This window comes from Microtus pennsylvanicus, chromosome 3, assembly GCF_037038515.1.
Source record: "Microtus pennsylvanicus isolate mMicPen1 chromosome 3, mMicPen1.hap1, whole genome shotgun sequence".
Taxonomy (NCBI): domain Eukaryota; kingdom Metazoa; phylum Chordata; class Mammalia; order Rodentia; family Cricetidae; genus Microtus; species Microtus pennsylvanicus.
Window position 1 is genome coordinate 79,567,155 of NC_134581.1, and position 72,089 is coordinate 79,639,243.

Below are 72,089 nucleotides of genomic sequence, written 5' to 3' on the forward strand. Positions count from 1 at the left end.
CAGCTCCACTTTCCATTTTTACCACCCTGAAAGGCAAACCACGGGAGAGCAGAGGAGGGTGAGGGGGTACTAGTGGCAAACAGGCAGAGCCCGTGGACTGTGAGATTGCCTACCAGACACATACCTATAGACACAAGCTTGTGTGGACGATCAGCACAAGTTCGGATCTACGGGTTTGTGGCAACAGGCTTCAGCATCTTCTCTTGTGTGGGGGCTGGCTTGTCTTGAAGATAAAATGTTAAAACCATTAGTCCAACAAAAGAGTTTGTCATTGGGTCATTAAGTTCAACGACAGATTATGCTGTTGGGTCAATTCATGTCAAAGATCAAAAGGGTTTCTTTTAACCTGCTCTCAAAGGGTGACCTTAGAAAAGTCTCCTGTTCCTTCTGGCGGACCTCCTGGCTTTTCATGCACTTGATGCAGTGGCTTTGGGTGAACCTCGTTTTATTAGAATTCTCATCTGTTTAGTTTCAATGACTGTTAGTATAGCCAATAAGCAGAATGAGACAGATCCTAAAAGAGAGAACAAGTACCCGGATGCAAGGTAACTCTTTTAACTTCTGCAGTTCTGTGGTAAAGGATACTGAGGTCACTCCTTTTAATTTGCATTTTAGAAAAAAAAAGCAAGTGTAATTAACCAGCAAGCCCTGCTAAAGAACTTGGAAGACAGCGTTCCCAACACACCCTAGCAGGGATTTCACTATACCAAACTGGAAGATTCGTCTTCGAGGAAGGTTGTGGCTTTGCGCCATCGCTTCTGCAACCCATTATTGGCCCAAATATGAACCACAAACAAGTTTGGGTATATGTTGAAAATTAAACTTACATGCAACACTGCTACCCCTAAAACTATCGAAGGGCATAAAGTTGGTTTTATTTCCTTATATATAGGAAGATTTCATTTGTCAACGTGCAATCAGTATTTCTGCAAAACTGAAGCTCCATAGGATGGAAAGACATTCAAGACGACAGACTTTGATGAATGGGCCCCTCTGTCAACTGTGCATCAGACATGGGCATGACAAAAACTGCTTCAGGGAAACTCAATGGAAATGTAGACGGTCCCTTCTTTAGATGTCAATCAGGAAGAACATATACCTTGTGCTTTTGAACAACCTTACCAAAGGCATTTTTAATTTCTGTTAGCTGGAAACTATGGAGTTTGGCCCTCAAAAGGATCTCCTTTGCCTTGTCAGGCAGACATTCATCACTGAGAGCCCAGAAGATAAACAGAGGCTTTACTAACAATAAAAGCTGAATCGGGGAGCAATTTGTAGAGCAGGTCAGGCCTCATGCATGCATCCTAACAGGTAAACTGGAAACCTAGGAAAACAAGAGGGCCTGAGATGCTACCATGGTACTCCTCGTCAGCCCATTTCACTCCAGAGCCATGCCCACCAGTGTGCAGAAGTGGGTGATGATTCAGAGTTTGCCATTCGGAGAACCATGCCAAGCAATACCTCAAACCATGAAGTCCCCCAAATAGTCTTTACATCATTTATTTTAAAACTTTCATTCTTTTTATAAAAACAGGTGTTTTACATCATTCTCAAGCTTCTGACTGTCCTTTGATGTCTCTGACAAAAGAATGGGGACAGGGCCATTTAAAAATGGGCACTGAACATTGTGGAGGATTGCTGAGATATGGGAATTGTAGCTCCTATTGAAAAACTTAAGGGGATGATGGGCTCCAACTCTCCAATTAGTGAGAACTAGTTTTTATAGGCTAGGTCATCCTCATCCCAATAATTAAAAAATCTAGCCTCCCACCCCCGTTTAGACAAAATTTCATTGTGTTGCCAAGACTGACCTGGAACTCCTGAAGAACTGGTTGGCTTCAACCTCACAGAGATCTACCTGCCTCTGCCTCCTAAATGCAGCGACCAAAGGGGTGTGCCACCAGGCCCAGTTAAAACTCAAAACTTTTTGAGCACTGACCTGATGGTGCAAGAAAAAAAAAAAACCCTGCTGCTAGGGTACATACCATAGTGATAGTGTAGATGCCCAGAGACCCTTGCATGAAATACCTCCAGGTCACGAGCACATGGTGTACCTGGACATTAATCACTTTGTGTTTAGACTTGGGTCCTAAGGTACCTCAAAATAGTTGAAAACAGTCTAATTTTTTAAAGTCACAAGTATGAAACACCTCCTACCTATTTGAGATAAAGAATATTCAGATTACACTGTGGCCAGCGCGACAATGTGTGCACTGATTGTCACCACTGCACTAAGATCTATCAAGCGGCACACAGGCTCCTTCTCACAATGCCGCCTCCACATGCCCAAGACACCGTGAGACCTCAAAAGGGAACTCAACCCTGCGTTTCCTTCAGGACCATCTCCCTTTTTTTCAAACACAGGATAGAGGGCTATGCATTGAAATATACTAAAATCAACTTCCAAAAACCGAACATGTTAAATTCAGAAATCAAAATAATGACCAGAAGATTAAAAAAAAGATTTAATATTTACGTTGGGAGAGGATAAGTTTGTTTACCTTCCCTGAAGCAGCCACTGAAGGCCTTCTTTGAGAAATTTCTTTGTGCCAGAGAAGAACATGGGGTTCCTTTTTTATTTCCAAATTTGGGTCATTTCATGAGACAAGATTCCGTGGGGCTCTATCAGCTAGCAACCAATGGGAAGGCATGAGACTGCCATTTACAAACAAAGGGAAAGGTAATTTGTCAGACGCTAGATCATCGATGCCTGTAAACCTTTCTAGGTGGCAGGAAGTGGTTCAACGACACCAAAAGGAAGTTGCCCGAATGATGAGAGCTGGGCTCAGTACCTATCCACATGGTGGATATTGGAGAGTTCCAGAAAGTATTAATTTATCACCAAGTTGAACAGAACTTAAAAATATCAATACCAACCTTCTGAGATTTACATAAAGCCTGTATTCTGAAATATAGAATATATACATATGTATATCCAAATAGTCAAAGAGTTCTTCAAATGAATTCTGCCTAATTGCTTTCAAAAGAAGCAAACACTATTATGAAATTAAAACTCCCAAACACCATAGAATCAAGGAGCAGTACAGATAGGTTGATTGGTTGTAAAATTAAAAATTTAGTGACGCTTAAAAAATAATAAGTTTTCAAAGCCCTAAAAGTTGCAGTATTTGAGGAAATGGAAGGTTTGAAGGTAAGTAGAGAAAAATGCCATTACCTGGGAAAGCCAACTTCTTACGAATATTGAAAAGCAGCCTCCATGTTGCCAGGGTCTTCAAATCAGCCACCCACACCTGGAAAACAAGACATTTAAAATGTTTTGATTTCTAAGAACCAACTTACAGAACTTAGTTTTTCGGTCTGTTTCGAATTGTCGCTCGATGTTTTTGTAAAGTTAATGTGTCAGTGGCATCAGAGCAAGGGCACAAAGAAATATTTTAAAAACTAAATTTATTCCTAGAAGAAAAGAAAACAACACTGGGGCACGCTATGTTTATTTCTAGAGTGAGCCATAATAAAAGGCTCTACAAATAAGTAACTTGCACATCCCCCATCCCCTGGAAATTCCCTGGCTACCAATGCGCTCTAAAAAGGATTTTTTTTTAACCAGGAATAATAATAAAAAAAATCATAAAATAGGAATGTGAAATCTCAGAATAGTCCCAAATTCCAGTGTTTTCTACCAGACTACTTGCTTAAAAAATGTGTCAGAGAGGCCACCGACAATCAAGGATGGGAAGGCGTAATGGGCACACAGGGGGATGATCCCTTGGCATGAGGTAGCACCCCTGAGAGAACACTCTAACTTTCTGATCGCTCATCAGCTTGGGAGACATCTAGTCTCCACCAACAGGGCTGTGCCAAAGGAGCAGATATCTCACATGATTGGTTACCAAGTCTGCCCCTCTCCTCCCGCAACAGGGCTCTTGACTTGAGTTCCACTGCCCTCTCACCTTCCCACTGGGCCACAGTTTAGACACTGGCTTTTCCTTGTTGCATTGTTCCTACACCAAGGGAAAGTGGACTCCCTGCTGACAAGGACTCTTAAGTTCTGCAGGCCTTTGGCCTTGAGCATCAAGTCTGTGGTGACATCAGCAGCACTGCTACAGGAGGAGCCGCCTTTCACTTCTGAAGATGCTTGTCCCACTGACATCCTTTATTCCAAAATGACAGGGCCAGCATACCAGGTGGGTTTCGATGAAGAAAAGAAGGAAGAGACAGCGAGAGTGAGAGAAAGGGAAAATGAGACTTAAAAAAGAAAGAGAGAGAGAGAAGGAAGGAGGGAGGGGGAAAGCAAGATAAAGAAAAATAGTCAGAGAAAGGAAAGGAAGGGAGGAGCTTGTTCACATACGCCCTTCAGCGTTCACCTTGGCAGCCAGCATCATGAAGCAGGGAGGCCAGAAAGGCCTCCTACAGCCTGTCTGTTTTCTAATGCCTTTTCTTTTACTCTCTGAAGTCTCTCTTTTGTGTGTTTGTCTGTGTGTCTCCATGTGTGTCTGTATGTGTGTTCTGTGTGTTTGTGCACATGCACACACACACACGTGTGTGTGTGTGTGTGTGTGTGTGTGTGTGAAGATCCAACTGCTTCCACAGTAGAAGCACATTCAGCCAGGAGGCGATGGTATACACATTTAATCCCAGTACTTAGAAGGCAGAGGCAGGTGGATCTCTGTGAGTTCAAGGCCAACCTGGTCTATAAAGTGAATTCCAGGACAGCCAGGGCTGTTACACAGAGAAAACCTGCCTTGGAAAAATTTTTTTTTAAAGCACAGCCAGAAGTTCCTATTCCTAGGGCAATTCACTGTGCCCTTACACCATGCGACACCACACTTTCCATCTTTGATATTGCCACAAGGTCCCTAGACTGCAGTGTGAAAAAATCTCCTGCACCTACAGTATGGTACTGAAGTCATATAGGCTGAATTAAGTCTTTTCTCAGGAAACTCTGAATTGAAGGGAAAAAAAAGAGGGGAGAGTCATCCCACAGCAGGGCATGGTTCTCCTGGCCTTCAAGCCAAGCCAGCTCAGACACTCCATATATAATCTCCCGACTATATACTCCTGGACTTAAAAAAGAAATCAATAATTTAAGAAAAATGACAAATGGCAGCATGTGTAGGTCAATCAGGGAACAGAGACGTGAAAATTGTCTGGAGGAATAAAGTCGGACGAAAAGTAAGCGTTCAGGTTGTTGCGCGGTGCAGCTCTGTTTCCCGTAATTAAGGAAATGTCTGGCCTCCTTAATGTTCCCTGGAAACAGATGTAGCGCTGAGAGCGAGAACCGGAGAGCGAGGACTAGGACCAGGTTTGCTTTCGGCACACTTGGTAAAACAAAGGAGCTAGAGGCTTTGCCAGTCCCAAACTGCTTAGCGTGCAGCTGGCTACGAAAGACGGCTTTCACTGCGGGAAGGACCAAGTTTGCTCCCAATCGCCATCTTCCTTCCTCCTTAAGATGCCCAGGGACCAGCCCACGAATCCTACTCCAGCTGCATTGTCAATAAAGCAAGGGAGGGGGTCCAAATGAAAGCTAATGCGAGTCTGACTCGACACGGAAACGTGAGGCGTCTGTCATTTCCTTAATACAAGTGAACCGCATGCTGCACAAGTGTTCCCAGGAGGCTGGCCAACCTTAACACTTCCTAGTCAAAGCCAGGATTTGTTCCTGGGAAGGCGCATCACAATGAGATTAGAATGTAGGGGTGTTGAAGAAAAGACGAAGTCTATTGCACCCTGTAAGGGAGAGAATATGCAATCTGTAAATGGCCAGTACATCCTCAGAGCTCTGACTGTTATAGTCAGATCCCTAGCCTGGGAAGGTATAGAAAAGCCTGAAGCCTACACGGTGATGCTTGCGAGAAGAAGCAACCACCTAACCCTAACCCAAGTGACTAGATTCTTATAAAGCAGAAGGCCCTGTGCTTACACAAGGGTACAGGGCCACTTCCAGGCAGACACAGTTACCCCTACACATCTGCATTTCACCCTGTCACCACACTAGGAAGATTTGATTTTCTCATCTGGGTTTCCTGATTTCCATATTTCCTTATTTAGAACAGCAACCAGATCAACAGGTCACAAATTTATACAGTCTCTGACAAAAGGCTTTAGAAAGGCAAGACCCCAATGTTTACCCATGTTACTATGTCTACTTTCTGGTCATGCTCTCCTTCCTTGCCTCCCTTCCTCTCTCTCTCTCTCTCTCTCTCTCTCTCTCTCTCTCTCTCTCTCTCTCTCTCTCTCTCACACACACACACACACACACACACACACACACGCGCGCACACACACACACAATCTGTTGCCTGCTTAACCGTATCAGGATGACAAGCAACATCTGTTTGTAAAAGAGCCAAAATCAAACCTTAATTTTTTTGGCTATGCTTCTCTTCTCCACCCTCCCCCACTCTAAAATCGAGGGGAAAGTAACAGACAACGTTAAGATTTCCTTAGGTGCGGGCCCTCGATCAGTGTCCCCGTGCTCCTCTAGGCTGGAAGGCAAAGTGGCTCCACTCAGTCCAGCAGCATTTGAGGGTGTCTTCTCTGAGCATGCCCAGCCGCACCGCAACCAGCCTAGCAAAGCCCCAGAAGTCAGGCCCGGCTCGCAGCTTTCTAGTGCAGGGCCTTTGGCATCGGGCGAGGGGTGAATAGAGAAAGGAAGGCAAAACGGGAAGGAGGGGCAGAGAAGATGAGAGCTCGTTTGTGTCTCCCCTCTTTTGTCACACAGGACCATTTCACACACGTCACACTCGGGAACATGCATGAAACTGGCTATCTGCAACGGGCTCTGACTACCTCGCCCCCCCCATCCCCACCCCGCCGCCTGCACCACGGAGCCCCAGATTTCTGGAAAATCCCGGATGATCCACAGACGCACAGTGCAAAGAATCAGAGCTGTGTCCGTGGGGTGGGGGAAGGAAGGAGCTAGTGATGAAAGCCTTGCTCTTCAACATAAAAGATTTTGCCCTAGCAGAAGGGAAAGGGGAGCCGGCTAAGGCTCTCGACTTCCATTTCACTTGGGATTTGGAAGAAACCCACATACACCGAGGGAGAAATAAATCCAGACAAGTTGCTAAGGAGACTTGTGTAAACTCCAAGCACAGACATATTTCTTGGCCTTTCCCCTGCACGGCATCTCGTATTCCGAGCACGCAGCTCTGCAGCAGCCTTGCACCAACCTTCTGCATTAATCTTAACCTTAGCCGAGCAGACTGTCAGAGCTCGCTGGTTGGAGATACCACGTTCTTCAATTCTAACTTAACAAGTTAAAGGTGTGTGTGTGTGTGTGTGTGGTGTGTGTGTGTGTGTGTGTGTGTGTGTGAGAGAGAGAGAGAGAGAGAGAGAGAGAGAGAGAGAGAGAGAGAGAGAGAGAGAAACAGAGGCAGAGAGACAGACAGAGAGCACGTGTATGTGCGTGGAAGAGAGTGTGTGAGACAGTGTGTGTGTGAGAGAGATAGACAGTGTGTGTATGTATATGTGAGAGTGTTTGTGTGTGAATGTGTGAGAGAGTGTTTGTGTGTGTGTGAGAGAGAAACAGAGAGAGACAGAGAGAGAGAGAGAAAGAGAGAGTATGTGTGTAGTCATGGGGAAAAAGTAGAGGAATTTTAATTTAGAATTTTTAAAGTATCAGTGTTGAATAAAGAGTATTCACACTATGCATCTCAGGAGCAGGGAGGAAATGAGTAGGTAAAACGTGCAGTTCTGGAAAATTCCCTCTGCCTATGTATTCGTCTTTTCTCTTTGCTTCTAGACTTTTTCCTCCCGCATGTCCACTTAAGATCCTGCCCCACGGCACATGTAAACAAAGCTTCTATCCCAATGCACAGCTGTGTAGGGACCCACGCTTCTAGGCACAGCACATTCCATCAAGTGGGAATCTGCCCCTCTGCCTTCCTGCTCTGCAGAGTCCTGGGGATCTCAGCTCTTGCAAACACACTGGGACAGTCCTGAAGGTCTAGAGCTCCACCCCGCTAAAGTGTGATGCCAGCTAACCTTTAGAAAGAGAGCTTTCAGACTGCGCACATTCTCTGAAGCAGAGAACTCCTCCCAGAGAGACAGGTCTCCAGTCACAGCTGATATCTGTCAATATTTGATTTAGGGGGAAATTAACATTTTCTTGTCAGACAGAGATGTTTGTGCTGTCGAAGTCAATATTTTCCTTTCTCAGCCTCCTCTATTAGAATTTCTGTAATTTTTTCCCAGGACAGAGAAGAAAGTAGAAAAATACAGTCCAGATTATTGTTCAGGGTGCAGAGGTAAACATATGTGTCCTAAAGTCTGGCCTGGGATATGTCTGTGTTCTATTCTATATTTGCATGCATTTTCATATGCTTTTGGATGTATGCACACACGCTCATATGTGTGTGTGTCTATGTGTGCAGCTTGTGCATGTCTGCATATATGCATGTGTGTCTTTTATGTGTTTGTTTTGTAGGTTTGTATCTGTTTAATATGTTTGTATATAATTGATTATGTGTGTGTTTTTTCATGTGTACATTTGTTGATACCCCTCTGGTGTGTGTGTGTGTGTTTCACTGCCTTACCACGAATGATGATGCTATTAAAACACACACAAAAATTGTTGAGGTATGGACATCTGCTCAGGGTCTCTCCAAACCAGGAAGGCTTATGTTCGCCAATAACTGTAATCGATAAACCACAGTGAGAGGCCACTAACCAAACACATTCATGTCCTGGTTTTGGGATGGGTAGCCATGGATGAGAGACTGCTGAAAGATGAGACAACGTCTCTGCATTTGGGCAGAGAACTGGGCGTGTCTCTTTGTGCTCCACGAAAGCCATGCTGCCTCCATTCCTTTCCTCCCTCTCAGCCAACCTTTATTCAGCTTCATCCTTCAAGAATAAGGTAAGTGACTCTGCCTCAGTTGAAGTCAGAGAGCCAGAAGACTCTGAAGCAGACTCTTGGGCTAGCTACATAGAGACTTTGCTCCTGCCATCCCAGAGACAGGAGAGGACAGGGTAACCAGCCCTGCCTACTCACCTTTCTCCAGCAAGATGCCATGTGGCCCCGCCTCTGTTCTAGGGAAGGTGTCTTATGTGTGTTTCTCCCTACAAAGTCTTTCTCCCTCAGATGTCACCTGGAACTATGCCATCAAGACTCAATCAAAGTGAAAAATGAACCGGGGGATTTGATGAGGGTGGGCAGGCCCCAGCAGGTGATGGGACAATTGCCCAGAGCCCTGGTTAGCCTGCAGGCAGGAGGGGAATACTGGCAATTTTTGAAATATTTTTTGAGATTATAAGATATTTACATCATTTCCCCCTTTTCTTCCCTCCTTCCAACACCCCCTTATACTCTCCACCTCACTCTCTGTCTAATTCATGACGTTTTTGTCTTCACTGTTGTTATAAACACACATTTATAAATACATAAATACAGCCTTCTCAGTCCATATACTAGTATTTGTATGCATGTTTTCAGGGATGATCGTCTGATATTGGATAACTAATTGGTGTGCTCCTCCTGGGGGAGAACTATGATTCTCACTGTCAGCGTTCCTTAGTCGCCTGTAGCTCTTTGTCTAGGACTGAGGCCTTGTGGGCTTTCCATCGTCCATGTTAGCCTGTCTTTTGGTATTCACCCTTGTGCAGGCTATGCTTAGGCAACCACACACTTTTTCTCTTTTTATTTCTCCTTGAAGCTGCAGGGGCCAGAACCCCAGGAAAAGCTGCCTAACAGTCAATTAGCCCGTTGGCCCCTCCTGCTGGGGCTGAGTGGATTGCTCGCCATAATGCACAGTGATATTTATCAGGAGTGTTGCACAGACCTGTGTCACTGAAGAGAGGAGGAACTGATTTACATAAGCAGTTCAATCCCTATTTCTGCAGTGAGGTTTCCTTCCCACATATCACCCCAAAATGTTTTCCTTGATAGCTTAGCTTAACACTTTCCAAAATACCTCAAACAACAGAAGTCATGTGGGATACCTTTCATTCCACTACCACCTGCCCAGCCTCCATCTCTGTCAATCCTCTGTGGGAAAGATATTAGTAAACAAAAGAGCAGCACGGCCGGGATGGACTGAAGGGCAATCCCGCTAGATGTACACACTGTGGATGCAGACAGCTTCCAAATTCCAAAGAAGGCAGTTTTCACGTTACACTGGGAAATTCTTTAAGGAAACCTTTGAAATGTGGGAAGAAACAGTGGCTGGCGAACTAAATTGCCATTCAGATGTATCTCAACAAAGAAAGTAACTCAACTTCTACTTTGAACATGGATATAGGTGCATGTCCACATATATGTGCAATGATAGCTAATGTTAATTGTCAACCTGATAGAATCTAGAAACCCTGTAAGATGGGCACGTCTGTAGGGGAGTCATCATTTTTGAAAGATTTGTTTTTATTTTTCATTTTGTGTATGCATGTATTCAGCATTTGGGTGTGTGCAGGTGACTGTAGGTATCTGCAGAGCCAGAAGTCATCAGAGCAGTTACAGGCAGTTGGGAGTCACCCAACATGGGTTCTGGCAATTGAACTTGGGTGCTTTGCATGAGTAGTAAGAGCTCTTAACCACCAAGTCACCTGTAGCCCCAGGAGCAGCTTCTGTTAACTAAGACAGGAAGACTAGCCACCTGTGGGTGGTGCCTCTCCCTGCCTGGGATCCTAGACTATGTGTGCATGGAAAAAGAGAATGAAGCTGCTGCAAACACTCTTGGCTTTTTGCTTCTTGACTGTAGATGCAACATGCCCAGCTGCATCAAGTCGCTGCTGCTGTGATTCCCCTGCTACAATGGACTACCCTGGGTACTGCCAGTCAAACCACCGTTTTCCTCGAGTTGTTTTCATTGGGGTATTTTATAATAGCAACAGAAAAGAGACTGAAACCTCTGCAGATGTGCAAACAGGCTTAAGTGCTTACCATCCAACCTGCCACACTATTAACCTTGTGGTTAAAGACCACACCTGTTTCACATTGTATGAACTGACCGTTTTTTAGACCGCTCTGAGATTTAATTTTATGGGCTGCATACAGGGGAAGAAATGGAATGGCCCACTTTGCCATCATGTATGAACTAATGTCTCATGGCATTCAGCAATTCCCTTGTTGGTCAGCCACGGTAGGTCACCTGGAATCCCAGGGTCCAGGACACACCACCCACATGTACTCCTGTAGCCATCATGTGAGGCAATGTCAAAGATGATGACGTACCCCAATGGTTCTACTGAGAACTGGCGTCAGAGATCAGTTAAGGGTGAAAGTGGCCTCTGGCAGTGTATTCCACTCATGCTGGTGCAATTGTGCATTCCTCTAGTGCTAACCGTGAGTGACAGAGAGCAGGTCAGAGGTCACCACTTTGAAAAGGGGAATGTGCATGTCTGTTACACGAGGTGATTATCAATGCTAATTGGGCATCTACTTCTTTTCACACCCAGGACAGGACTGGGAGCAAACTCAAGATGAAAAGAGAGGAGTACTCCAAGTTCAGTGTCCCCAGAACAGGCTTACTTGTTTTCCATACATACTTCAACAAAGTGCTGATTAACATATAATTTATAAATGACTATCTACCCCAGGAAGAGTTCGAGTGTTATTCTTAGGCCAGGCTTAAGCCCTACTGTAATCACATCTACATTTTCATCTGACATAAATAATGTATTGGTGACATTTAATATGGACGAGACATCACCTCATGGATGGCTTATAAAAGCAGGTCATATTTCCAGTTCCTGTGGTGTAGTATTTTGGGGTTGGTAGACAAGAATGGCTGGGCTATGTGGGCAGTCCCAACCCCCATATAAAGGGCATATAGCTGTAAACTCCTTTCGAAACTTTTTCAGTATAACTTGAAGAACTCTGATGCCAACCACTCCTTTTTTTTAATTTATTTTTTTTAAGTAAATCACTTTTATCCAGTTTGGACTGACTTGAAGAAAGATTCTGAACTTGAGTGCAATCTCAATAGGAGTTTTATTGAAACTCTCAGTGTGTTATCTTACAACAGATGAAGAAGGTTGACAACATGAGATTTTGCTATTTCCAATTAACCCGAAACTTCTTATGTCACCATGTCTTTGCCTTTCTCATGACAACATGGGAAAGGTAGTCATGAGCTTCTAATGGCAGACACTTTGAGAGGCCTGAAATTTTTGTTTGTTTGTGTTTTGTTTTTTTTGGGGTTTTTTTTGTTGTTGTTGTTTGGTTGCTGGGTTGTTGTTTTTCCGTTTGATGATTGTTTGCTACTTTATCATCTCTGGACATTCTACCTATCAGAGAAGTACAATTTTATCTTAAAAGAAATAAATCTTAGAAATGTTATTCACACAACCATTAAGTACACAGCACATTATATAGGAACAAGTCAGTAAAAAAAGAGCCAGACAATTCCATCATTACTGTGAGAAGAATAGATACTGATGGCCAAGTCTGTGTCAAAGACAGAAAAAAAATCAAGAATCAGAGATTTTGAATGGCTTAAGTCTCCAAATCTACTAATTTTATTCCTGGTTCCTTTAAAAACAGCAATGTCAGAAAATGCATTTTTACAACAAAGCCCTCCCCCAGGATAAGGCAACCAGAGAGACCAAATGGAGATGGCCACATCTCTTGCAAGGTCTGGAGGGGACATGGCAATGGTGCGGGACAGCAAAACAGTAGCACTGCTGTGTCCCAGCTCCTTCCTGCTAGAAGGGTCGACTGTAATGAGAGAACAGAATCCAAGGGCGGCAGGTTTGTCCTTTCCTGAAGACACAGTTGCAGCAGAGGATCCAGAGACCTTCGTGCCCTAAGAAGTGTTAGCTCTGGTACAGAGTTATCACAGAAAATGCATGAGTTCATTGATGGATTAGTGCCCTTGAGAGGAGGGAAAGCTGCTGCCAATGATCAGTGGGAAACATCACTTTTCAGACGTTAAGCTCTAAAACTGACCACATCAGACACTTCGTCATTGTCTAAAGTTCCCCTTGTGAGCTCATATGAGAGGCTGTGAAATATATCTTCTAAAGAATAAAGGTGGGCAGTCTTCACGGGAAAGTCAGGTCTGGATACCTACCTGTGGGGAAAACAATCCTATTTCTACATTTCAAAAATGAAAAAGAAGCCTCTTTCCTGCCATTGTCCCTAATGACCGGCATCCTGTCTATAAAGATGGAGGTCTTCTAGCCAATGAACGCGAGGCACCCATTCTTCTTTGAGCAGGCTCACAGGACCTCCTGAAGTTAGACCATCATAGAGCTTATCTCTTAGTTATTTGGGAAGGCTTCAAAGTATTCCCCAGCTCTACTCCATTTTTGGTGTATGCGGCAAGTGGACATGAGGAGTTGGGTCTACCAGATGTTTCTCAGTGACCTGTGTGTATACACATCAAGTCACTGATGAGTTTTCCTCATGCACCCAGAGCCCTGGGTAGAAGTGATAACCACAGCAGACAGGAGGCTCTGCCTCCACCACTAAAGTAGGGATTTTCAGGCAGCCTTATAGACTTGACCTCCAGGGGGTAAACCTGGATAGACATTGGAAATAATATACAATAAAAACTCTGTCTGGAACAGGTTTACACAAGATCCCTTGAGTAAGAGAAATTATGAGAAATTCTATCCAGAGTTCAGCTGCGCATCGGGACCTTCCTCACTTTCTGCACATCTGTAAATCCTATTAGTGCTTATGAAATGGGATTGCCTGCTGATGGATTTGGGAGCTGCCCTCCCACTGAAGGGGCCATGAAGACATGAACGCTAACATATGGCTGTCTTCACTCCCTGCTCATAGCTTCCTTTGTGTGTGTGAGTGGGGGGTGATATAAGCAAGTGGATGACAAAACTTCAGGATGCCCCAAGTCTAAATGATTCTCTATGCATGTACAGGAGCGAGAGTCCGTGTGTCTACAGCAACTACCGTTGACTTGTAGTTGTTGCTATGGGGCTTCTCAAACCCAGAGCGTAATCTTCCTCTTAGCAGTTCTTGGCCTTTCTACACCCATGGCTGACAGACAAAGGTATCGCCAAATGCTCACCAAGCTAGCATAAAAGCCATGAGAGAGAGACTTCCCCATAACTGATTTTCTTGCAGCATATGAGGGCAACGACATCCTTGTTTCAACACCTTCACAGAAGGTGCTGGAAGGATGCTGTCTGCCTGAGCATCCTCCCTTCCTTTCTATTTGACTTCCGGTAGGCTAGACTCCTCCTTCCCTGTGCACACACACTCATAAATGGGCTATGCCAGAGGGGCCTCTAATCACAGCAATCATCTGGGAAATTAAATGTTAGAATACCCACTTTCCCACTTGAGATTGGGGCCTAGGTTGTCACCATGACCTATACGAGACCCAAGCTGCCTCTTGAAGAAAGGCCAATGCCGGGGATCCATCACAGGCTTCATGCTTTATGGTGTCTGTACTCCTTTCTCAGAAAATGACTGCAGCTCAATTCAGTTTTGTTTCTGTTCTGACGACTGCTATTAATACCTCCTATTTACAGAACACATACCTCAGAGGAGTTCAAAACATTTACAGAAATTAGCCAAGCCTTGTAACATCCTGTCAAGTGGGCAGGCTGTAGATATTACTTTCTTTATATAAAAGAAACTGAGCTATTAAAAGGGCAAATATCTTTGCTTGCCACAGACACAGGACCCCATCGCCCACTCACTTCCAGGGTTCTACTGAAGCTGCCGAATGGGGTAAGTGTTTATTTACACCACGCGCATTAGCTTAGGACTCTAGTGGTTTCAGACACATATATATTGTTGTAAGAATCCTCATATGCAGTATCATGCCAGCTTTCCAGGAGTATCATACACGGACACACACAGACGACACACAGACACACACACTACAAGCTTCCTCTAGTAATAATTGGTGTGTGGTTGATGTGTTTGCAATCAGCCAACACCTCCTTCTAGAGCAGTTTCCTTCCCCTATTCCCAGACAGTTCCTAGATTCTGTTCAAATGGCACTCTTAAAATGACCTTGGTGTTCCAAGAGAAGTCAGGTTGTAGGGGTTTGTAGTTCTTACAGAGTGTGGCACTCAGCCTGTTAAAATCACTTGAAAATAGTGATATATACGGGACTGCTGGGTTTGAGGTAGGTGTGAGTATGCTGGCATCCTAGTCCTGCCCAAGGAAGACCTTGGGCAAGGTCATTAACTTTTCTCAATCTCATTGACTATAAGAAGAGAATCCTATTGCTCTGAATTCATAAGGGGGCTATTTGTGAGAGGTGACATGCAAATCCATCAATGTGACAGTGACGAAAGACACAGCAGTACCGCTACGTTGGGATACTTCACAGCCGGTATGATGAAAGATTGGGATATGCATAGTAGTTCATGCTGTAATCTAATAACTTTAGAGGCTGAGGCAGGAGAATTCCCATGAGTTTGAGGCCAACCGAGGCAAAGAAGTGAGTTCTGAGATAGCCTGGAATTCCTGAGCACTATTGTGATAAATAAAGAAAGAAAAGAATTGACTAAGAGAGAAAAGATAGACACAAAGAACTGAGCCGATAAAGAATTATCTAAAAGATACATAAAGTGTAAAAAATGAGATGCAGAGGATTTTATAATTCTCTGTGCAGAGAAGCCCCTCAGGTTATGCTCTTGTTCAGGTCAGGTTCCTGGAAGGTAGAGCACACAACAGGACAATGAGGTAAAGAGCATGAACCATGCAATAGAGCATGTTGGAAGAACCACCCTTGCAGTTACTGCTGTTGAGTGGGTTCAGTGGAGAGGGCTAGGATGCCGGTCTCTCCAGCTCCAGGCACACAAAAGAAAGAGGCCAACTGACTGAGCGAGAGAAAATTGCCCAATGAATGACCTAATCGGGAATTAATTGTTGAGTCAGAAAATAAGGACACAAGTATGAATCACAAAGAATCTTATGTATTGTTTGGACATTTGAATGGAGTGAGGCCACATCATCCTTTGGGAAGAAAAAAGGCTAGAAAGTTCCGAGGCTTAGATTCCAGAGGAGTGCTTCTTCAAGGGCAGCCTCAGGACCACCCAGTCATGTCCTCTGGGAAGCTGAGTAATCATGAAGATTCCTGGGACCCACCCAGATCTCCAGATCTGAACCAGATTCTTTGGGATGGTGATCCAGAAATATGGATTGCCTATTAACTCTCTCTCTCTCTCTCTCTCTCTCTCTCTCTCTCTCTCTCTCTCTCTCTCTCTCTTTCTCCCTGCCATTGATTTTTATGAACTGTCTATATTTAGAGTATATAACCTGATGTTCTGTTGTGTATATATACATTGTAAAATGATCAACACAAGCTAACAGATCTGTAGCAAGTTGCCATCTGCCCCCTTCCTTCCTACCTCTCTTTTCCTTGCTGTTTCTTCCTTTCCCTTCCTTTTCTCTCCTTGCTTCCTTCCCTTTCTCTCTTTCTGCCCTTCCCTCCCTGCAACTTGCCTCTCCCCTTCTTTCCTTTCTTTCTCTCTTTCTCCTTTTTAAAAGAAAAGAACACAAGATTTTACCTATTTATCAAATGAAAAATACACAAAAAGGTGGACTAAAAGACATATTGCTAAAACGTCCATACCACCTAGAAAGATCTACAGATCAATGGAATCCCTATCAGAACACCAATGGCATTCACCAGAGAAAGAAAAAAAAGGAAACCCTGAAATTCACAAAGCAACAGAAAGACCCCAAAGGTCCAAAGTAGTGCTGAAAAAGAACAAAGCCAGAGGTATTATACTTCGTTATTTCAAAGCATGCTACAAAGCTACCATAATCCAAACCTTGTGGTTCCACATTAAAAAAATAGATAAATAGACAAATGGAGGATGAAGGAAAGTACAGAAATTCGTGTCTTATGATAGACTTATTTCCATGGGGTAAAAAAAACTTACCGTGAAAAAAGACACAATTTTGTCTCCCAAACAACAGTGTCGGGAAATTTGTTTACATTCAGGCAGAAGAGTTGTTTGGACCCTTATCACAAACTCTATGCAAAATTAACCCAAAACATAATACTTAGGTATAATGTCTGGAGCTTTAAGCTACTAGGAAAAAAATAAAGCAAACTTTCAATCACTTCTTGAGGCCTGTAGGGGTCAGCTGAGGGAATTCAAAATCTGGCCAGCTTTTGAAAAGGATGTGCATTGCTTGTTCTTAGCAAACTTCATTGCTCGTTCTTAGCAAACTTCAGTCTGCCACAGAGTCTGCATTCTAAGTTGTCATTGTGCCAAAGAGAGGCAGGCTTTGGGCAGCTCCATGTCTCAGCTCCTGGCTATTAACCCTGAGACGACCCTGAGTGTGGGTGTACTCCCTTCCTCGAGGTCGGGAGGTGTCTGGAAGGGTCACACACTTGCATCATCAGTGCGATGATTCGCCCTGTTGACGTTAGAGGGAATCAAGGGCCAGGTGCTGGGTGTCTTAACTGACCCAGAGAAGCTCTCAGGACATTCACGTTTTAGGAAGGTCCTGCACTTAGATGGTTTGGAACAAATAGAGATTAATAAGGCCATAGGAGGTGAATTTCGGTCTGAAATTCCTGATCTGGATGCAGAGACATTCTTATGCCCACAAGAAATTATAGATTACACTGCAGAAAAGAAGGGTGTGTATGAACCAAGTGTCAGAGCTTTCTTCCCCTCTGAGGGGACTCAGAGAACAGAGGCAAGGGTCTGGAAGAGAGGACAACTGGGGACATTATCGCTGACTGACAGCAGTCATGTTGGACTTGTATTGAAATTGTCTGTTTTCTCCTTTGAAAGGAAGTCATTATACAACAAAAATGAGTTACTGATATTGGTCTTGTCGATCAATTTTGGTTGTGGCATCAAAAGATTAAGCAATAAAAAGAAAAATAAACAAGTGGTTTGAGTTGAAGCGAAAATCCTCACCAAAAGGACACGGCCCGGAGAGTAAAGAGGCAGATGAAGAGGATATTTTCAGACTGTATGTCTAGTGTCTGCTATGGGGTTAGTTCCTTTCCTGCTAGAGGTACTAAGTCTGAGAAGGATGGGGTTAGCCCTTTCCCTGCATCTGCTATGACAAATCCTAACCTTTCTGGAAGTTTTCTCCTTTGCTATAATACAGGGACTGCTTTCGAATGACACTTTCTATGACAGAATTCACCAGCCATGGCTGCTCCTGTTCCCTGACTTGAGGTACCAGGTGGACTATTCAAGTCCTGGCTTGAGCTGTCCTGAAGTTGCTGGGTGACATCTGTGCCTCTTCAAAGGCAGAGCCTGCCTGTCATTTGACTTTGCTGCTCTGTTCTTTTGCTACGAAAATCAGTGAGTAGGGATTCTTTGATTCTAAATGGTTACTTACACATGTGGATTTTATGTTTAATGCATTGATAGTTTAATTATAATTCATGTCATAACATAATAAGTAGAACCAATAACCTCCCTCCCACCTCTCCACACACACACACACACACACACACACACACACACACACACACACACACAAAGAAAACATTTCTCTCCAGCCTTGGGGAGGGATAGAATAACAAGAATTATTCAGCCATGTTCAGATGACTAACAGTCAAGGGATTATGGCAAGTCTGAGAATGACAGGACCCAAAAGTGGCAAGTGACAGTATCCTCAACAAATCCAAGTTTAAAAGGCAAAATTCCTCCGGTCTTCTGATGGAGAAGAGCTTGAAGAAATGGAGAAGAGTCATAAGTAGAAGGCTGTGAGTCTCCCTCCACTCAAAACTTTAGGAGATCTATTTGACAAGAACTTTAAGTCTTTGAAGAAAGAAATTGAAGAGGACACCAGAAAATGGAAGGATCTCCCTTGCTCTTTGATTGGGAGGATCAACATAGTAAAAATGGCAATTCTACCAAAAGCAATCTATAGATTCAATGCAATCCCCATCAAAATTCTTAACAGATCTGGAGAAGAAAATAATCAACTTTATATGGAAAAACAAAAAACCCAGGATAGCCAAAACGATCTTATATAATAAAGGATCGTCTGGAGGCATTACCATCCCTGACTTCAAACTCTATTACAGAGCTACAGTATTGAAAACAGCTTGGTATTGGCATAAAAACAGAGAAGTTGATCAATGGAATCAAATAGAAGACCCTGACTTTAACCCACAAACCTATGAACACCTGATTTTCGATAAAGGAGCTAAAAGTATACATTGGAAAAAAGAGAGCATCTTCAACAAATTGTGCTGGCAAAACTGGATGTCAATCTGTAGAAAAGTGAAAATAGATCCATATCTATCACCATGAACAAAACTCAAGTTCAAATGGATTAAAGACCTCAATATCAGTCTGAACACACTGAACCTGATAGAAGAGAAAGTGGGCAGTACTCTACAACACATGGGCACAGGAGACCACTTCCTACGTATAACCCCAGCAGCACAGACATTAAGGGCCTCATTGAATAAATGGGACCTCTTGAGACTGAGAAGCTTCTGTAAAGCAAAGGACACTGTCACTAAGACAAAAAGGCAACCCACTGACTGGGAGAAGATCTTCATCAACCCCGCAACTGACAAAGGTCTGATCTCCAAAATATATAAAGAACTCAAGAAACTAGACCGTAAAAGGCTAATCAACCCAATTATAAAATGGGGCACTGAGCTGAACAGAGAATTCTCAACAGAAGAAGTACAAATGGCCAAAAGACACTTAAATTCATGCTCAACTTCCTTAGTGATCAGGGAAATGCAAATCAAGACAACTTTAAGATACCATCTTACACCTGTCAGAATGGCTAAAATAAAAAACACCAATGATAGCCTTTGCTGGAGAGGTTGTGGAGAAATGAGTACACTCATCCATTGCTGGTGGGAATGCAAACTTGTGCAACCACTCTGGAAAGCAGTGTGGCAGTTTCTCAGGAAATTCAGGATCAACCTACTCCTGGACCCAGCAATACCACTCTTGGGAATATACCCAAGAGAGGTCCTATCATACAACAAAAGTATATGCTCAACTATGTTCATAGCAGCATTGTTTGTAATAGCCAGAACCTGGAAACAACCTAGATACCCTTCAATGGAAGAATGGATGAAGAAAGTATGGAATATATACATACTAGAGTACTACTCAGCAGTAAAAAACAATGACTTCTTGAATTTTGTATGCAAATGGATGGAAATAGAAAACACTATCCTGAGTGAGGTAAGCCAGACCCAAAAAGAGGAACATGGGATGTACTCACTCATATTTGGTTTCTAGCCATAAATAAAGGACATTGAGCCTATAATTCGCCATCCTAGAGAAGCTAAATAAGAAAGTGAACCCAAAGAAAAACATATAGGCATCCTCCTGAATATTAACCTTCATTAGGCGATGAAAGGAGACAGAGACAGAGACCCACATTGGAGCACCGGACTGAAATCTCAAGGTCCAAATCAGGAGCTGAAGGAGAGAGAGCACGAGCAAGGAACTCAGGACTGCGAGGGGTGCACCCACACACTGAGACAATGGGGATGTTCTATCGGGAACTCACCAAGGCCAGCTGGCCTGGGTCTGAAAAAGCATGGGATAAAACCAGACTTGCTGAACATAGTGAACAATGAGGACTACTGAGAACTCAAGAACAATGGCCAAAGCCAGTACGTGATCCTACTGCACGTACTGGCTTTGGGGGAGCCTAGGCAGTTTGGATGCTCACCTTACTAGACCTGAATGGAGGTGGGTGGTCCTTGGACTTCCCATAGGTCAGGGAACCCTGATTGCTCTTTGGGCTGATTAGGGAGGGGGATTTGATCAGGAAATGGGGAGGAAAATGAGAGGCGGGGGCCGGGAGGAGGCGGAAATCTTTAATATATAAATAAATTAAAAAAAAAAAACTTCAGGAGCTCAGCCAAGGGACGGGACTTTGGAACTCCTGTATCCGGAACTGTCACCCTTACCTGATTTATTAAGGAAATGGGTTGGGTGACTTAGTCACCCAGAGCCCCGATTTCCTTGAGTATAAAGTTGGAAAAGTAATAAAGGGGTTCTCCTAAGGTTAAGGAGACAACTGAATGAAACAGCCAAGGCGTGTGACTAGGACACATGAAGAGTAACCTTTAACAGCTATCTGTCATCTGTGACCTCTCATCTTGTGGAGTGGTGATGGGGGATTTAGGAGTACTCAATGCACTGTGCTTTTGGAGTCCTCAAACTGTCTTAATTCCAGAGTCCCTGTGTTATTTGTGTTCTCTATATTACTCTTCATAACAAAAACCAATCTCCGAATATGGACAGTAAGTCCTTTGGACACAGAATCTAAAGATTCTTTCAAAGATGCCTGAAATCTATCTTATTTTTTAAAAGGCCAAAATCGTTGACAGAAATAAAAGTTCAGTGGTTCAGAGCTGTTGAATTCCCAAGGTCTAGGACACGACATACTAAGTTCCACGTAAGTAAACACTGCCTGAACACATGGCTGCTGCATCTACCCACTCAACATGGGAGGAGACCTTCCACCAAAAGATCTGACAGCATATGAATGTCATGGGTGTTATTGGTCACAGTGGTCAGAGCTAAGAAGGGAAACTGGACATGAGTTACCTTTCCCACCGTAACTTAGATGGGAAGCTGATGCTTATCATCATTTTACAAAGCATATTGCTAGTGTTTATAGTGGTGCCTCTATTGAGAGGTGGGGGAAGGGGACTTTAGGAGATGAATAAGTTCCGAGGTTTCCTTGGCCTAAACAGGATCAAGGCCCATAGAATAGGTTTCATAAAGCGCATGGTCTCTTGGCCTCCTGCTTTTTGTCACACAAGGACACTCTGCTCCTCTGTATAATCCATCCCTCCCTGGACACTGCAATTGTGGCCTCCCTGATCTCCAAAGCAATGAGAGATAATTTCTGATTTTTATTAATATCTCAGACCAGGGTTGGAGAGATGGCTCAGTAGTTAAAAACATTTGCCATTCCTGCAGAGCACCTGAGTTTGGTTCCCAGCACCAATGCTGGATGACTTATATCTACCTACAATAACTCCAGTTCCAGTGGATCAGATGCCCTCTCCTGGCCTCTTTGGGCAGCTGCACTCACATGCACAGACGTGTGTGTGTGTGTGTGTGTGTGTGTGTGTGTGTGTGTGTGTACAAATAAATAATACTTAAAAATAACTCCTAAAAATATAAATAAGTAAATAACCCTGAGGGTGCTACTGTGTTGTAGAAGCCCAACACAGAACAAGACACATCCATCACTCTGACAATCTCTAGATTTTTCTTTAAAAAGCATCGAAAAGAGAAAGTTAAAATTTCTTAAGTTGTAACTATCATCTTTGGCATCTTGGACCTAGAAGCAAAGAACCAATGTGATTCTCCTGGATATCATCTCCCCTTCATTGTCCCTACCTCTTCCCTTCCACGATCTGCTTTGCTTCCGCTCACCCCTGCTCACCCTTCTTTGCACCCATGTACTAGTGGCTTACACAGGCATCAGGAGTTTATGGCCAAGTGTTCAGCCCTGGTATAATATTGGGCATAGGGATATAGAGAAAAATAAAATAAATAAGTTTAAGCATTAGCTGAGAGAACCAGGGGTATTTCACAGAAGAAAGAAAATTCTGTTGCCTCATCTCTGTAAGAATTCCTATCCATTTCTAGTCTACATGATTGTCTCCTTGCATTTTTATGGATTTGTGCATTTAGTTCTTTGCCTATGAGCTGCAAAGACCTCAACAATGAGGAGACTCTATTTCTCCCTCATGTCCTCCAATAAAGAGCCATCCAAAGGTTCTGCTTACAATGATTGTGATCACCAAGCATAGCTGACGGTCTCAAGACCATTTCAATGAGTGAAACCCTCTCTGAACTTTGGGGCGCAACCATGGCTCAACCATCTTGGCATCTAGAGCAGTGTCCATGACTTTATAGCTGCTCAGTAAATCTGAAGGTAAAGAGGACAGAAGCAGAACAAATGGATACTCTCAAACATGCCCCAAAGCGAACAAATGAGCTTTCAGTGAATCTGCGCTGCAGCGTTCACTGAATCAACATTGAATAGAAGTGTGCATGCAATCCCCCTGCAGATAGAAGTGGATGGTGTACATACCCACTGGCACTGCCGATGGGCAAGGAGAGAATGACACCATCACGGAGGTGTTAATGAGGCACGAAGTGACAGTGAATGAGTAGGAAAAGACGAGCAAGAAGAAGACTAATGACTAGTCAACAAACCCATCCATTCTTTCAACAAGGAACTGCTTACAAAGACAAATCGACTTTGATATTAGTCATTCTTTATGCTGGTGGCTTACCGTGTTGCCAAATTTTGCTATAGCAAACAGACATCTTTCATGTACGGTGATATTGACACTGCCAACCCCAAAGCCTCAACATTCCCATTTGACTGACTCACTGGACAGACTCAAATGCCTGTGCTCAAATGTGGCCTGACCTCCTTGACCTTGGCACCAGCACAAGCAGTGTTCCAGTATGTTCTAGAGAGTGTGAGGCAGCAGCAAGCTTTTGTGTCACATTCTTTTCCCGTAGAGCCAGCTCTTGTCATGCATCTGCCACTCGACGTAATGTTTCACACCAGGCCGTGAGGCTCCATTAGGAAGCGTAGAGAGGATAATGAGGCAGGGCTTGAGAAGTTATCAAGAAAAGCACAGGAACTTGAAATGCCAAGTAAAAACGACTTGGAAATGGAATAGAAATGAGTTCCCATGTTGACATAAAACAAAAAAATTGAACTCAAGTACAAAGACCTAGAAAGCCAAGGTGGGTAAGCAGAAAAGCAAGGCATTTTGACTCACAACTCTTTGGTCAGACAGTGTCTGCGCTGTAACATGCCATGCCCACCCTGGTCTGCCTGTGGCAGAGTGTTGCCACAGAGCATAACCTTCTCACCTAGGAGACAGCTTTGTGGTGGTTTTTTTTAAAGGGCAGACGGGAAATTTCAAGAGCTCCCCTGCATGGACACAGCTTGAGGACCTCTCCATGTTGGTCTGTTCATAGGAGGAGTGTGAGGGAGCAAGAAGGGAAGCCTTCAAATGGAGTCAACAGCAAGTATGTTCTGTCGACGAGCCTCCCAAGATGAGCTCTTTCCAGAGGTGTGAGAAGCACACAGGCATGGCCACGGGGTTGGATCCAGTCCTACCCCAGGGCTTTAGTCTTGTATGACTTACTCCACTTCATCATGTTTCCTCTTTCTAATCCAGATGTGCTGGGTTAAAGAGCAAGTACAGTCACCCTGTACCTCAGAGAAGCAAGTGCCTCTGCTTTCACTGGACCTCATGGTCTTGAGTCAGGCAGGCAGATGCCATTCTGCCTTTGCTTCTTCTTTTGACTATGGAAGATAAAATTCTGATATAGTGAAAGGACAAAAGGAAATAAGCGGTTGCAGGCTGAGCTTCTAGGGGATTGGTCTATGTTGATGGATAATTGCAAAAGCTAACTGCTGATCAAAGGGCAAGTCACACACATTCAGAAAGGTCCACTTAAAATCTCACACCTGTTTCCTCTAATATATTTTACAATATTTTATTTTTATTTTCCATTATGTGTACATGTGTATGTCAGTGTCTGGGTATGTACATGTAAATACAGTTTTCTATGGTGGCCAGAAAACATATGGCATCTCCTTGCACTGGAATAACAAGAAGTCACGAGCTACCCAGGGTTAGGTGCTGGAAACTGAACCTGGTTCCTCTGAAAGAGAAGCATGTGCTCTTAATCTCGAGCCATCTCCACAGCCCCTATTCTAAAATTTCTCTCTCACACACACATACACACAAATGATATAGAAGGTACTTTCTTTCAGTGATCTATCAATTAGCTGAGCTCAGAAATATGTTAAACACATGTTAGCATGATGTGGCATAGGGTTGCATTTACATTTTCGGTATAATATAAGTGATTTTATTTTAATGTAATATAATGTTATAGGCATCCATCTAATACACATTTATCTGCTATCTTTTGTAGATCTGGCAGTAAGCTAGACCACACATACATGGAAAGACTTTTTATAAATAGCATTTACTGATGAAATTAAGATAGAGATTTTGCGAATATACAGTTAAGTTTGAACAGCATATCACATTGAGTTTTCATAACTTAAAAATTTCATTATTAATATGCTCTATTAATTGTTTCTTAACTTGGAAACAATGGGATTCCCTGTTACAATTTTGCATTTACTATGAAAATATCAGTTCAAAAAGAATGTGTAGCATAAACTGGTGGATTAGAAGCTGCCTCTATGTGACTCCCTTCAAGAAAAGTGCCAATAAAAAAGAACTGGCTCTGTATCAAAGAGAGAGGAGGTGCTTAGGGAATTCCCAACCCCACTAATAGAACGGCTGAAATTTACCAAGGAAAGCATGCACAGCACACCAGAAGGAAGTGAGTCAAGGGACCACAGCCTAGCTCAGCAGGTACAGTGTTCCTCTAGGTCTTGAGATTGATCCCAAGTACTACACAAAGTAGTTGCCATGGGCCATAGCTGCAATCACACTACTTGAGAGCTGGAGGCAGGAGGATCAGAAGTTCAAGGTCATTCTTAGACTTGTACTGAAAGTGAGGTCAGCTTGAGCCACATGAGGCCCCAACTCAGGAAAGAAAAAAAAAGAAGCCAATATATGCATGGCTCTAGGCATGTGATTCCCCAGAGAGGTGAGGAGGCACAGGTGTCATTGGAAAGGTAAGGCAATGGTGAAAGGACTGGCAAATCTCTCCTCTGAACATGTTCAGCACCCTCACAAGCCTCAAATACAACTGTAGGCTTGGGTGAGAAAGCCATTCCTTCTACACATGGATGAACAACTGAGAGAAATCTCATTTTTTGAGGACCAGAAAAGCTTACCTCATGCCCTGATATCTGAATTCCAAGCTTTGAGGACAAGAAAAACATAGCTCATCCCCAACCCCTGCATCCCAAGTTTTGAAGACTCAGAAAGCTGTTACTCCAACACCTTTTCGCTCTGTGTGTTCTCCTTTTTTCTTCTTTCTATACTCAAGTCAAGATTTCAACTTTATCATTTAAAAACCTTGTTTTCATGCCTCTTCATAGCTTCATCAAAGTTTACTTGCCTGTTTGTCTTCATTACCCTGTAATTTTTGTTCCTTTTCTTTCTTTTAGTCTTCCTTTTTATTTTTTTATCCTGTATTCCTGTTTTTGTTCTTTTCATATACTTTTTCTGGTTTTGACCTTATTCTATTTTTTACTACAGTTTTTATTTTTCTTGTTCTTCCTGTGTGTATCAATTGTTATTTTTGAACCTCCTCATTGTTATGATATTTTTTCATTTTTTTAAAGTTTCTTCTATGTCTTGACCTTTTCTCTTCCCTTCCATAATACTCCTCTCCACTCTTCAACTTCTTATTTTCCTCTATTTAACCGGATTTCTCCTCTATTTCTCTACTTACTGTGCCTCTTTCTTTTACCTCATTCATTTACTATTTCTATATTTGTCCTAAATAATTGCTAAAGCTTTTACTTTTTTTTCTTTTTTTTTTAAATTTATTTATTTATTAAAGATTTCTGTCTCTTCCCCGCCACCGCCTCCCATTTCCCTCCCCCTCCCCCAATTAAGTCTCCCCCCAGCCCGAAAAGCAATCAGGGTTCCCTGTCCTGTGGGAAGTCCAAGGAACCCCCACCTCCATCCAGGTCTAGTAAGTTGAGCATCCAAACTGCCTAGGCTCCCACAAAGCCAGTGCGTGCAGTAGGATCAGAAACCCATTGCCATTGTTCTTGAGTTCTCAGTAGTCCTCATTGTCCGCTATGTTCAGAGAGTTCGGTTTTATCCGAGGCCTGGGTCTGCTAAAGCTTTTTCAATTGCATATGTAAGAATGATGTTTTGTCTGCATGGGTAGATGCACACCACATGCATGCACTGCCTTCAGAGGCCAGAAGAGGGCATTAGATCCCCTCGAGTTAGAGTTAGATGTGAACTGCCATGCTGGTGTTGGGAATTGAACCTAGGTCCTTGGCATATAGAAAATGTCTTCTTAATGGCTGAGCCAACACTCTGACTCATACATAATTTTTAGCTTCATAGCACATTCTGTATTGGGTTTGCTGTATTCTGGTCATTGGCTGTGGTCTTTAACCAATTTTGTTTATTTCTGTATTTGCTATGGTTTGGTGATTGCTATTGAAGAAGTTTGCTTCCTCCTCTGTAAGAGGTGTGGGAGATTGAACCCCCAAGGAAAACAGGGAAGTATAGATGATATTGAGCTCTGAAAATAAATAATAGCTAACCACAATTCCTATACCCAGCAAAACTATCTTTTAAAGTTGACAGAGAAATAAGGCTATTTCAAAAGAATTATGAACTTAGACAATTCATGACCACCCAGTGAACACAGCAGAAAATGTTTAAGGAAATAGTAAACATAGAGGATGGAGGGCAGTGTCTTGACCATGAAAGCACAGGAAACAAGTTTGTTTTTTTTTTAATGAGAGGCCTAGATTAATAAAGGAGAGGTGGAAACAAACAAACAAACAAAAAAGCTCACCACATCTAGCACAGTAGTAACCACCAAACTTCTAATACCAACAAGGGGGAAAAGAACAATAAACAAACAGTAAACAATCAACAAAATAACAAGAACAGGAGACACCTTTTAATAGCCTTAAATGTAAACAGCCTCAACCTAACATCATAAAGAGATACAGAAGAGCTGCCAGGATCTACAACAAATCTGCCTATCTGCTGTCTTCAGCAAAGGAAGCTCACTGGCAGAGCCACCCACAGATGAGAGTCAATGGATGGGAGGTTATCTACTGACAAATGGAAGCTGGTGCAGGCATGCTGATACCTGAGAAAACAGACTTTAAATGAAAATTAGTCAGAAGAGAAAAAGAAGGCCATTGTATGTTAGCAAAGAGAACAACTCAAGAGCTATAACAACTGTGAACCTGTACAGCAAATGTTGGGACTCCTGATTTTATAAAACAAACACTAATGAGCATAACAAAAAACATATGTCCTGATATAATAAAACATGGTGACTTCAACAGCCCATTCCCTTCTTTACATAGGTCTTTAAAACTAAATGCAGAAGCTTCAGAGTTGAGCAGAAGACCAAACGGACTGAACAGGCTCCTACCTCTCTTCCACCTAACAGATAGAGGTGCACATTTTTCTCGAAATCCCATGGAACCTTCTCTAAATACAACACATTCCAAGTCATAGAGTGACGACTCAGAAAAACAAAAGAATCTGAAAGATTTATTGCATGCTATCAAATTGGGAGGATTAAATCTAGAAATCCACAGCAAGAAAAGCACAAAACTAAACAAACGCAAAGAAATGGAGCAAGATGATCTTGAGTAATCAGTATGTCATTAAAAAAAAAAAAGCAAGGAAGAAATTTAAAGGTTCTCAGAATCAAGTGAAAATGGAAGCAAAGCCTACCAGAGCCTCTGGGACAAAGCTAAGGCAGTTCACAGAGGACCATTTTGGCTAAGTAAAGCTCACATTTAAAAAACAGCAGGATCTCAAATTAACCTAACAGTGCATCTCAAGGTCTGAGAAAAACATGACAAAGCCAAACCCAAAAGCAGTAGGAGGCAAGAAATTGTAAAGACCAAGCAGAGATATAAAAGAATAAAGTCTAACCTCTCAAGATACAGAATCAATCAAATATAAAGTTGTTTTTTTTAAAAAAAAAAAGCACAAACAAGATTGACAAACTTTCAACTAAGCTAACCAAAAGAGAGAAAAGACTTAAATTATTGGAGTTACAGATGAAGGAGAAAGTTACTTGAGATTCCAACGAACTCCAGAGGATCGTTATGGAATACTTGGAAAATGTATAGTTAAAACAATAACCTGAAAAGTCCAGAAAAAATTCCTAGACATATAAAACTTATCAGAACTATATCAAGAAGACAGAAACTATCTAAACAGATCTATAGTAAAAGTGAGATCAAAGTGGCAGTCAAAAGTCTCCTCAAAAAAATAAATAAATAAAAATAAAAAAATAGAAAAAGCTTGAGAGAGAATAAAATCCTGCTGAATTCTACCAAACCATCCAGGAAGAGCTACCATCAATGCTCCTTAGACTGCTACATGAAATAGAAAGGAAGGCTCTACTACTATCTTTATATACAGACAATGTCACCTCGCTATCAAAACTGGATCAGGACACAAGAAAAAGCTACAGACCAGTTTCCCTGATGAACCTGGACACAAATAAACATAATAAAACAGCTGCAAATCAAAGTCACGATCAGATTAAGAAAGCTGTACACCATGACCAAGTTGTTTTTATCCCGGGGATGCAAGGATGAATCAACACGGGCAAACCAATAAATACAATACAACAAGCAAACAGACGTAAAGGCAGAAATCCCATCGTCATCTCTACAGTTGCAGCACACTGCCTTTGAGAAAGTTCAACATTCCTTCATGATAAATAACCCCGAGGGAAGGAGGACAGGAAGTAACAGCTCTCGATATTATAAAGTTTAGAGATGATAAACCTATAGCTAACAGTGTATTTACCAGGGAAATCTTGAGAGTATCAGGGATGAGATAAGGGCACCTAGAAAAGGAAGAAGCTAAAGTTTTCCTATTTGTGGCTAATGTGTGGCTCTGTGATGCCAGGCAGAGAGGAAGAGTGTGGGGGATGGATAGGAAGGAGACCAGCAAGGGTAGGCAAGGGAGATGGTGAGATGAACAGGGGTGGTAGATCAGAGCAGTGACATATATGTACATGTACACACAAACACACACATGTCAAAAAGGAAAATGAAATCACGTCTCCATGGCCAACTCAACTCAGCCGTTGAAATTCTCTGTGATAAACAATTCACACATAGAATTGGTCCTTCTCAGGGGTTGTCATAAGACCATGACCTGAATTACAAAGGCCACCTCTTTAGGATCCTCAGTAAGCCAGTAGCAGTGACTAAAGGAACAGCAGACAGAACTGTTAGTGTCCTTGGTCATGACCTTGAGGCTCTGGAAATTTGGTACAAACAGATCTGAACCGAGTAGCCATTTTACGCACAGCCCATAGCCCAGCAGACTCTCTAACTCTGTCACCCTGACACGACCATCTGCAGCATCTGCGATCAAATTTATTACACCTAAGATTCCATCCTTATATAAGAATCACTCATCGTTGGTCCATAAATCCCAGCTCCTCACAGAGCCAAGGGTAATCAAGACTTAAAAGGAAGGGGTCTGGATGAATATGAATATTGCCTACCGCTCTTTGAGGCCGAGTTCTGAAAAATCTTTGGCCCTCATATGCCCCTCCGAAGACCCTGTCATTTCTCTACTTTCCATCTGTGTCACTGCTATCAAGGGGACGATGTTCTAGGAGCCGGAGGCAATCTGTCTTCCAGAAGGTCCTGTTGGAGCTATGATCTCGGTTCATTCCAGTTTACGTGTCTCCTCATGAATTTCAGCTTGCTTGTCTCGCCAGCTAAATTAACCATAAAGCAAAGCCTTGACTCACGCTACTGAAGCCTGATAGAGATCAGTGCAAGGCTGGAGTTCTGCATCTCTGCAATGAAAGCTGGAGAGCTTCCCCTTCGATCTTCATATTCATGCAGCACTTTGAACCATCTGGAAGATTCCCTTGTCTTACAGTCTTAGACTGGAAGGGCTGGAGCTTTAGCCAAGAGCAAAGAAAATCCCATTGGTGGGTAATAGAAGAAAGCAGATTTGTCTGAGGTATGGTTGGATGAGGATGAACATGGCAGGAGAGGCTATGGGAAGGATGTCATCCCCTAACCTAAAACCAAGGCCAGAGAAATTAGCTACAGTTTTGCTCTGGCAAGGGTTGGGAAAATTCAATCGGGGTTAGCAAATATCTGAGAAGGTTTAACTCTGTGACCTTGGGCAAACAGTCCCCTCCTCTGGGTTTCCATCTGTACGATTCAGGAACAGAATACAACCTTCTTCCTGCACCGCCAGGCCGAGATGGAAGGTAGAAGAAAAGGCCTTTGAAGCCAATATAATTACTCCTCTGTCCAGGGAAATATAAACAACAATAACTCCAACAGCCTTCAGCTCTGCTTCTGAATGAGGTCTTTGCTGCAGCCTGAGAGGTAGAGTAGCTGGGTCCTTGGGGAAAAGTTGAACGTGAAATGGTAAGCCATGCCCCACTTGCTTGGCTTTCATTCTGTTACATGGAATCACGATTAATACAAAGGACATTCAATATAATTTCAGAGTTTACTAAATGGCCACCATGTGCCCAGGGCTGCAGCAGGCCCTGCGGGGGTAAAGAATGAGTGTGTGATATATTCAGAGAGTTTCCAAGGGTCAAAAGTTTGTGTACTCTGGGCACAAAATAAGCCATTATATTTTAAAAGTCTTTAGATGAACATTACTTTGCCTCACTAGTATAAGGAGCTTAGTCTGAACCACATTTTCTGCTGTTTCTGTCCATGCCAATATATGCTACATACATTTGATTTATCTTTGCTTTACCCAGCTGCAGGAAGCCTCACGTTGGTGGTTAAAGGACGTACATTGATTTGAATTCTGGTTGGTTGCTGTCTCTAGAAGAATAACTAAGAAACGCATGAATTCTCCTGCAAATGCACACTTGTATCTTTCAAAGTTCTGCTATGTATGATAGGAATGCACACTACATGGGGTGGGTTCTGAACACCGCCCTAGTTCCTGAGTGGCCCCTTAAAGATCACCAATTCTACCTCGAGTTAAATCCCAGCAATGTGTTATTACATTTTGGTACACATTTATTTTATTTTTCTCTTTTGTGTTACTGTATGTCTGCATGTATTTGTGTGTGTGTGTGTGTGTGTGTGTGTATGAGGCACCCATCTCATTTTTTTGAAGTAGGGTCTCTCATTGGAAACTGGGGTTCACTAATTAGCCTGGGATGGTTGGCGAGTGAGCCCTAGGGATCCGCTTGGCTCTGCCTCCCCAGTATTTCTATTACAAGTGCACACCACCATGTTCAGATTTTCACATGGATGCTGGGGATCAAACTGAGGTCCTCAGAGTTGTAAGGCAAGCATTTTACCAACTGAGCTCTCTCTCCATCCCATTTTTTATATTAAGGTACCAAGAAGACCATCAGTTACATTGTCCTCCTTAGACTACTTCATTTTTATTTCATGTTTTCTAAGACTAATGAGTAATCAATGCATTCTAAATGGTGATAACTTCTGAACTATGTCTTGGCTGTAAAATGAAACCTTTAAAGAAATAAAGCGATCCATATGATGCCTGGCACCTGTCCTCTATATTCTGGATGGTTATGTCTATATGTACTTTCAACCATATTTACACGAAAGCACTAGCATGCCATAAAGCACAGAAGTCCCATCAATAGGATTGTACAGTCACATTACTTCTTTAGTTAGGCATCTCTTCTCCAATAACCTCAAGTACTATTTGGACCTTCTATGTTCATAATTGATCAAACTCTTTAGCCCGTGAACCGTGAAGGCACCTCCATGTCTAGTGTTCCAGTGACTACAGTAAGATGAAAGCAGCGTGTATTTAGGATGACTGACAACCTTGGACTTTTCTGAGACTGAATCGGTTCCTAGAATATACTTCTTGCCATAGGAATGTTCTGGGAAAATAGAGAACAAATTTATCTCTCTAGGGAATTATGATTTCCATGTGAAGGAACCACCTCACTTTGATACATACATCTCAGCACCCAGAGGAGCCTAGTGTGATTGACACACACTGGGTAAACAAGTTGTGCTGATTAACATCATTGTCAACTTGGAAGACTCTGGAATCACCTGGGAGACTCTGGACTTGCCTTGATCATGTTAACTGTGTTAGGAGGACATGCCCTCTGTGGGTGGCATCATTTCCCATCAGGGACCTTTGACTGTGTAAGAGGAAAAAGGACACTGAACAGCAGCCTGTGTTCTGTTCCTTGCTTTCCTCGCTCTCTGCTTCTCTACTGAGGATACACTGTGACGGGCTGCTTCAAGTCCCTGCTGCCTTGACTTCCCTGTCATGATGCACTATAGCTTGAACTGTGAGCCACAAGATACTCAGACTCATTGAAGTTGCTTTTGTCAGAAAATCCAATCAAAGCAGTAGGAGACGCTAAGACACTGGGCAAGGCATTTTCTTCTTCTGTGCTCTGTTTCCTCACATGGAAATCAGAGACATGGCACTCAGTCCTCCATGCTCCAGAAATGCACCAGCTCTCTCTTCCTCTATACCCCATGTTCATAATGTACTTTGAGAAATCTATGCCATCTTTTTGCCTTATTTGTGTGCTATTCATTCCCAAAGAGTTGCCATCAGTGAGCAGGTCCTTGTCTATACTGTATTATTCAGAAATGAAGACATCACGCCTTGTGCTTTAAAAGAACAGAACGACTGAGAAGTGGTCATTATTATGGTTCTCTAAACCCTACCAATTACCCCGAAGATTAATAACCAGCCCCAATCTTGACTACAAACCAACTTGAATAAAGCTCAGGAAAAATGGCCGGTTGGTCACCTTTCATATACAATGCAGGAGGGGCTAACATTTACTGAGAGCCTCCTGTAAGCAATGCCCTATGCTTGGTGCTTTAGATGGATTAGGTCAAGTCAATCTCACAATAAGCTTCTGTAAGGTAGCAACTACTGCTCCCGTTTCATAGATGGGGTCCCAAAGAAAAGTTAAGAGGGGGTGGATTTAAGTGCACACAATTTGATTCTAAAACTACTACTTTGAACTGCCCACCATATCAACTTCTAAGAAAAACAGCTACAAGGCATCCCTTTCGAACTATGCCCCCAATGCCTAAGAATATAGCAAACTCTAAGAGGTCAGACATAAGACTAACCAGGCTGTGTGCCTGTGAGGCCCAGAACACGTCTGTCTACCTATTTAGGTCAAAAGGAATGAGACATAGGTATTAAAGGATCCAAAGAAGAGATTTTATCTGTTGATTAATTCAGAAGTGAGATAAATTGCCCTGCCAAGCTGATGTGTTATTTCTTCAGCACTTCCGTTTCCCTTTCTAAAAACCAGTAAAAATAAAACATCTTGGATATCTATGAAAAATGACTGCAAGAAAGAATAGGAAAGCACCATGCAAACTGTAAAGTACTTTAAAACAATTATACCATATGCTAAGCAGTTTCCAAAATAGCAATGCCTTCAGATGTCCTTGCAAAGCAAATGAGACCCAGCTGCTAGAATGTTCTGCCAAGGAGGAAACCCAGCTCTTGTTCAAGGGGAAGGGCACACGTCAGATTACCCCAAAGATGTGTTGCACAAGATGCAATGAAGTCTCATCAAAATTTTTGGTGGTTAATTCTCAAAAATTTTCAGTGTCTTAAATATCAAACAAGGCATAATTTCCAAATTCTTTCACATGAATTTGAAAACTACCCTTGATTGATGCTTGCATAATAGAAATATAGATTATCCTCACCTACGGAGACTTGAGGTAGCCAAGTTTAGCAAAACTTCTTAGTATCTCTCCAAAAAATAAATCTGTTGGTAAAAAAAATAAAGGAAGACTTCTAAAAAGTATTTATTTATTTGTGTGTGAGGGTATGTGTGTATGTGTGTGTGTGTAGAGGGGTGTTTCCATGTGTCCATGTGTTTGTGGATACACATATGCATAAGGACAATCTTGGGTGCCATCCTCAGGAATGGCTGATCTCTCATTGGCATGGAGTTCACCAATCAGGCTCAGCTAGCTGCCTAGAGTCCCAGGGCTCCTCCTCCTGCCTCCATTCCCCCAGTGCAAGGATTACAAGCCTATGCCAACATGTCATGCATTTTTACAGGCATACTGGGGTTTTAATTCAGGTCCTAGTGTTCCTAGTGTTTATAAAGGAAACACTTCACCAACCTCAGGAGGATTTTTTGTTGTTGTTTGGGTTCTGTTCTTTGTTGTTGTTGCTTTGTTTGGTTGGTTGAGTTTTTGTCTTTTTAAGAATGAAAGTAAAGAGAATGAGGTGTCTCTGGAGCGATGAGGCTTTCTGAATGACTCAGCACTTGACAGGGAGTGAGGACTAAAGGCAAGTGTTGACAGAATGCTGAGGAGACTGAGCCCTCCCCTAACTTCAGAACAAGGCTGAGCCACCCACCACAGGCAGCAAACACCGACCTTGTTGGAGGGACTGTGGGGTGGAAGCTGCCTGAGAATAGGGGAAATTGAGAGTGAACCACAGGTCCTTGGTATGACTTAAGATGACAGCCTAAAGACTAAACAAGCCAGTCTGGGTCCTGACCTTCTTCACCTTCTTTCATTCCTTCACTCTCTCGGACCTTGGCCGCTGGGCAATGAGATGTTAGGGGACAAATAAATCCTCACACCCACTCACTCGTAGCACAAGTATAAAATGCATGCATTTTATAAACAAATCTTGAGATGTGGAGGAGGGACAGCCTTCGTTCCATCTGGAACCATGAGAATCCTTACTGAAGAGACCTGTTTCTGGATGCAAGAGCGGGAGGTTGTCCCTAATGGATGAGAAACAGATTTTAAAGTCTTTTAGGATAAAGAGCATCCCAACCCCTAAGTCGCTGGTCTCTATCTTCTACTACTCTTAGCCATTAAGCTCTGTGCTAAGACCATCTTTAGCTTTTCCTGCTGTGACTTGGCCTCCATAGAGCGCTTGTTTATTTCCCAGCTGAAGACCTGAGAAAGGAGAGTCTTCACATATCTGAGTTGTCTTCCTGGTTCCCCACTGATCAGTCATAAAAAGAGTAAACCACTTTGATGCTTGCCATGGCTTCTCCCATATGAGGTGGCCAGTTTCAGACTAGGTGTAAGGTTTCTTTTTCACATCTTGAAAAAATTGACTCAGAAAGGGTAAAATATGGAGGCTCACCATTTGCCTATTAAGTTTTCAAAGTTAAACCAGCCTCGGTCTGTTTTGTGTGCCACAATACAAGCAGGTGTGAAATACCATTTGTAAAAGGTCCTGTCAGCCAATGTGTTCTTCATTCATAAATGAACCTCTTCAATGTTCAACAACTTATTACCATTAATAAATGAGGTGTGACATCCTTCAAATTCTCCAAAAAGCTACAGAACCCACAGCAATGGGGTTTTACCTTGAAGAAAAACACTCTTACTGATCTACTTAATATCCTCTTGTTCTAAATATTATAACAAATCAAAACAAACAAAAACAAGTTCTCCATCCCTTTTTGATTTGGCATTGTTATAGGAAGAGGGAGGGGATGTTCTGTGTTCTAGCAGCCAGCACAATACTAACTGATATTGAAAGAAGCTCTGAAGAAAACACCATGTGGTTTTCTGGGACAAAAAGGGTTTCCCACTAGATTTTCCTTTGTCCTCAAGTTTGATAAGTACCAGAGCCAGGGCACTCTGCACACTTGTTCAGAAATAGGGACTGAACAACGCTGTGACCAAAAGTGAAGCTGCCACTGCCTCCAACAAGCTGACTTCCTGGACCCGACTGGACCAGTACCAGTTGTTTGAGTCAGGGCTGGATTGAGATGAGCAATTCAATAACTTAGTGGAGTGAAAAGAAGCCAGGAGCTTAGGAATCAAATCCCTCGGTGACCTTGGTCAGGATTTTGCTCTTTTTATGGGCCGCTTAAGTAGATAGGGTCAGCCTTTTAATTTACTTAACAATTTGCAGAGAGCTTTCCCATAGTAGTACTTGATCGTGTCTCCCCGACTCAATTTCCTCATCCATACAACTGGGTTAAAGCTACCTATTGTACAGGCCTATCACAAGAACCAAAACAGACGTGCATTTAAGATGCTTCCTCTAGGGTCTGCCATATGAAAGCAAGTGATGTGTTTGCACCTGTGTGGCTCGTGAATAGTTCTATGGCTAAATCTTGGTTCTCAACAAAATAATATTGGCTGCAGGAAACCTCCATGCCCACCTCTTGGCAACAAAAAGGAAAAATATCTAATGGAGGGCAGTTCTATAATTTTAACAGTTTTACTGAGTATTTTTTTAAAAGAACTCAGGCTCCTTATAATGTTATCATTTAATGTTACCATGAGCCATGTACTATAATGTAAATATTTTAATACAATAATCTCATTTCTACTACAACCCAGAGAGTTCGGTGCTGACATGAGTCCTCACCATTTTTGCCGTAAACATCAATGTAAAAACTTCTAACAACAACAACAAAAATTGGAGGGAGTGCATGCAGGAGGATTGAGACCTGTTTTTCTATGTAGCTGTCTTAGGATCATAGAGATTTGCCTGCCTCTGCCTCCCAAGTGCTGGAGTCAAAGGTATATACCACCATGCCTGGTCTCCAACAGTATTCTTAAAGAATCATCTTTATGTAAGGATGTTTTATTATTGCATTGTATAGAATACTTGAGTCCCTCCAGAACTCATATGCTGACATCCTAAAAACCTACAGTGAGGGGGCTGGGCCTTTGGAGAAGGACTAGAGCAGGAGGACAGAAGCCTCATGAGTTGAGTAACTTTCCCTGTTAAAGGGGCCCCACAGAGTACTCTCATCTTCTTCCCACCATATTAAAGTACAAAGAAAAGCTGGCCATTGTGACTTAGATGAGAGCAAAGTGCAGTAACCATACTGGCAACCTGATCTTGGGCATCTAGACTCTAGAACCAGGCAAAATAAATTTCTGTTCTTCATAAATAACCTAGCTTATGGTATATGATTAGAGACATCAAACTAAGGTAATTACTAAACTTGTGCCATTCCTTGCTAGGTTGTACTTTACATATTTTTTCAAGCAACTCTTGGATATAGTTTCTGTTCCACAGAAAGCAACATGGCTTTTTCTCTCATTCTCTGCTTCTTTTTCTTTCCAGAGAAGCAGTGTTTAGGTTAAAAGCTGTCTGTCTATCTGTTTTTTACTCTCTCTCTCTCTCTCTTTCTCTCTCTCTCTCTCTCTCTCCTTCTTCCTTTCCTCTCCCCCTTTCTCTTATTTTGGAGATAATGTTTTACTATATTGACATAGATTTCCTGGGATGTGCTGGACAACCAGGCTGCCCCCAATCTAGTGATGGGTCCTCCTTCCTTAGCCTCCCCAGTGCCACCAACCTCCTCTCTCTCTCTCTCTCTCTCTCTCTCTCTCTCTCTCTCTCTCTCTCTCTCTCTCTCTCTCTCTCTTAAGTCATATAGGTGTCTCGATCTTTAATGTAAGTATATGAACTTATTGTGGATACAAATACCTCAAGCTCTTAGCTTCTCATTTTCCTTTAAGACATACAATCATATCAACAAAATGACTATACTTGAAATGATGACAAGATGGCAGACGGATTGTTGAGGAAAAGGAATCTCATGCAGCTTACTCACACGTGACATGATACAGATTACTTATAGATGACTGACATGTAAATAACACTGTCTATATCCATGCACACAAATACCAGACATGAAAACTCTTTACGTAGAGGTCCCTGGTTATTAATAGCTGTGAAGATTAGCAGAGCATTCTCGGCTCCGTTGGCTGCATAAATGTGTGCCACGGAAGAAGAGGCCTTAGCCGAAAAGACATGGACTCCCTTCTGAGAAACCCTAGTCCAATGGTCCACTCAGAAAAACGCCTTAAAAAGGAACATTTGCGGCATACTTTCTGTGTTATGCTTGGCTTTGCTCTATTTTTTGAACAAATATTTGTAGAGCCTTATGCTTTGGCCATATTTTCTTTTGAACAGTTATTGAGATTTTTAAGAGATTATGTTCCCTACTTTGTGGGGAAACTGAAGGAACACAAAGAAATTGTATACAGGGTCTCAACCCTGTATCAACTCCCCTACTGGTGGTATTCCTGACACTACTAAAGGAAATATACAGCTTCTCAGATGCAGCCAGATCGTGTGGACACTAAATACCACCACTATTTGCCAACCCAACAAAATTGCTTGAGGGATTCTTCCTGTCTGTACTAGAACATGAATCCATCTTTGTCTGCTAGAACACCTGTATCGCTGCATGCACTAAAATTTCTCTTAACTACACCCAAACAAGAGAAACTTGGGCTTTTTTGCTTACTTGTTTCTACCTCCCTTCTTTATCTCCTTTTGTAGGTAGCTCAAAAACTGGCTTTTCTTGAGGGCTCCAAGTCTTACACAGCAGTTTTTCAGACTCTACTTAAGCCAGGCTTTCGCCATCACCACTCCATCCAATCATATTCTTCCTGAGATGACTGACATGTCCAGCTGTGAAGGCTCACCAATAATGTTCATGCCTCCTCTCACTGGCTACATCTATGGTGTTTGATTCTATCACCTACTGCCCTCTCATTGAGACACATCCTCTCTTTTGTATTAATATATTGATTTTTGTGAGTGCGTGTGGTGGGAGGACAGTATATGCATGTGTGCATGCAGTGCATGCAAGTGTGTGCGTATGCATTGCCATGTGTGCATCAGTGTGTGCACACTGGAGACAAGAGGAAGACATTAGGTGTTCTACTCTATCATTCTTCACCTTAAACCCTTGGGACTGGGTCTCTCATTGAACTGGAAGCTTCTAATTTTGTCTGGCCAGTTATCCAGTAAGCTTCCAAGATCTGCTTGTCTCTAATTCATAATTCTAGTGTTACAGTCACATGCAGCTATGCCCAGTTTTCTTGTTTTTTTTTTCCATGGTTGCTGGAGATTCAAACTTAGGTCCTCATGCAAGCAAGGGCTTTTACCCATTGATCCATCTCCCTAGCTCCCAGAAAGTCCCTCTCTTGACTATCAGAATAGTGAACCTCGTTAGTATAAATGGCCACCTCTCAGCATCCAATAGTGTCTTCCTTTTCTGCTTTATTTCCTTCTTTTCTCTTTCCTTCCTTTCTTCCTTTTCCCTTCTTTCTTTCCTCCATCGTTCCTTTTTCCTCCTACCTTCCTTCTTTTCGCTTTCCTTCTCTCCTCCTTCCTTTCTTCTTCAGTCTTTCCTTTCCTTCTTCTTTCTTTCCTTCCATCATGTTTTCTTGACTTCATACTGTTGAAGAAACACGGTACCGAGAGTCCCTGTCTTCTCTGTTTAACTACATTCACTCCCTTAGTAATCTCATTCCGTCTCACAAGTTTTAATGTGTAAGAACCCCTGTACCTCCACTTTTTTTATTTGTTTTATTATCTTTTATTTATTGATTTTGTATGTGTGTATGAACACGTGCAAGAGCAGGTACACGTGTGCATATGTGTAGGTCAGAGAACAACTTGCATGGATTAGTTTATTCCTTTTACCTTGTAGGTCCTGAGGACCACATGGAGGATGTCAGCCCAGGTGGCAAGTGTCTCTACTTATTGAGCCAGTCTTGCATATCTGACTCTCCATTTTCAATGCAGAAATACTCAACATTGCTTCACATATACACAATCTGCAACGTAACAGCTTCAATCAGCTCTCTGACAGTCATAGGAAATTTTATGTGTCCAAACCCAGAATCCCAGTATTCCCACAGCCACCTTAATCAATAATGATTTCATACCTTCAGGTGATGACACCAAAGCTTGGCTTCTTTTTGTAATCTTACACTCTACATCCAGCCTCTCAAGAAATCCTGTTAAATTGTACTTTCAAAATGAAATGGAAATCAGGCAACAGCTTGTCACCTCCAATGGCCAGCCCAAGACCAGAATTACTCCGTTCTAGCTAATTACATAATCTCCCAGCTTCTATCCTTGTCCTACTGTTTCTAATTCCAACAGATTTCAGCAGCTCCTTCGGGCAAAGATAGCTCTTCCTTAGCATATTACAGTGACTCTGGCTGTACTCATGTTAAAACCAAAGCTTTATTAATGAATTACAAAGCTACTGATTTCACTTTTCAGACATTACTTCAGTCATGCTGGCCTCCTTGCTGTACTCTAGTGTACCAAGTACAGCCCTGTCTTTGGGCCTTGACACCTGATTTGTGTGTGTGTGTGTGTGTGTGTGTGTGTCCGTGATGCTCTGCACCAGGCAAAAAAAGTTTTGGCTTTCATTTCCTCAGGTCTTTGCACAGGAACACCTGTGAGAAATTGCAACCAGGCTCTCAACTCCCCCTGCTGCCTCCATAGTCTTGAACCTCATTTCTCACATTGTCTTTTTTTCTTTCAATTCAACATCCATCCGCTGGTTAATCATTCTTGTAAACTTTACACAACTTAGGAACTTTACACAATGCACTAACCTAAGAAGAAAGTCTCAACTGAGGGATTGCACAGACTAGTGACTTAGAGACATGTCTGCAAGGAATTGTCTTGGTTGTTGGTTAACACTGTAGGCAATGCCACCCATGGGCAGGCTATCCTGGGTTGTATGAAAAAGCTGGCTAAGCATGAACCAGAGGAAGCAAAGCAATAAGTGCATTTCCTCTATGAGCTCTGTTTCGGTTCCTACCTCAGGTTCCTGCCCTGACTTCCCTCAATGATGGGCTGCCACCTGGAAGCATAAACCAAACAAACCCTTTCCTACTCAAGCTATTTTTGATCAGAATGTTTTATTACAGTTAAAGAGAAGCAAACTAGAGCAACCCACAACCAGAAAGAGAATATAGTGATTTATGTGTTTGGGGTGTGTTTACCATCTATCTCCCTCTGCTAGGATGCAGATTCAGCAAGAACAAGGGTTGGTGTCTACCTGGATCACATCTTTTCTTTTTAAGTCGGATTCTTATTTTACATAGGCACATACTATTAAATGCAGCATTGGGTATTGAACTGAAATCAATGAAATGGGTTTTCAGGGAAAAACCCTGATTTAACAGCATGTGCCCAGGTGAAATAAGAATCTGACTCAAAAGGGCTTGATAGGGAATTATAGTCCATTGTCTACTTTGATGTAAAGTAAGATGAACAGATATCTGAATATATGCCCATTTGTTGAGAAAGAAATTATAAGATAAGTCACTAGTACCACAAATCATTGGCAGCACACAGGGGCATACCTTCCCTCTGTTGCTGTCAAGATTCAGGTGACACCATATATTGTGACATTCATTTGTACCATCAGGTTGTAGAGAGCAACCAATAGCATTGTGTGTATAGGCATTTTCCATTGTGGCCCTTTGGCCTCTAACAAGTAAATGTGACCCATTCTGGGCACTAAGGTTTCCCTACAAATAAAGCCCTATTGCTAAAGTCAACACCTAGATATCTCATTGAACATGTAGAATCGAGCTGGTACCTAATTAGAACCTTTACACCTACTGACTATATTCATGCTACTAGAAGGTACTACTAGAGGAGGAAAATGAACACCAACTAACCGCTAAACCCTTTGTCTACAATGGGGACCTGTCTACATGGTACTCTGGTGCAATAGTGGCACAGGACTTGTGGGAATAACCAACCATTATCTAATTGGTTTTAAGGTCCACTCTATGAGCTGGATCCCATGCCTGACACTGCTCAGGTGACCAAGAAACTGGAACTACATAGGCCATGGAACTAAGGGCAAATCAAACGCTATTGTTCTGCTAAAACACGTAGGAATACAATGACTCTTAACAATGTCCTATTATAGCTGCACATCTGAGTCTTGCACAGCCATCACCAGAAAAGCTTCCTCCTATGGTCGCAGGAAACAAATACAGAGGTCCACAACCAGTCACCGTACAGAGGTGGAGAGACTTTATAACACTCAGTGCTAAATGGAATGTTTCCATCAAACCCCTCTACTCATGACTCAAGACCATTTGTAAAACGCAGAGGGATGATTGTAAGAGTCTGTGATGCTGGAAAACAATGAGGAAGAAATGTCTTCCAGAGACAACAGGACTGATGCACATATGAACTCCCAGAGACTGGTTGCTCACACAGGGCCTTTACAAGTCCAGGCTGGGCTCCCAGCACTGAGAAGGGGAAGTGGACATGATCTCCCAGTCCTAGCCCAGGAGCTACCTCTAATTGATCACTCACAAAGGAAAAACTCATTTTCTCCAATAGTATCTCACTGGGTATACAAACCACACTTAAGAGCAGGCCCCATGCCCAGCAGTAGAAAGTCAACTCAAACTCAATGATACTGTTTTCAGAGATTTCTTTTTGTCTCATAATGCTTTGTCTGGGAATTTTTTACCTTATTGGTCTTTTGCTCCTATATTATGGTTTTTGGTTGTGTGTTTTTATGTATTTTATGTATATGTGTATATGCTTCCTGTACTTTTTCTTTGATTTTCTTTTTCAAACTTCCCTCTTTTTTTCTTTTTTTTAAAGATTTATTTATTATGTATACAATGTTCTACCTTCCTGTGTCCCTGCAGGCCAGAAGTTGGCACTAGATTTTATTACAGGTGTTTGTGAGCCACCATGTGGTTGCTGGGAATTGAACTCAGGACCTCTGGAAGAACAATCAGTGCTCTTAACCACTGAGCCATCTCTCCAGCCTCCCCCTTTTTTTCTAAAGAGAAAAAATGTGTGGAGATGAACAGATGAGGACAATCTGGAAGGAGAGGGAGGGGAAGTCATAATCAGTATAAAGTGTATGAAAAACTATTTTCAATAAAGAGAAACCATCACAACATGAAAATCAAAAAATGGTAAGAAAGAAAGAAAGAGAATGAGAAAGAAAGAAAAGAAAGAGAAAGAAAAGGAAAGAAAGGAAGGAAGGAAGGAAGGAAGAAACAGCGAGAGAGAAAAAGAAAGAAAAAAAGAAAGAGAAAAAGAAAAGGAAAGGAAGGAAGGAAGGAGGAAGGAAAGAAAGAAAGAAAGAAAGAAAGAAAGAAAGAAAGAAAGAAAGAAAGAAAGAAAGAAAGAAAGAAAGAAAGAAAGAAAAGAAGGGGAAAGAAAAAGGATTCTGGCTTCTGGTGCCAATTTTCAGTTGAGTCAAGGACGAGTTTGGACAAGATGTGCTGGCTGACTCGTGGAATCCCAGCACTGTAAGAATGAGGCAGGATCATGCGTCTGAGGTCATCTCAAACTGTGTAGTGAGTTCCACGACAGTTTAAGTTCAAAATGAGGCCCTGTCTCACAAAATAACATACAAAAGACAGACAGACAAACAAAAGAATGAGTTTGGAACAGACCACATTAATGAGTTCTACAAAGTCAGAAGAAGCTGAAAGCTTTATTTAGAACAAAATAAAGTCACCTCAGGAAAAAAAAATCACAGCTTATGGGACATTGTACTTAGTATCATTGGCATGCATGCATGAGTGTATGAATCTGTGCGTGTGCGCGTGCGCGCGCTTGTGTGTATGTGATATGTGTTCATGTGGATGTGAACATGTACGTGTGTGGTTGTAAATGTACATGTGTATCCACCCACGTGGAGGATGAAATTCAAGGCTGAGTGTCTTCGTCAGCTGTTCTCTGTGTTTTGAGGCAGGGTCTTTTCCTGAGCCTACATGTCACTGATTCTGCTAGGGTATATAGCCATTGACCTCTAGCAATCCACTTGTCTCCCCCTCTCCCGGGCAGAGACTATCAGTTTCTCACATAGGTGCTGGGTATCTTAACTCAGGTCTTCACACTTGTATGGTAAGCAGCCTCCAGCATCGGCATCTGAAGGAAAATCAAGGAGCACTATGCTCTCAATGAGTGACCCTATTCATGGTTTAGCATCTCCAGGAAGCTTGTTCTTTTATTGAAATTTTATTTTTTATTATCAGTACTGTGTGTGTATGTGTATGCATGTACGTGTGTGCACATATACACACTCATGTTGTGGCACAGGGATATGCGTGTGGAGATCAGAGGACAACTTTCAGAAGTTGATTCTTTCCTTCCACTGTGGGTTTCATCAAATTCAGGTCCCCAGGCTTATGCAATAAGTACTTTCATCCCCTGGGCCATCTCATCAGCAATGGGGATCTTGTTCTAGTGGCCATTTCTTAGTATCCAACCTGCCTTGTATGTAATCAGAGACTGTGGGGATAACACTCAAATTGTACTATGCCTTCCAGGCGATTCTGACGTCTGATCATGCTTGTGAACTCTTAGAACATGACTGGTCCTTTGTACATCTGTGATGACTCTCTTGGTCGGGCCACATTAGGTTGCTGGCTTCTTTTACAGACAAGGGCGATAGCTTTGCTATGCCATCCAGCACCCAACAGTAACTCAGTGAAACTTCTCTCCTGAACTAACCTTAGTGGATACTCCATTTGGGTGTTGCTACCTCATGGTAATGAGAGTGGTAGACAGCTCACATATTCCAGAAACCTAATTTAACTGATTTCACAACACTTCTGCCTTGCTTGGCTCCAGGCTCTTCCTGTTAAGATTTATGAACCTGAATTTTAAGAAGCCATTTCTCAACCTATCTTCAAGTTGACAATTTCATTGCACCAGTGAATATGACCGCACTGGAATGTGGAGTGGGGGGATCAACCCTAGAAATTGAGGGTTGTAAGAATTTGTCAAATAACCGCTTACTAATTAAAAATGCTGACCCACAAGTGAGTCATCAAGAGCCCTCTTTGCTTTGATTATTCACAGGAACCCCGTCCGTTGGAGAGTTATTTATTTAAGGAGCAGAGATTTATTCTGTCTACAATAATTATTCTCAAAGGCCTTGCTTCCTGGGACTCTCAGATTCCCCTTAGTCCTTTAAAGGAAGCCAAAGGCCTCATCTTACAAATGACAAAGATCCGTCAACCTGCTGAAGGCTCCATTGTTGTGGACAGAGTCCCAATGCTGTCTCAGAGGCCTTTGATTGTTTTTCAGATGTCTCGTCTACGTAATAAACATGTTTTAAATATCTGCTCATGGTCAGCTCCTAGATTTGGGGATGCAGATTTATAAATGTCTAATATAGTCCTTGCCTTGAAGCGGTTTAATGACTGAGACCCTGTCTCCTTGATCTGTAATATCTATCTTTGGCTGATCTTGAACTCCAAAGAAGCAATGGAAGGAAAGATAAACATTATTGATTTCTGAAATTAAAAAAACACTATCAGAAAGGCAAAGATTTCATCACAAGGTGCCCAGTGTCCTCACTCTGACCACCAGTCACTTGATCAAGAACATCTTGATGATAAAGAGTTTAAGAATTATGAACCGGGTTGGTGGTAGAGAGCTTTACTGGCATGTGTGACACCCTGGGTTCAATCCCCAGGGCTATGCTGTAAAATATAAAAATAAATAAAGAAAAGTATTGTGTCATATTCATATTTTAGATTCATATATATATATATATATACACATGTGTATGATGTATAGATGCTAAATTTGTAGAAAGACAACTGAAATTTGAAGTAAAAGTCAGCAAAGAATGAAAGTGAACTTTGGACAAATTATATTTTGTATACACACATGTACATTTAAATAGATTTCAAACAGAAAGACACACTAGAGGGGGTGTCCACTCTCTTCTTCATTATTTGAGTATGATGTTGAGTTCAGAGGTCAATGTTCTTAAAACACTAGTATTTCATCTTTGTAAATGCTCACATGAAGTCAATAAAATCTGAGGAGAAAGGCAGGTCTCCACTCAGATATATACTGGCTTTAGAAAAAAAGAAAAGAAAAATGGCAAGACATTGGTAGCGACGGGGAGTAGGTCATTATCAGACCATACCAGATAGGGTCTCTGGGAAACTGAAGGATCACCAAAGAATATTAAATGCTGTGTAGATAAGAGGCCCTGTTTATTCACCCACCCAGCATTTTAAGTAGTTGGAATGCACCACGGAGGACACTACATTCTGAACACACTGCGGTGAAGATAGCAAAATGTTAGTGTTTTTTATTCTGTCATTAGGATAGCTAGGAAGCAAGTTCCCTGTTCTCTGGATAAAGTGGGCATAAGAGATTTTTAAAAATTAGTTGGGATTCTTTATATTTAAAAAAACAGGTTTTTATAATTTTTAAAAAGTGTACAGTGTCCCTGTAAGACAAACAGGTCAGTCAGCATCATGTCAATGAAAAGAAAAATGGATGTCAGCATTAAGTCATGGCTAAAAAATATATAAAGACTGGTGGAGAGATTCTGGCTGGGTTGATTTTTTTTTCTGAAATGCTAAAACTGGCAATTGAAAAACCGTAATTTTGAACATGATTAGCTAATTCTCCTCTTAATGAGTTTGAAGTATGACTAACGCGGGGCTGGAGGATGTGCATTTTCATCAGGCTCCCTTCTAGCGCTCCAAATGGCAGCTAGGTGGGCTGTAATAGTCTCTCTCCCCTCTCCTTTATCCGACTGGAGTGCCGAGCTCCAGATTTGGAAACTCCTAGACATTGCTGCGAAATGTATCATAGGCCGTGACTCACTACGAAAAGGACAAGTGTGTAAACTGCCTTAGCAGAGAAAAGTCTTCTGCCAATCGCTCCCTTTCTTCTGCGACAAGCGTTCACTTCTTTCTCTCTGATTCATATCCTGAGGAAATCAACATGACACAAAATGGCTGCTGTGTTCAATTAAAAGCAAAAAGCCTCCAACCCACACTTAGAGCACATAAGCTTTTGGAAATCCCGAGAATTTGTCTCCCCTCCCGGAGGCCTTGGTGCCATGTTAACCATTGAATGAGTGCTCTACGTGCTAGCCCTTTGGAAAACAGCCCTGCGCCTACACCGTGGATCTGCCTCACTGCAGGTCTAAAGATGGAAATCAGCCTCAGGAAGAGCGGCACCTGCAGAATGACCTGCTGCCATCGAATATGCTGGCTTCCCATTCGAAAGCAATAGTTGGCATTATTTGGGATTTTACCAGAATCCGGGTTCCACTTTACGTTCCCCACGTATCATTTCACTGAATCTAAATAACTCGATAAGTCCCTTTGTGGCCCCTAAGCACAGTTGAGGGGAAAAGGGACCCCGAGTGGTGAATGAATTTCTCAAAATGATGTATTAAGTAAGACATACATTGGGATTCAAACCTCCAGCTGCTGAATACCAGCACATCAACTTTCTGATTCCTCATTTAGTCCTTGGAAAGGCAGAAACACAGTTATCTCCATTATGCACATGAGAAGGAGAAAAACAAGTGATCTATGATTGAGACTATACGGATTACCGACAGGTTTGATCGGAAATCTGAACTTAGCTGAGGCAGGGCCCCAGCGTTCACATTCTGGTCACAGATATAAAACTCAGATGAATCCACCTCCTCAGGTTCACTTCATGTGGATGGTTCCCAAATCAACTCAGATAAAAAACGTACGCTCTTCACACTGTATGCTTTCAAAGTCTCGGGACACAACAGCCGCGACAGTACATTGTGATTTGAATACGTTCTGAAGAGGTTCTAGGAAAAGGGGGGCACTGGAGAAAGCTTGTCAAGCAACGCGCCTAACGGAAGAGGTAACATGATCCGATGACGGCTAGAGCTGAGTCTGTTTCCTGATACCTCCCCAGCTATTTTGCGGGAAGAAAAAGATACTCTGAAGAGCCATGGAAAGAAAGCATAACTTTAGCATTTATCGGCAAGGCTCTATTACAGCTATGGCTCATGCTCAAAGCATCGAAATGCTGAAGGAGAGGAAGGAATTTTTCTGAGTTTACTGTAAAAGCTACTAGTGATGACTCTTTCCTTGTCTAGTAGGTTTCCAAAGGGTCCCATCAAACACCAACTAGAAAAGTTATACATCAACCCCACACTCCCTCTTCATAAGGAAATGCAAAAGGGCAGACAGGAGGAGGGTGAATTTTCTAGGAATTTTCCACACAATGTATCCAGTTAAACAGGAAGGAAAGAAGACCATTTAAAGGTTAATTTTGTCAACAGAGCTTTGCTGGATAAATGGAGTCAATTTTGATTGTCTACTCCAGACCCGCTCACGGGCAAACCTCCAATTTAATAAAGACAGGGTTGCTTTAAAGAACCCCTGGGAGGGTAAACACGTCTTCTTATTGACAGTTTACGTCCAAACCATGTGCCACTTTCGTTTCTCCTAGAGCACGGAGCTCAGCCTTAGGTAAAAGGATGCATTTGCTAAGACTTCTGTAAGAACAGTGTTTTCAATAGCCTATAATATCTGGGAACGTCTATGGGGTCTCACTGGTCAACAGCTCCAAAAGAAGTTACTTAGTTTTGGCATTGGGCTTTTTATTTGTTAGCCTGCGGTATTTAGTAGACTCTCCATTACTCTGCCAAATGGATATATTAAATTGACTCTTAATGACTTATTGTTATATTCATCAATTAATATATCTCTCAACCTTCATTAGAGAAGTTTTTTTTTATTTTGCAGTGTGTAGAGACCAACACAGAGAACTTGTCAACACACAGAGAATAGAGACTACGGAATACTGGATGCTAAGAAAGATACCTATACATGCTCCTCCTAAGGCTTGGGAAATCATTGAAGAAGGGAGCGCAGAAAGGCAGTAAGAGCCGATAGTGGGAATCGCCACAAGAAAACTGTTTACTGGACACGGCAGAACAGGTGCAAATGTTAATCCACAGCAGTTGAGACAACATGAATATAACCGGCACATGCTCACGACATGCAAAATGCCAGTATGGGGAGGGAAAGTGGGCACAAAGTCCCACCCTTAGTTAAGAAGAAATTGGCAACCGATAGTCATGGAGAGAAGGAGAATAAGTTTTCTTTAAGGGTATGACATCTGGTGGGTTGACCACACGCTAGCAGGTCTCACACCCAATGGGCAGTACAAATTATACCTAATGAGATTTAAATTTTTTTTAAGAGAACACAAAATTAAGTGGTTAGGAGCAGAGGTGGAACTCAGAGTCAGGGGAAGGGAATGAATATGATCAAAATGCATTAGAAAATCTCAGAGAACTAATTAAAAATGAGAATACAATAGCAGCATTTTCCTAGCAGCTAGGAGTTGGGAGGATTTCAAACTGTTCCCCAGTACTCTGAAATAAACGTCCTAATGTCATTCATGAATGAATTAACGTGATTCACTAATAATTTGGGGGGAACTCTAAATATTTCGCTTTGCATCCTTAGCTGTGCTTCTGTGTGTCTCTTCTACGACAGGGACATACTGAGCATTTCTCAAGCTTGTCTGATTAGAGAGTACCTTCTGATTTAGTGGCACTTATACCAAAATGTCATTGACCTTGATTCCGGGAAAGGAAGTGTGCTCTCCACCTTTGTACAGTCTAGAGAGACAATTCTTAGCAGCATTCAAGCTAGAAGCATGGGAAGTATATAGGTGATAAGAACTACCAACTGGCTATGCCTTTGACTGGGATACCTGGGCCTCTATCTAAGATCCTTCAGCATAGTCAGTGGATACTCCTACTCCCCAGTATCCCATGGCACACTTTTCAGTGCCACCTTCATGGTAGTGAAAACAGTGGAGTCCTGCAGTGTCAGATGGTAAGGAGGGACAAGGCAGGCACTCTTCTCACAAGGACTCTCCAGCACTAAGAAGCACAAGGACGGAAAGGTTATTTTACTGTGTCCCTGAACACACACGTTGATTACTCTAACAAGTTCCATTGGCAGCCTTTGACACACACTGAAAAGAACCCCAATTCCTTTAGCAGATCATTCTGGATCTGCTGGATGGAGCTCCTTGGGTCTCTCCCTCACCTAAGACTCACCTAGTATAATGGAATCATACCTCTCTGTAAGATCACCTGTAAAAATGACTTTATAATGTCACTACACCATTTATCATGGCCTACAGAGGAGGAAACAGATGCCCAAGGGAATGGTGCATCTGTTAGAGTTTTATGAGAGAGGAAGTCTGTGGGTGAAACTTCTGTCTACACCACACTTTCTTCACAGGAAGAACACCTTCTACCCAACACCCAGACCACTTGAAAAATTCCTAATGCATCATACGGGTATCAGAGTCAGGCTGCCCTGTCCTCAAGGCTCAACTATGTATAAAACACATAGCTAACTCATTGATATGCTCTGCATTTTGAAATAACTTTAGCCAAGATTTTAGCCAATTGAACACAAATTAGCACAAATATGGAATCCTTTTTATCCTTAATCTAACTGTGAGTGACATATCTTAGTGTCTTCAAATCATGAGGTAGAGATTAGGAAGGGAAAAATTGTCACCAGTGTAAGGCCTGGCAGAGTGAGATTGAAACCCACACTCAGATTTCCCATTCAGTTTGCCATTAAGTGAGTCAAAGTCTTTGAGAGATTTTCAGTGGAAGTTCATGACCAGCTTAATGTTTCTCTAATTTCTAACCCTTAGTATGTTGTCCTATAAACCAGTACCTTACTGAAAACTTAGTACAATTATTTTATGAATTTCAGGTTTATTTTTCCTATTTGAACACAGAGCTCTGGCCTTCTGTATCCCACAGCCTTCTCGTCTACTATTTCCCAGCAAATGTCCCCTTCCAGGCCCTATATGCATTCAGGACTCAGCACAGATCAAGGGTGGCTCCCATCCACCCCTGGAAACTCTCCAGCCTTTAACAACATTGACCAGGAAGGAAGGATGTTCAGCTGTGCATTCCTATAGCACCTAGTGCACATGCTATTGCACACACTCTACACGTCTATTGTCATGCATCTCCCTACTTGACCTCTGCCAGCCTGAGAACAGAAATCTTAGACTATTTCTCTTGCAGCTCCAGAGGCTAGCTAGCAATTGAGAAAAGCGTGCCTAGTCCAGTGAAGGAACACGAAACCGAACGAGATATCCAGCTGTTTTAGGGAGTTCCAAGTCTTTTGCGGGGAGAACAACATGTAAAGAGAACAACAGAAGGTGTACTTCCCACACACCAGTGGGTTCAGGGTACTTTGGAAGTGGAGATAAGAAGAGACTACTGTCCCCACAGTGAGGCCTCAGAGAGCCGAACTGAACAAAGTCTTGAAAGAAGAGCAGAGAGTCAGCAGATAGCGTTCACAGAGGAGTACGTGGGCAGGAGAGGGCGAAGGCAGACTCCTGCAGGGCTGTATTGTGTGCTGTACAGTACGCCGACTTTCCTGGAAGAACCAGCCCTCTGCCCCCACCCAGCCTGCTGGTTCTAATAGCACTGCCTATAGTGTTCTCTGCTTTTCCTGGGGCACCAGACTTCCCAGAGGTTTTGAACAATGATCCAGCCTCTTGAAGAAAGTAGACCTGAGGGCACAGGTAGTGGCGAGGTTGGCGAGGAGTGAGTGGGTGTTGGGGGTTCGGTAGAGAGATCATGGATAAGGTGGAAGGAAGGGTCACAGTCTTTTGTTCAGGTGCCCTATATCTTTCTGGAGTTTGAATCTTTAATCTGACTTATATCTACAAACACAAGATCCTAGCCAACAACAGCAAGATGTTCAAAAAACCATCACCTACCACATATACACAGAAAGAGGCCCAAAGGGGTGCTTGGGATTGCATTGCTCAAATGGGTCCTTCCTATTTAGTTTGTGTTAACTTGAAACAAGCTGGAGTCACTTGGGAAGAGGGAAGCTCAACCGAGAAAATCCCTCATGAGAATGGCCTGTGGTGGTATGTTTTTTTAATTGATGATGTGGGGGGACCATCCCACTGTGGAAGGTATCCCCTCTCCTGGGGCTGGTTGTCCTGAGCGAGTCATAAAGAGTAAGCCAGGAAGGCACACTCCTCCTTGGCCTCTGCTTCGATTCCTGCCTCCAGGGCCTGCCTTGATTTCCTTCAGTGCCAGACTTCAAACCTAGAGATGAAACAGAGTTTCTTCCTCCGGTTGCTTTTGGCCATGGTGTTTATCATAGCAATAGAAAACCCTAACCAAGACACCTATCGTTGGACTCAATCTCTTCACTTAAATATGGAGACACAGGCTCGCTCGTCTATCCCATTGCCTCCCATCCTACTCCCAAGCGCCTATGGAGACCCAAACTCCTCTCCAAAGCAACTGTTCTGTGCCTAAACTGCTTTCTCTATTTCTTGCTGGCTAGTTAGTCTCAAAGTCATCCTGGGGTTTAATTTTGGTAAAATAAAGTAAAAATAGACAGAAATTTCATGACATGGCCACAAAGTAATGACTTCATTGTTTTTTAATTTACCCAACAACTTCGTCCCAGCATGCACCTGTTCTGGAGTAGGCTATCCAGAGACAAATGAAGCATTCTTCTTGGCCTTAAGCAACTTACCAAGTGAAGGAAGAAATAGCACAGTTTCCCAGCATTCCTGGACCTCAAGTTAGCCATCTGGGAGGATATGAACTTATTATTTTTATAATTTCTGGTAAGTCTTTTTTAAACCACTCATGATGCAAATGAAAACATCCGCTCACCATTTTATAGCTACATTTAAATTTATTTTTAATAAATAAAAATGGCCTCATTAGCTAGGCCAATTGGACATAGCACTTTGGCTAGCTTTTGAAAAGGTGACATATACTCCAAAGGCAATTATTTTTCTCTCAAAAGTATCTGAAAGGAATGTACTATAGGGTCTGAGTCCTCCCACCCACAGGAGGTACAAAGCCTTTCCGCCCAAGGCTAAACAGCATCATTACCCTAGAGGGATTTAGAGTATTCAGAATAGATATGTTTTAAAACATCTGTTAAAATAATGAGCTCTGGAATTTTTATTAACTTTCCAGACAGTCTTCTATCTGCCCAGAGGCAGGTACCAGGATCACCTTAGGTCACATGGAGTGTCTCCCCGCTTTGTGATTCTGCAGTTGTTCAAACTGGATTTTGCCAAGCCTGTGACGAGCTGAAGAACTAGCTCTTCTTGTCCTGGTTCTCCTCCTATGTAGGTCAAATCCCATCGCAGTGAGGACCCTGCCAATCACCACCTCATGACCCGGTTATTTTAGATAGCCTGAGAAAATGAGAATCAAACTCAACCTCTAAGTCAGAGTTGCCTGTTACAGAATTTGACCTGAATACTATTTAAATTTAAAGTGTGTCTGTGGCGTAGTTTTCTCTTTTCAATCTTCAAGATACGAAGTGAGTACAGAGCCGTCACAGGAAAATTATCAATGAGTACACCAAGTTGCCTGATGGAGACTGCAGAGTCACGGTGTTTGGGGGCTCAGAACTATGCATCTTCAGATAAGAATGATTTCCATCTTTGCCAGGCTGACAGGGCATGCCTGTACTCACAGAAATCACCAGGCAAAGCCGGGAGAATCATAAGGTCCAGGCTAGCCTGATACATGTAGTGAGGTCTTGTTTTCAACATGCAATAGCACAGAAACAAAAACAAGTGCTACAGAAGTACAGCATAGTTTACCTAATACGTGTATAGCTAGCGTTTGATCCCCAGTGCTACACATACATGCATACGAACACACATGTATACGCATGCATGGACATGTACACAAATGGTATCCATCTTATGTCTGTCATGCATTCAAGTCAAAGAGAGACAGGGAAATTTGCCCAAAATATGTCAGGCATATTAATAAGCTTTGTTGGCCAGCGAGCTAGCTCAGCAGGCAAAGGCACTGCTGCCAAACCTGACAATCTGTGTTCAACCCCACATAGTGGAGAGGGAGAACCAACTCCCCAAATTGTCCTCTGACTGCCACAGGCATGCCATAGCAAATGCACATACCCCCATAAATAAGTAAGCATCAAAGTTAAAAGAAGCCCTCTTATCATACAGGGTACCCCAAACCTGAGGCTTCTTTGCCCACTCATTCCCAAGGGGCTAATTTTGGGCACACATTCTTCTGTCTTGGCATGAGGGGCTAGTTCCTGTTCTCTGAAATGTCCTTTTATGAGAATGAAAACACCCTGAGAGGAGGTTGCTTTGTTGGGTCTTGCTATATTTATTGAGTCCCATTAGTTAGAATGGAAGTTCTACCAAAGTATGGAATCTCATGCCGAGAACCACACCCAGGCCATAAAAAGTGCTTGACATTGGTTTGCTGAGCTGTCCAACAAAGAATGATATCTGTTAAGACGCAACTTCATTCCCCTTCTATAGCTGCTGTAAATATTTTCTCTGACCCTTTCAAACAGCTTGGAGTTCGCTAGAATACTTGTGGGACTCTCTCTTTGCTGTCATTATTATATCCATTTTACCAACTAAACCGAAGAACACTTTATGACAGGAACCATGTTTCATGGGATCACAGTCTTTGTGTTAAAATAGTAAGCGTTCAATAAATGCCTACTGCCTGAGCAACGGAGAGACTGGGGAGAAATTCTTCTCTTGCAATTACTAATGCTACAGATTTATGACCGAGCATCATATCTCAAACTCTGCCTGGACTCCAGAGCCTTCTGTAGACCAAACTGAAGAAGCCATGAGTCACTACACTTGGAGGGGAGGGGTGTGTGTTTGTGCAGGATTTGTTTCCCGACCTCCATGACTCATGTGTATAATCACCCAAACTGCATCCTGTCTGGGGAAGTAACCAAAACCCTTATTTCTGGCCCCAATGGCTTCTTGGTTTTATGAGTAAATGCCACTGGCATGCCATTAAATAAATGCCCTCAGAAAGCCCTCAGCTAGTGCCATCACCTACAACAGTCTGGGTTGTAACCCATCAGTCTTGCTTGGAGAACATGAGGTGACGGCCTCTCTTTCTCAACTTGTCTCTATCTGGTGGTCTGCCTCCAGGTTCTGGCTGGGATGCTCTCCTCCAAAGCAAAGGTCAAGTCATTCTCTTGCACACAGTCAGTGGGTCTTCCCATCTACAGCAGTGGTTCTCAACCTCCCTAATGCTGCGACCTTTTAAAGCAGTTCTTGATGTTGTGCTGACCGCCAACCATAAAATCATTTTCAGTGATACTTCACAAGTGTAATTTTATGACTGCTTTATAAATCTTAATGTAAATATCTGACATGCAGGATGGTCTTAGGTGACCCCTGTGAAAGGGTTGAGAACCACTGATACAGAAAAGAAATTTAATTGTATGTGTGTGCATTTCCTGGAGGCCAGAGGTCAACTGGGTGCCATCCCCAATTGCTCTCTACTCTTCTTTTTATTTATTTATTTTTTTTTGGACAGGGGCTTTCACTAAAGCTGGAGCACACCAATCCAGTTCGACTGGCTGGTCAATGAGCCTCAGGGATCCCTTGTCTCTACCTCCCTTGTGCTAGAATTGCAGCTATGCACTGCTATACCCAGAATTTTTCTGTGGGTGCCGAGGATTGAACCCCATTACTCATGCTTGCACAGCAAGAAGTTTATCATCTGAGCCATCTCTCTAGTGTAATATCTAGCGTCCTTTAATTCTTAAAATTTTTTTAGACATATAAATGTTTACCTACAAGTGTGTATGTGTTCCTTTGCATGTCTGGTACCCAAGAGACAAGAAGGGGGCATTGAATCTTCTGGGACTGGAGTTACGGGTCACTCTGTGGGTGCTAGGAACTGAGCCCAGGTCCTTAGCAATAGCAGAAAGTGCTCCTAACCACTAAGCCATCTCCCCAACCCCAAGACCTAACTTTTTAACCTAATTTCCAAGGTCTTCTAGAACCTGGCCTCGGTCTACTTCACTTATGGTCTCTTCCTCCAATACCATAAGCTTCCATTTACCAGCACCATGGACGACATTTCTCAATGTATACAAAGTTTCCCCTTCACTCTGTGACTCTGTTCTGTCTGTGCCTCTGGCATTGCTTTCTCCTCCAATCTCTAGATGTCCAAAATCTGAACTTTTTCAAATCTCACCAAATAGTACTTCCTCTACCCTGTCTTCTGTGCTTGTCCCACAGGGAAAAATAACTTCCCCTTGGAGGCTGCTCCCATCTGAGCTCTCTAAAGTGTATGATAGACACATGATCTCTACTGTGTTTGGCTCTCTAGTAAGGCTTTGTTTGGCGATGTTAGAATTTTGGTCAGTGCAATCATCTTTCAACTAGCCATGTGAAGTAAAATGAAGAGTCAATATAAAATTTAGTTGAACGGAAAATTGAATTTATTCCCTCAGAGTCATCAAGGAAGGCTCAATGTGGAGGTTTCTCCTTCCATTCTTTACCTCCTTTCCTGAAAATGCAAGATTAAGAAAAACTCCGGTCTCTGAAAACAGCCATTGTCTTGTTTTATCGTCCCGGGCTTCCTTCCTCCCAAGACCCGCCTCCCTGTGGCCTACTTTGCTAGCAGATGTCATAAGCTCAGCGGGGAAAGATATAATTTTGATATTAACTTGAATTAAGAAAAAAGAAATGTAATTAAAAGTGGATCTTCTGTTTTAAAAAGAAAACTTTTTAAAAGATAGTATGCACTGCAAACAAAGACTTCGTTGTTACTTTCTGTGGCAGGGTATCTGAGCTACCAGACCCATCTCTGGGCAGATGGAGACACGAGAATCGATGCAATAAAGCCCCGCTTTGTTTGATTACAAAGCGCGATGCTTTCTTCCCATTCTGCTTACTCGCTCAGCACTGGTCCTGAGAATGGGGACAGAGAAGATAAGCCGAGGTTCACCCAAGCCAAGGACAGATATGGCAGGAACAGAGCGTCAAGAATTCTCTCCGTCCAGTGTCTTTTGGCAGTGACAGCCTCTAAGGGAAGCCTGGGTGGCCCTCCTTTCCTGTCTCTCTGGTGGCTGCCACCCCCACCTGTACCACCTAATGACCGCACCGCCATAGACAGATTTGCCATTTCTGTCTCAGCTAAGAGAGCCACAGAATACCTGCTGTAATAGGACCATGTAGACTTTAGTAAACTCTAAACTGCTGCCCAGATAGGAGTTGTAGCTAGCTAGCTACACATTCAAAACTGCCCATTTTTTCCCTCATTCTTCTACTTTGGTCTTTGCATGCATCTTTAGAGGCCCAGTAATAAGAATTTTCAGTTCTTCAGGATACATTGACTCTGTCACAGCTTCTCAAAGTTGCCTCTCTAGTAGAAAATGTAGTTTTAGACAACATGTCCGCAGATGGGATTTTACTTCAGGGATACTTTGTGAAAACCATGGTTGACTAGCTTTGGCCTGCAGGTCATCCACGCACATGCCCGGCATGTTTGGTAAGAACGAAACACCAGAAGTAGAAAGAACTATCTAAGCTTGTTTCCCGGCATAGAGAATGAAACTGGTGAACTTTGTCAGACTTCCAGATGTCTCCTTAAGGTACCATTTGAAATGAGGGTTTCAACTCTATCTAGTACCCTCACCACCATCAGGAGAGGCATAAAACAACCCAAATTTTCCATACCTTCCTCTGGACCACACTCTTCTCTAGGAAAGACAGATCTGATACTGTTAAAGAAAATATCAATCACACTTGTGGTAAAAAGGTCACTACATTTTTTAAACAAATTGGTCCTTTGAGCAAGATGAATTTTAATGGATTGGTTTATTAACCTAAAGGTTGAACCAGACTGAGAGTAACTAAATGATTTGTTCATAATTAGAATTATTTATAATTATTTTACTTGGGAAAAAAATATCACCTTAAATGTCAGGATGTTTTTTAATTGCCTCAGATGAGATTTGAAATAATTGACTTTGCAAATGTATTTTTTAAAAAAAAACTCATTTAAAAATATCCAAAACTGCTAACTGCTGACAGTTTGTCTAGAAGAAGCAACATATCGATAGCCATTGCTATGGACGGAGCAGAAATTGATCCATAATTTTCTGAGCCATGTGAATTGTGGTCACTTCTATATTCTAAAACAGCTGAAATCCTGAGAGAGAAACCCATATTCTTACTCTCCATTAAATCTGCCCTTTAAGTGTACTATGTGAACATTTCTATATAGTTTTGATTAAAATGCAGAATGAATTTGTTTGAGAGGGGAAGGAAAGTATGCACACACACATATACATACAAATGCACACGTGTGTGCAAGCGTCTGTGCTTGGTAATTTTAGAAACATACAGCCTTCTACATATTATACATGTGGCTAGGATTTTTGACTTTCGGCAGGTGAGTAGCGTGTGACTTAAACTTTGCATTTTTGTGATTGGTGGAGGAGAGGAGGAGTAGCTTCCTTTTGTTAGCAGCTGGAACAAAAGTTTAAAATAATTTTGAAATTTGGGACAAGCACTAGAAGAGACCCAATGGGGTCGTGAGGATAGTACGGTCTAGCCATGTCACAAACTGTTGACGTCTGCGGGTCGATGGCGCTCTTCAAACGTACAGTTAGATGCAAGGAGGAAGATCTGTGAGCACTCCAAGTGACAGATGAAGGAGAGCTGTCAAGCACCTTACAAATGGCCTACACTGCTCTCCCCACAGGCCACACTACCACTTAAAGCCGAGGGGAAGGAGAAAGAATACCAGTGCTCTCGTAGGTGACCTTCAACAGCCTGGCCCAGGCCAAAGACCCAACTTTATGTAAGACCCAACATTTCATTTTGGTGGAAAAAGAAAAAAATCACAAGTGACCTGGAACATTCTAGAAAGGGGAGAGAGTGACAGGACTATTATGATCACAGACTGTCATTGCTTCTTCTAAATAGTCTGACCATATGCTCAAGACATGACATTGACCCGTGTGTCCAGGACACATAAAACCCCCAGGCACCGTGTGGACGCCATCAATCACTTATCTGCATGAGAAATAGAAAATGGGACTGAGGCTGGAAAAAGAATACCTGATTCTGTGACACACACACACACACACACACCAAAAGGGTGTAAAATGTCTTGTTTATCAAAGAGATTAGTTCTAAAAGTCTGGGGAGTTACATGTACAAATTGTCCACAAATAGCAGAGTAAGATATGAGCGCAGATATGCATGTATGCCGTCCTCTCCAGGACTCAGCAAACTCCCTGCTGAGAGGAGCGAGGCTCTATTAGCTGATTAATTATTATTAATGCCAACTTTTATTTAGCTAGCAATTATAATCTATTAAGAGCATTTCTTCACATCCCCTTCCTTATTCAGTCCTGGGAACAATCTGTAGCGCTCGTCGGCAATATATTATTATCTCCTTTTTTTACACAAAGGAAAGGGAAACTCCAGGGTTTCCTTGCTTAGGCTAATCCCGACAATAAGTGGCAAGTTCTAGACTAGAAGACAGACTTTCTGATGGCTGCTCCGCTTCCTAGAACGGCTGTGGAAGATCCAAGGGAAGAAAGAGAAAGTGGGAAACATTGGTTCAGAGTGGAAAGAACCTGGAAAAGCCGACAGGCCAGAATTCCTTCGCGTTTAGGTCAAAGGGGGAGGAGGTGTGGCTATATGACACAGCTAGATCAGATCGGCTCACTCCAAACTTCCTTACGCAGCTGCACATCCCCTGCCAGTCTCCCACCCACCCGCTTTCATGTCAAGCTTCGTAAGCAGCCGAGTTGAAACCAACTTCAGACTGATATCTATTCTCAAGCCCTCCTTCTCTCAGACGGCCACCTTTTTCTCTTTCTTTTGTCCTCTTTTGAGCAAACCCCCCCCCCCCGTTACCCTCCTCCTGCCTTAATATTCTCAATCAATGGCTTTCTGCACTCCTCTCCCCCCCCCCCTTAATCTCTGCTAACCACTCTCATTTTGGTCTATCCATTTTCCCAGGTCAGGGGCTCTGTGCCTCTTTACCCATAAGCCCCCTGGTCATCCTCTCTCTGGCTCTCACCTGTACTCCGCAGTCACAGGCACCTCCTGGTCGCCCCTCAGATGTCTTCCTTCTGTCCGCCTGAGGACTCCAGCCTCTCTCCAGGGCCTACCAGCTGGGGCTGTGCAGTCTTCGGGCCCTTTGTTATTCCACTTCCTTGGTTCTTAGCGCTAGTAAATAACAACACACAATACAAGATGGTCTCAGCTATGTTTCTCGCCTGCAGCCTCCAGCAGTGCTATCTCAGACCCCAACATTGCAACAAAGAAATCTCACAGTTGGGTTAGTGAAAACCAGTACAGGACAGGAGCAGAAAACTTCAGCACTTCCCAAATTGCTCAGCCCCAGCTGCCCTCCAGGGGCTCCCCCTAGTGGGAGATGCTGAGCACTGCAGGCCTGTAGTAGGTTTGGAATCCTGTCTTCGGGTGGGAGGAGGGGAGTGAAGCAAAGGAGAGAGCACACACTGTGTTCTGTGAGCAACAGCGTCTGTGTGAATTGCAGGGCGGAGGTCCTCTGAAATCAATCGGGGAAATCCTTTGGAAAGCTGGAGTTCTTGGGACCCGACGTCTCGGAGTACAGGTGGAAATGGTCTAAGGAGTCAACAAGCTTGCAGGGCTTATACTGTACAAGGGACAAGGTGATAGGCAATCATTTGCTGCTGCTGCTGTATGTCCAGCTCTGACTGGCAAAAATGCATTCCTAAGTCACGCTGTCTCTCACCCACAGCTGTTGTTCTAGAGAGACAGGCATAGCTTCTGAAGCCTGAGGAAATCATGCCAGTCCAGTCTCCTGGGCTCTCTTGGCCTTTTGGTGTCATGGGAACCCGGGGTACTTTCTGCTGTCCACTGTGATGAATACAGACTGCATATCCAAATAGCATCTTTCTCCGCAGAGATGCAATCTCATCCATTCTAACCTACCCAGCAGGCAGGTAGGAAATAAGAAATCGATTATTCTCTTCTGCAAGGAGGCAAGCAAGTGATGTTTCCAGCGCTACTAGACAAACCATACGGGAGGGGGGACATCAGGACGGGGTTTCCTGACCCCCTCCCGGGAATGCAGGACATCCAGACTGTGTTCCACTTCTGGAGGTGAGGGGACTAAAGGCTGAGTTCAACCTCAGGACAGGGCAGTGAGCTGCACCCCTCAGCAACAGGGATTGCCCCCCTCCCATGTGAGGACAGTGTGTTGAGCGTGATGCAGAGAGAGAGAGAGAGAGAGAGAGAGAGAGAGAGAGAGAGAGAGAGAGAGAGACCCAGCCTGATGCTGCAGGCAAGAGTTCAATTCATCATTGTGTCAAATCGGGAAGGGAACCAATAGGACAAACGGGAAGCTTTATATTTACCGGTAACAGTGAAGGGTAAATGAATAAGGAGACCTTACAGGATGGCGACAGTGATTTGGTGCTGACCAGATAACCACACGCTTTGTGATCCAATCGTTTCACCATCAGACCAGCTGGGGGGACCTAGGCTGTGGGATTAGAAGAGCCCTGTTTCACTGATAAAGAAACTGAGGTCAGAGTGGTTAATGGACCAGCCCGTGATCAAATCGAAATCTCCGAAAGCTCAGAGCCCATTTCACATGTCACAGTGTTGTAGGTGCCCTTCTACCTATCCCCCCGGGGGGGGGGTTGTCAAGAAACCAGAAATCAATCTAAAACACTTCCTATTTACTCAGCAAGCCAAATCGCAAGTCAAGTCGCACCCATCTTTATTAAATTCCACTATTTCTCTCGGGTTGGGAGCAGTATTGGACTGAACCATGTGGGAAGTTCAAGAAGTTCAAACTCCGTTTGCTTCTTAAAAGTTATGCTTCTTAAAAACCATTGCTAATTTATGGGTTCTTTCTCCAATGGCGACATGGACACTATCGGAATAAAGTTCCAAATAGCAACAAGAATCCATGCGAAAGAAGCATAATGGAATTAAGATGGTGGTGGTGATGGTAAACAAGTCAGTTACTGATATGGTTATTGACCGAAGAGTCATTATAGCTTAGATCTGTCCTGGCTCCTTGGATTGAGCAAGTGTTCAGTGACTCTGACAAAACAGAGAGAGGTTTAAAGGTGGGCACGGTGGTGCAGGCCTGTAGTTCAAGAACACAGGTGGTGAAGGCAGGAGGATTAGAAGTTCAAGCCCATCTTCAGCCACATGGCAATGCTGCCTAGGACTCCCCATCTAGGAAAGAAGAAGAGTCAAAGAACTGGAAGGAAGCTGCGGAAGCATGACTGTTACCTTCCACACAAAGGTGTCCTCAGCTGAGACTGAGTCTCCCTCTGCCGTCCAGTTGATATCCAAGTCCAAACCATTGCTCAGGGTGTTGGGGTCAGGTGTATTGAGCTTGTAGGAAATGGCAGATCAGTGGTAGAGAGTCAAGGAGGCAGACGAAGAAGCAGGATGGATATTGTTCCCTCGGAGCTACTTGGAGCAACCATTCTGCTTTAGCCTCCACCAAGCCAAGTGGGGTGGACTGAGGATTCCGTAGCCAGTGTCTCCAAAAACTGTAAAGCCAGTTCATGGGAAATTTTGAAAGTGGGGTTACTTAGACAAGGACCGAACCCTATCATTAATATTTTCAAATGTTCAAGAGGCTCTCAAGTGGGAAGTAGATGATATTTGCTCTGTCAACTAGGAAATAGAATAGGGCTGTCAGGAAGAAAGTCCAAACAGAAAGACTTCTGACTTGCTTACTCAAAGAACAACGTTCTAAGAGGCATGGTCTTACATGCCTATAATCCCTGCCCTTGGAAAGTAGAGAAAGCAGGCTTGCAAGAAACCCCATCTCGAAAACCAAAAGAAAACCTAAGAATAAATATAAAAATAAAAATGTATTTTTCCAGTTCAGTAGAAATTAGAAATCACTTCTTGTCTAGGAAAGCTAGGAGAGCTCTGCCTTCAAAGAGAAGACCCAACTGTTGAGGCCAGTTGGGATGAAATAACATTTGAGAATCTTTCTAACTCAGAATCTTTGGGTTGATAAATAACTGTGCCCTATAGGAGAACCCCCCCCCCAAAAAAAAACCAAAACAAACAAACAAAACATGTAAACTGTCTACACAGCATTCGATACTTGCTACGGAGCCTCACGGTTTAATCTGACAGCCACCTAACTCCAAAGTGTGCTTTGTTTCTTTTCCTGTCTCTCACTAAAACAGAATAGTTTACCCTCAGAGGTAATTCCACAAGGCTATAGGACTTCTTTTTTTTTCTTTTTTTTTTTTTTTTCGAGACAGGGTTTCTCTGTGGTTTTGGAGCCTGTCCTGGAACTAGCTCTTGTAGACCAGGGTGGCCTCAAACTCACAGAGATCCGCCTGCCTCTGCCTCCCAATGCTATAGGACTTCTTAAATGAGGCAATTGCCCTTCAGTGTGGCAAAAAAAAATACGAAGAAAAAGGCATGCGTCTGCTCTCTGAATAACCACAAAAGGAGCATCTTAAGGTTTAAAGAGATGGAGATCAGGAGAAACCACTGCAATAGCAAGCTACTACCGCCACCCATGCCTGAACTCCTTCCACGCTTTCCTCAACTAAGTGGCTGTCACAGCTCTGAAGACAGCCTCAGAGAGGCATTTGGTTATAGAGAATACTACTGGGGCTAAAGAATAGCCACTTGTATGTAATATGAACCAGCAAGACACAGAAACGAGGGAGAAGAAAATGGTACCCTCAGAATGGTTCCACACTGGCATTTTTTAAAAGTTCAAGGCTGAATGACCCTACTGGTGATGCTGTCAGTTTGCCCCTCTCTGCCCCTTCTTTGCATTATTGATAAACTTTATAATGCAGACAGGGGAGATAGAGAAATAGAAGCATGATAAAGAAGGGTGAAGATCCGCTAGCGAGGAAGGCAGGGATGATAGGGAGCTTTGGGGCCCCTTCCATGAGGTGTGCTGCAAAAGAGCAAAGCGCATGAATCGGGGAACAAGAAGAGATCACTAAAAATTAATCTCTGACTAAGGAAAGGAGGGAAAATCTGGGACTGTGGGATGGAGGAACAAAAAGGAAGCAGGGAGGCGAGAGGGAAAGCGAGAGGGATGGAGACAGGAAGTGACGTCATATGAGAGGTGCCAGATGGATTAGATTTTTCCAAGGTCCCCTGGGGGTACCAAGAGATGCTGGAAGTGGATGTTCAGATTCACATTGCAAAGAAGGAGGCAAGAAAGACAAGAACAGAGAGAAGGAAAGAAGTTAGAGCCATCTCATGACTGGGTTTCTCCATTTCTCTGACTTCCTTGCTTCTCAGGGAAACACAACACCTCAGGGAACCCTCCTGTAGTCAAGGACTGTAAATGCATCTCACCAACAGGAGTCCATCAGGTGTAGATAGGACATCTCCTATGTGCTCAAATGTACGGCAATAATAGAATAAAACCCAGCTATAATGTGCCCCGTAGTTCTCATTGGCCCAGGCAGCTGTTGCTCAGCGTACTGATCTAGGGTCAAGGTATACACTAGGAACCCAATGAGACCCACCAGGCCTACTACCCTTGCAGTACTAACAGAGAACCAAGAAAAAGGAGAGGAAATAATGCTAAGTATCAGACTGGAAGACTTGTGAGACTCCCTGGGCACCAGCAACAATCAGTCCACAGGAAGTTGGCTTTCAGCCTGAGACTGGCAGAGAGGACCCCAATCTCTGATGTTCAGAGAAAGGGCCCTGACAAAGCCTATAGGGAGCCAGACTAGACAAGAAGATGGCTTAGTTTTGGGGGAAGTAGGAGCAGGCTGCCCAAGATCTTCTACTAGATCTGCCTACCCTGCCTGGCATGGCCAGATCTGCTGATGTGTCGAGAGAAAATGGTCCTTGTGCGCCCTCTCTGCTCCCCTCACCCCGCCTCGCTTCCTGTCCACTTTGCTCGTCTGTTTGTCTAGTTTGCAGATGAGCCCTTTCTTCTCGTCCACCCCAAATGCCTCTGTTTCAGGGAAGCCTTTGCATTTTCCTTGGCCTAGGTACAGCTCGAAGAATTCTTTTAGGCTAGGCCAATTACAACAAGCTAGAAAATTGCTGAGCCAAGTGGTTTCTCCAGAGATCTGTTTACATTTTCCCACTCTCTGCACAGATCATGGGGCCCCCTTCATGCTAGGGCTGCATACAGAAAGTGCACGTTTTGCTTTTAAGGTGGAGCAGGCCTAAGAGGCACTTCCTCTACATACACACACACACACACACACACACACACACACACACACCCTAGGTGATAAGACACAACCAATTTTCATACTGTATTTTCATACATTGTTTGATTGGGTTTTACTCAGTGGAGGAGGGAGGACAAGATGGCTCCAGTGAGACTTCTTTGATGATTGTCTTGGGCAAGAGCTAGAGAAGGTTTGCAGATTAAGTCCCAAGGGATCTCAAGTTGGCAGAATTGTAAGCGTCAATTCCCTCTCACCCCCAAACTTCTACTTGGTTTAGGGTTCACTGTGGCGATTATATCCTTGCAAACTCCTGAAAAAGCACTGAGAAGAGGGTGGAGTAGATATACATAGAGAGGATTTCTTTGTAATTTTTGTTTTCATAATCACAGAGAGCTGTTTGGGTAGTAATGAGGCAATTTCAAGCAGGATTACTCCAAAGTCATTCTTTCTGATTTATGAATTGCTACACCACTGCAGCTCAGTAAATTTAGCTCTGCCTCTTTCCTTCCATGTTAACTTTGGCAAGCAAACTGTGCTTTGCTTAAGGGAAGATATTGAGGGATAGCTTCGTAAGAGTGTGCCAAACAATAGTATAGCCAGATTGGAATTAAAAATTATCTATGGCTAATTCACAGAGCATGTAATCCAGTCCATGTGGGGGTCACTGAGAACTGACCACTCCTGCGAGGCATTTGCCAAGGAAGCCAACTTCTGTCTTTCCAACCACAGAACGAGTAGCAAAGACACGCAGCTGCAGCTGCAGCTCCTGCAGTCAGGGCCAACTAAGGCAACAGCATTGCAGGGCAACACTTCAAGCCTGAAAGCCTTAAATTTGAACACAGGTTGTTTTAAACATAAATCTCTGAACTCAGTCTTATAGACACCGTGGTCTGCAGAGCCATCAATCGGAACCAGACTTTCTCAGACAGAAACCAAAGGGTTCCTGAGCTCTAACTGCCATGGTCAACCAAGAAGCTGAAGAAATCAGGGCATCTCTGATTTCCAAGTGAGGGAATAACTCCTAGGGACCCATGTTGATCTCAACATGCTCGTCAGAGAGTGGACGGTGAGAGTTCCCTGGGACTGGGTTCTGCCTCAGCAACACAGGTCTGTTTCACCCACTAGAAACACGACAGCTAACATTCAGACATTACCGTATATTCATATTTTTGAGGGACATTTACAAATTAGTGTGACGATGAGGATGAGGACGTTTCATTCTTGATGGACAAGAGACATTTGCATTTTCATACCAGGAAAGGAAAAAAGCACCAGGAGCTAACAGTAGCCCTTGGCGTGGGAAAGCAATAGGGTTATGAAAGGAGGCTAATTTCGTCTTTGATGAAAAATACAATTGAACTTTGCAGAGCTGCTCCTCTTTAGAGGACCTCAAGGGTCCTTGGCCAGAGACCAGCCCGGGTCATAAAACTCCCTTGGGACTGGGTAGGTCTCTAAAGAATGGACTTTAGTTACCTTACCTCCATGTATCAAAGCAATGTTCTTCTTTCTTCCCTTTTTGATTCTGGAGTCAGCATAAAAGAACATGCTGTTAGGTAATCTGAGCAGCACATTGGGAGGGGCCAGGGCACCAAGCTCATGACTTCATAACAAGCCTTTTATCTTAGAGCCAATGAGATGCTGTTTTTATCAGAGTCCTAACGCCCATTGTTGGATGCCATGGCAGAAAACTAATAGACAGCCATTTTCCATTTCACTGTGAAAGTTGGGGAAATTGGGTACCAGAGTCTTAGATGTAGGAGTAAAGAGATGTTGACAAAAGAGAGAATGGGACTCAAACCATAGAGAGTCATGTGGGATCGCACAAAAGACAGACCATCACCGTGGCATTTAGATTGTCCTACTCCTAATTTTTTGCAGATTTTTTTTCTTACATTTGTACAGGGAATCTCACTAAACTTAAGCCTGGCATTCCCCAGCACCAGCGCAAAGAACGGTAGAGCTGTGGCAATGGCGTCTATGAAGTGGCCTCATTCCTCGGGGGAACATAAACCTGCATCTTCTGACTTCGACTCAGTCACCATCAGGGTCATGTGACTCCCATGACAACAGATTTAGGGGTAAGTTTGTGCAGCTGATAGGCCCTAGCAACGTGTTCCTTGCCTGTTTCCTGGAAGGAAACAGCAGAGAGTTGGGTTGCTTGTACTGGCCAGTGCACAGACGCCCAATCACTTTCTTGGGAAATCTGGCGGTGACTGTGCGTCACATCGACTTCCTCCCTGATTCATCCTTCCACCACTGCTCTTTAGTTGCTCTGTTCATTCTTTTCCTCCACTGAGTTTCCTGAATTGGCCCATTTCTTTTATTCCTTGTGCAGCTATCCTTGGTGAAGCCTCTCTCTGTGTCTCAGTCTCTCCCTCTCTCCTTTCTTCCCTCCGTCTTCTCCCTCCTTTCCTCCTTCCGGTCTCTGTCTTCCTCCATCTCTCTCCCTCTTCCTACTCGACCCACACTGGACTTCTGTTACACCACCTAGTTTGGTTTCCTAACACTATCCACTATAATCCAGCTTACGTATGACTCCTGCTTGGCCTTCGTAATAGCTGCCTTTGATTGTATCTCTCGTTGAAAACCTCAGGCAATCCGACTCATCACAGCTCTGACAGGTGATGCTGCAGCAACTGCCAGCTACCGCTAAGAAGTAAATTGACAGTTCTGCTGACAAAGGCTGGGTTCTCCAATGACTCGCATGCTGCCCTATGAATAAAATATTTAAATGTAAGAAGTTACTCAAACTCCATATAGCCCATGTATCAGAAGTAAGTCCCACTCATCTGAACCTCATGGGTTTGCTTCCTATATATTCTCATCGTCATGCACACACATAAAACAAACAAACTTTTCTATTATCTGTCACAAATTGTTCCTTAATCTCTCAGGCTTATTGTTTGTTTTTAATAGAGAGGTCTACTTTCTCGGAAATTCGTCTTTGTTGAAAGGTAGTCTAACGGGTATGTCTTGTTCATTCTGATTGCTCAGCCTCCTCCACCCTCAGGATCCGAGTCATCTACAGACTAGTCATCACAACCTTGATTCTTCTTGGTGTTTCTCTGCTGGGTTTACGTTTCAGTTACACAAAAATATGTGTTTATCATCTACGATGACAGTCATATTGCATTTCTACTTCATAGAGACAGCAGTGGTATAATGGACAGATATTCTTAGGTAAAGACTCTTAGATATCAGAGAGAACATGGACTCACAGGAGCACCCTGGAGAATGATACACAGGATGATCCTCTTACGGGCACATCAACACTGCTATTTTTGGCTTTGCATGACGTCATAGCTATGGATGCAAGTTGATTCTTCACATTGAAGGGTCCAGCACATTAAACCACATGCAACTAGGGATTCAAGTCTACTGAGTTTCTTTTTCATTGTGTATTAAAGATGGATGTTAAAAGCCGCCCACAACTGAAAATGTAGCTCAGGAATAAAGCACTTGCTTAACACACAAAGTACCACCAACTCCATCTTCATTTTTTAAAGCTGAATATCCCTCTGAGAGGCAATGCCATTCATCTGTTTCCAGAAAATATGGCTATATGGCCAGTAGTTGAGGAGGTGAAGAGGTCAATTTTTTTCTAAGGAAAAGACAAGAGCTGGGTGTGGAGGCTTGTATCTATTGTCCAAGCTACTAGGGGAGGAAGATACTGAACCCAAGAGGTCAAGACAAGCATCAGCAACATAAAAGGACTGTGTCTCAAAGAAAGACCAAAAAAGGGCAAGAAAGAGAAGGGAAGAGAAAGGTGAAGAGTGAGAGGAAAGGCAAAGAACTGTAGACAGCAGACAGCACCTTACCAAAGCACAGAGCTAGGAACGTTTGTGTTCACTTTCATTTCTGATGCTGCCTTTGTTTCCCGTGAGTTTTTCAAAATCTCTTTGCAAACAGATGCAGGCTTTCCCAGCCAATCGGATGGCTAAGCCATAGTTAACCATTTTGTCCTTCTAAAAGGTCATGCTTGGAGCTTTGTACGCTCCAGCTTTGGGCCTGTCACACACAAGAGAAGACAGGCAGGGAAAAGTTGATGTCACCATCACTACCACTTTCATCTACTAAGAAGAAAAATAAACAAAAGCAATATCCCTGCCTAGCCAAGGACAGCCCAGTGAAGGGACCTTCACTGCCTGAGTGGCAAGAGAAGACAATAAATTGTGTAGGCAGTGACAGGGCTGTGGCCACCATTGGGAATAAGGAAAGAACCTTGTGCTGTGGCCTTTGATGCCATTTGTTTTCTGGTTTCTTGGATGTGGGAATAAGATTCTTTAGCCAAGGTCTAAAGATGAAGTTGTCCACAATAGTTTTTTTTCCTATATCTGTATTTCCTTCCATCACATAAAGTAAAATGTTGTTTGCAACATGACAAAGCACAAGAGGAATGAGTGGGATGGGATCTAAGTGTGCTGAAGTTTGACTGCATTTTCCCACGCCCAGCCTCTGCTTCCCTTGGCGCCCCAGAGTACAGAGATCTCTCAGTCATGAATCTCTGGACCTACAAGTGGCCTGAAGGTCTCAGTGTCTTGCAAGAGACACCTTGAAACCTCAACTGGGAGAGAGACGCATATACAACTCATCCTGTTTGTGTGCTCCTGCTCAGAATTCCCTGACTGCAGAGAGATTACCACCTCTAAACCTTGGATTTTCAACCCATAGAGTGGAAACTGTGAAATGTTGTGTCTCAGAGCAAGACTGAGAACACTGAATGGAACGGTACTGAGTTGTCAACCCAGGACCAGGCTTCTAAGGCACGGCCAGGTATTGCACCTCTTGTGAATATCACCATGGTCACGTATGGGGACCAGAAAGTACAAAGAATAGGGAGAGAAGATAGGGGAGGAGGGACAGAATATGCCATGCCCACAACCTGTCCATGATACCCCTCACAGGAGTGCAGAATACGTCTCCCGTTCATCCAAACAGCACCAGAAAGGCCCACGCTCACAAGATGGGCACCATGCCGGGTTACGCCTGGTCCTGAGGAGACATCGCTAAAGCATTTCAACAGGGCTCCTCTGAGCCAGCTCCTGGGGCACACACAAAGACCCATTCAGGGTGGCTGCAGTTCTGAAAGCCAGCAGATGCTCTGAGGGGCGTGGGAAGGGGTGGAGAAGCCACACAGCGCCTGGCACCAACCCTCTGGGCCCCACCCTGGGCAAGTGGGCCTGGAGGGCTTGGGTCTGTAGCCACTCCACAATTTTTGTTTCTCCCTGGTATTTTTTTTTTTTTTGACCATGGATCCAGGGCAATAAGGACACCAGCTGCCCTAGTGTAGATTGAATAACTCCCCCGAGGAGGCAGGGAGAACCACCCTTCTAATGCCAATCCAGTTGGCAGCGTATTCAGTTGAAACAGGCCAATTCTAACCAGTCTACTATTTCCAAGTGTCTCTTTTTAAAATGCGTGTGTGTGAGAGAGAGAGTGTGTGTGTGTCCATCTGTCTGTGTAAGGATGCGCATGCACATGAAGATGCCATGTAGATAATGACCAAAGTATAGCCTCGGAAGTCATCTTTGGGAATTTAGTCGACTCCCTTTGAGACAGAATCTCTCATTAGGCTAAACTGGCCAGTGAACTTTGGGGATCCTCCTGCCCCTGCCTCCCTGGAGTTGGGATGACAAGCATCCTTTACCATGCCCAACATTTTTACATGGATCTCAGGAAGCAAGACAAACATTTTACTGACTGAGCCACCACCACCATGCTACCCAGTCTTCAAAGTGCCTTTTTATGCAAAACACACCTCCCAGAGGTTCCCAGCCTGGTCAGATACAGGCCAGAGCACAGAGGTGAATTACACCCCAAGATGTAACAGGTGGCTCCACACATTTTAGCCTCGCCCTTCCTACCTATCAGGTGATCTGTTAGAACTCTGATTGGCTACCATATATTTCTTCTGAGTCTTGAGCCACTCTTTCCTCTCCATGCCTCAGCTTGCACAGAGAATTCCTGGTCTAGGCCCCCAGCTGTACAACATCTGAAGCACCAAGGCTGCTTCAAGGACCACATCCCTCAGATGCAGAGAAAAGGAGGATTCCCTGTCTTGCCTGTTTCCTTCTAATACACAACAAGCTATTGTGTCAATGTCATAAGCCAAGTGCGAAGCAGAAAACTGAGCCTCTTGGAGCCATCAAGGTGGCAGGACATTGTTTATGAGTCAACATCTCCTTCTCGAAAAGAACTGAAAGGCCTTCCCAGGATCTGAAGGTATTTGTAGGTCAATCAACCATTGCAATTCTCTGGCTGTGTGTGCTCATAAGAACATCACCCTCCCTAGCTGGACAGCCTGAATTAGGAATCTCCCGGACAGCCTGAATTAGGGATCTCCCGGACAGCCTGAATTAGGGATCTCCCGGACAGCCTGAATTAGGGATCTCCCGCAGCATCTAGGGCATGCCCTCTTTCAGCCATCAGAAAACTATGCTGAGACTGTCCATTTATTTGTCTCTGTGTTCTCAGTGGTCAAATGCTATACTTAACAGCGACATCTCCCAGTGCTACCAGAGGGCAAGAGTAATGTAAGTGCTTACTGAGCAGAATGAGCGCGTGCCCTCCTTGACGGGAGTTGTTGGCATAGACTCTCCTGTTTCTCATGACTATCATGTAACCTTTGCTCTCAGGAAGTTCTGACTTGTGTTTATCTCAATTCTCAGCCATATGCATATATTTCTGGGTTTTTTTCCCCTTCTAATTTTGAGAAACAATTGCTGGCCACGTGTTTCGCTCTTATCAGACTAACAGCAGAAGTCACCCTTCCTACAAAGTCAGCTTTATTTGAGGAATTAAACCAGGATTGAGTTTTCAAGATCTCAAGGCCGGCTTTTCATTTTGATGAACAAATAGGGAAAGAGTTTTGAGGTGGGTTTTGAAACAGACATGGTGGTGCACGCCAGTAATCTCCGCGCTCCACAGGCTGAGGAGAGAGGCTCGTGAGTTGGAGATCAGCCTGGGCTACAGAGTGAGACTTGCCTCAAGAAAATGATACCGAAAGGATGTTGATCAACCAGAC

The 72,089-nt window shown here is 43.2% G+C and overlaps 1 long non-coding RNA gene across 1 annotated transcript; it reads right to left on the reverse strand.

Annotated features, from left to right (window-relative positions):
* Nucleotides 1-2,582: 2,582 nt before the first annotated feature.
* Nucleotides 2,583-60,246, reverse strand: LOC142846190 (uncharacterized). The gene is made up of 3 exons (XR_012910042.1): nt 59,947-60,246; nt 46,914-46,986; nt 2,583-3,251 (listed from the first exon to the last, which is right to left on the reverse strand). It is a non-coding gene; the product is annotated as an uncharacterized LOC142846190 (long non-coding RNA).
* Nucleotides 60,247-72,089: the final 11,843 nt, after the last annotated feature.